This window comes from Ranitomeya imitator, chromosome 5 (genome assembly GCF_032444005.1).
Source record: "Ranitomeya imitator isolate aRanImi1 chromosome 5, aRanImi1.pri, whole genome shotgun sequence".
NCBI lineage: Eukaryota > Metazoa > Chordata > Amphibia > Anura > Dendrobatidae > Ranitomeya > Ranitomeya imitator.
The window spans coordinates 22,104,167-22,176,255 of NC_091286.1; the positions used below are offsets into that span (position 1 = coordinate 22,104,167).

Here is a 72,089-nt window from a genome sequence, read left to right on the forward strand (position 1 = left end):
CTCCCTGTAGTCACCACTAGGGAGAGCTCCATGCATTCAGATTTGTACATCGCCTCCTGAATGCCACGATCTGGCTGCCTGCAGTCACCAGTAGGGGGAGCTCCATGCATTCAGATTTGTACAGCGCCTCCTGAATGCCACGATCTGGCAGCCTGCTGTCACCAGTAGGGGGAGCTCCATGCATTCAGATTTGTACAGCGCCCCCTGAATGCCACGATCTGGCTGCCTGCAGTCACCAGTAGGGGGAGCTCCATGCATTCAGATTTGTACAGCGCCCCCTGAATGCCACGATCTGGCTGCCTGCAGTCACCAGTAGGGGGAGCTCCATGCATTCAGATTTGTACATCGCCTCCTGAATGCCACGATCTGGCTCCCTGTAGTCACCACTAGGGAGAGCTCCATGCATTCAGATTTGTACATCGCCTCCTGAATGCCACGATCTGGCTGCCTGCAGTCACCAGTAGGGGGAGCTCCATGCATTCAGATTTGTACAGCGCCTCCTGAATGCCACGATCTGGCAGCCTGCTGTCACCAGTAGGGGGAGCTCCATGCATTCAGATTTGTACAGCGCCCCCTGAATGCCACGATCTGGCTGCCTGCAGTCACCAGTAGGGGGAGCTCCATGCATTCAGATTTGTACAGCGCCCCCTGAATGCCACGATCTGGCTCTCTGTAGTCACCACTAGGGGGAGCCCAATGCATTCAGATTTGTACATCGCCTCCTGAATGCCACGATCTGGCTGCCTGCAGTCACCACTAGGGGGAGCTCCATGCATTCAGATTTGTACATCGCCCACCGAATGCCACGATCTGGCTCCCTGTAGTCACATAAAATATAACAAAGCAGGATGTAATCCACAAAAAAGAGTAGTAGAATAGCAATGGACCTAAAACTTAACTTTTATTATCTCCAAAAAAAAACATATAGAGTGCCCGTTTAAAAACACCTAAGTGAAAAAAATCACGAACATGACACCACAAGACACAAAAAAGGGAGGGAATAAAAATACTGATGACAATGGAATACTGTGTTCCAATGGGAGCCTATCCCAATAAGTGTGAGAATGTGATTCTAGGCTCAATAATACATAGCCGGTGCCATACCTGGACAAATACAAGCCACGAAGGAATCACAACACAAGGTACAATAGGCCCAATATCAGACCGTATGAAAATGTTCACAAGTGCTGTATAGGACTATGCCAGCGTATGAAAAAGATATCGCTGGGACCTAACCCCAGACCAGGGTGAACAAGGGGTATGTAAAAAGTGTATATATATTTTAACACAATATGCGGTTTAGATATAGGCACAGTTATGACCCGTAGACACTATATAGTTACAGCTATGTGTAAGAGAATGCACTTATAATCGTACCATGCACTTAGTAAACAGAGAACGGAAATGACATGAAGCACACACATGTACATCAGTATGCTAAATAGCAGCAAAGCTAAGCAAAAATATATTTGCGGCTCAGAGTGGCAAATAGCATGCCCAGGTAACCATATATATGACGGGCAAATAGCCCATAATTTGCATACCTTAACCAGGGAAACTTAATGCGATAATGCAAATAGCCACATGCCTTCACCTGCGTTGAAAGACCAAACACCCCCTATACATGCTCAGATAGCACCGAAACAGGGATAATAAACATCTGTGTTTGCTTCCAATCACACGCGGTGATAAGGTTCGATCTCACCCAATTCCCGGAGAAGCTGTACCATGTCGCTGCAAGGTTACATGTGCTTTCAGTAGTGGGGGCTGGATAATGAGCCTCAATAGCGTCTCTGGGAGCAAACACAGATGTTTATTATCCCTGTTTCGGTGCTATCTGAGCATGTATAGGGGGTGTTTGGTCTTTCAACGCAGGTGAAGGCATGTGGCTATTTGCATTATCGCATTAAGTTTCCCTGGTTAAGGTATGCAAATTATGGGCTATTTGCCCGTCATATATATGGTTACCTGGGCATGCTATTTGCCACTCTGAGCCGCAAATATATTTTTGCTTAGCTTTGCTGCTATTTAGCATACTGATGTACATGTGTGTGCTTCATGTCATTTCCGTTCTCTGTTTACTAAGTGCATGGTACGATTATAAGTGCATTCTCTTACACATAGCTGTAACTATATAGTGTCTACGGGTCATAACTTTGCCTATATCTAAACCGCATATTGTGTTAAAATATATATACACTTTTTACATACCCCTTGTTCACCCTGGTCTGGGGTTAGGTCCCAGCGATATCTTTTTCATACGCTGGCATAGTCCTATACAGCACTTGTGAACATTTTCATACGGTCTGATATTGGGCCTATTGTACCTTGTGTTGTGATTCCTTCGTGGCTTGTATTTGTCCAGGTATGGCACCGGCTATGTATTATTGAGCCTAGAATCACATTCTCACACTTATTGGGATAGGCTCCCATTGGAACACAGTATTCCATTGTCATCAGTATTTTTATTCCCTCCCTTTTTTGTGTCTTGTGGTGTCATGTTCATGATTTTTTTCACTTAGGTGTTTTTAAACGGGCACTCTATATGTTTTTTTTTTTTTGGAGATAATAAAAGTTAAGTTTTAGGTCCATTGCTATTCTACTACTCCCTGTAGTCACCACTAGGGGGAGCTCCATGGATTCAGATTTGTACATCGCCCCCTGAATGCCACAATCTGGCTCCCTGTAGTCACCACTAGGGGGAGCTCCATGCATTCAGATTTGTACAGCTTTCCCTGATTGCCACATTGTAGCTGCCTGTAGTCGCCACCAGGGGGAGCTCACTGCAGATTCTTTCTTATAACAAGGAGGTTATGATGGAAGATGGAGACTGATCAATGTATTTTTCAAATATAAAATGAAGCTGGAGTTCATCCCTTTTACTAAAGGAGAAATGTATTGGCCATAAAATTCCTGTTTACCTAAATTTGCTGTGTGGCAGTTCCTCTCCTATTGTGGCTCAGAGCTATTCATGGTAATTACGGTACTTAAAGGAGTTGTCCAGTGATATGGATAGGTGACCACTGATAACTTGTCCAACCGTGGGACGGGTGCTGATCGGCAGAACAGGGAGCTTTTATCCGTGTTTAGAATAGAGCAGCAATACCTATATTCAACCCCTGGTCCATTTATTCTTTGCTGGGATAAGCTGAGCGCAGCACTAATCGGGCATGCTCATTAACACAGGGAATGAGTGCAGCAGTATTCGGCATGCTCATATGGAAGTGGTGCAGCAGTGGTCGTGCATGTGCATTGTCATAGGGAAGGAGTGCAGCGGTAGTCGGGCATGCTCATATGGAATGAGTGCAGCAGTGGTCGGGCATGCGCATTGTCATATGGAATGAGTGCAGCAGTGGTCGTGCATTGTCATAGGGAAGGAGTGCAGCGGTAGTCGGGCATGCTCATATGGAATGAGTGCAGCAGTGGTCGGGCATGCGCATTGTCATATGGAAGGAGTGCAGCGGTGGTTGGGCATGCTCATTGTAATAGGGAATGAGTGCAGCAGTATTCGGCGTGCTGCAGTCGGCCAATGTGCAGGAAACAGTCAATGAGCCCAGAATTGTCTGAGCCCCTCGGTGCTGAGTTATGACCAGAGACCATAGGAACGTTCCGCTGAAGTTCGATGTGTGCGGTTCATAAACCTGCGGAGATGATGAGTATTAAACTCCATCACAACCAGCTCACTGGCTAATGCCAAGTTATCTCCTGCAGCCAGTAAAGCCCAATGGTACGTTTTTCATGTAAACCAGCTGCAAAAATGTATTTTTTCCATAAACAGCGCCGCTCCAACCCTCAGGTTGTATCTGGTATTACATCTTTGTTGAATTTACATAATTGGCGCCAAGCGGCGAGCAGACATTCTGAAAATGTCCTTCATTAACTGCAAGTGAGGCTGTAGGATTACTGTAGAGCTGGAGTGACGGAGGCTTCAGATCTATTCCATGTCCAATGCCACCAGTAGCCACAAGGGCACAATTAGGGTCCTGCTTTATCCAAAAAATAAAAACAAGATTAAAAGTCAATTAGTTTGATTAGCAATTAAAAAAATTTGCACGGCAGGTGAAGGATCCAGACACCTCAATCAACAAATGAAGAAAGTGAGACCGAGTCCTGGACGATCCGGGGACGGCGCAGCAGCGGTAAACAACGTGCGCAGAGACATTCACCAAGTAGTGTCGTCCTGTGAGCAAAAGAGTAAAAACCTCCAAGAAGAAAAAGGATCCAGCACAACGGTCCTATAACTCCTCCTGTCACATGGAAGCGGAAGGACGGCAGGGAGGGAAGAGAAGTCCGGGTTAAAAGACTATGGCTATGTGCACACGTATTCTGGTCTACTGTGGATTTTTCCGCAGCAGATTTGATAAATCCGCAGTGGCAAACCGCTGCGGATTTACACCTGCAGTTTTCTATTGGAGCAGATGTAACACCGCGGCGGAATGGAAATCGCTGCGTTTCTGCAGCATGTGCAGAGCCTTTTGTTTCCCATAGGTTTACATTGTACTGTAAACTCATGGGAAACCACTGCGGATCCGCAGCAAAATCTGCATCGTGTGCACATATCCTAAGGCTACTTTCACACATCTGGCTTTAGCCGTCAGGCTAAATCCGGCAAATTTTGGAAAGAAAAAAAAAAAACAACCCGGCAAAAGTTGCCGCCGGATCTGTTTTTTTTCCCCCTTATAGACTTGTATTCGCACAAGATGACCTTACGTTATGTCCGGTTTTCGCTGGATCTGGCAAAAATGTCAAATGTAGTTCCCAGCTGGCTTGTCAAGGTAAGGAGGCTTATTCGCCATGCAATGCTCCTCTGTGCATATTTAAATTCCAATTGCCTCTGAGAAAAAGAGGACTTAACTCTATAGCGCCACCTGTTGTCAAGGTAAGGATGCTACTACCAAGCCAGAGATGGTATGTCACTCTCCATAAGGAGAAACGATACCCCTTAGACCCCACTCCAGAGCCTCTCACCTAGCCAAATTAGTTCTCATGCTTCGCACTGACGAGGGCCAACAGCCCGAAACACCGTGTCTGCGAATTGAGATATTGATTTGGCTTTTATCCAAAGTCATATTGCACGACTCGTTAAAGGGTTGATTGTGACTTGTAGGATCGCTACTTCCAACAGGTGGCGCTATAGAGTTTAAGTCCTCTTTTTCTCTGAAGAGGCAATTTGCAAATGTAGTTTCCAGCATCTGGAAAAACCGTACACTAACTTTTTTTTTTTTTATCTCCGGCAAAAAAGCCGGAAGCGCCGACTTTATCCTAGAATGGGAGCCGGAAAATGACGGATTCCAGAGCCGGAAAAAAAAACAAACTTATCTGTCACATCAGTTTTTCACAATCTGCGACGGATGAGTTTTTTTTTTTTTTTGTTTTTTTTTTGTTTCTCAACATTTGACGGATTGAGACTGATGGCAAAAACCTGATGTGTGAAAGTAGCCTAACTCTAGAGAATCAGCACAGGATCAGTAATGTAATGTATGTACAGAGAGACTGCACCAGCAGAATAGTGAGTGCAGCTCTGGGGTATAATACAGGATGTAACTCAGGATCAGTAATGTAATGTATGTACACAGTGACTGCACCAGCAGAATAGTGAGTGCAGCTCTGGGGTATAATACAGAAGGTAACTCAGGATCAGTAATGTATGTACACAGTGACTACACCAGCAGAATAGTGAGTGCAGCTCTGGGGTATAATACAGAAGGTAACTCAGGATCAGTAATGTATGTACACAGTGACTACACCAGCAGAATAGTGAGTGCAGCTCTGGGGTATAATACAGGAGGTAACTCAGGATCAGTAATGTAATGTATGTACACAGTGACTGCACCAGCAGAATAGTGAGTGCAGCTCTGGGGTATAATACAGAAGGTAACTCAGGATCAGTAATGTATGTACACAGTGACTACACCAGCAGAATAGTGAGTGCAGCTCTGGGGTATAATACAGGAGGTAACTCAGGATCAGTAATGTAATGTATGTACACAGTGACTGCACCAGCAGAATAGTGAGTGCAGCTCTGGGGTATAATACAGGATGTAACTCAGGATCAGTAATGTATGTACACAGTGACTGCACCAGCAGAATAGTGAGTGCAGCTCTGGGGTATAATACAGGAGGTAACTCAGGATCAGTAATGTATTATACTGCACTCACTATTCTGCTGGTGCAGTCACTTTGTACATACGGCTACTTCACACTAGCGTCGAATTCGGCCCGTCGCATTGCGTCGGGCCGAGATTCCGACGCTAGCGTTTGATGCGCCGCACAACGGGTGCAGCGGATGCATTTCTCCGGCGCATCCGCTGCCCCATCGTGAGGTGCGGGGAGGTGGGGCAGAGTTCCGGCTACGCATGCGCGGTCGGAAAAAGCAGTCCGTCGGCAGCAAAAAACGTTACATTTAACGTTGTTTTGCTCCCGGCGGTCCGCCACAACACGGTGCAACAGTCGCACGACGGTTGCGACGTGTGTCAATACGTCACAATGCGTCGGTAATGTTACTCTATGGGGCAAACAACTTTGCAGGATGCGTTTTTTCCCCTAAACGATGCATTGCAACGTATTGAAAACAACGCAAGTGTGAAAGTAGCCTAAATTGAGCCCAAACATTCAACTAAAATGCACAGCACACCAAGACTGGACTAATTACGAAGAGCACAATGAAGTTTTCCTTGGTCCTCTGTACAGCCGCATTCCTGGGCAGATTCACAGACATGTTGCTGCCCACCCTCCAGGTATATTGGTGGTCTCTCAGATCGGCCTCGTCTGGGGTAAATGTCCCACATAATGGCGCCGTCTTGTGGTGACTTCTGGTATGACAGTACACAGTGCTCATATGTGTAAGGAGACATGTGAGGCAATACCCACTGGGGACACGAGGGGTTAATCGCAGCTCATCGATCGCCCGGCCCTGGAATCAGACACCTCTTACACATCCGGTGGTTACAGTACAAAAAGCATTTAATTCCACTTAATTGCCAGAACAAAAAAAAAAAAAATCATCATTTGAAAACAAAAATAAAGCGAGAGATTACAGATCCTTCCATCTTACATAAAAAGCCGAGATACAAAACCTTCCGAGGTCCCCGACATGGGGGGAAACTGCGGCCCCCCGTCATCGCGAGACCTTCCCAGAAGTTTCCACAGTTTATTTCCTATTCCAGACTCTAAGGAGCCGGCGACCGGTAATGTCCGCAGGTTGGAGCCGATGGTGGCGGCTGCCGTGACTCCGACCTCTCCTGTCGCCCCCTAATAAAAGCGGCGGGTGATTAGAGTGCAAATGTCTGTGTGTGGGGGAGGGGTGAGGGGTATTTAAAAAAGAAAAAAAACATCCAGTCCGGCCCTTTAAGGCTTCTTGTGCTCCTTCCCCTTCCAGTAATTCTTGTAGGCCTCCTCGAACATATCCTTACAGGGCATGGCCGCCTTCAGCTTGGAGCAGATGAGGAAGGATCCCCCCATCTTGCGGTGCAGGGAGTAGGTCTCCTCCGGCGGCGGGATGAGCCGGTGCTTTAACATGATGGGGATCAGGCGGTGGATCCTTTCCGTGGTGCTCTGAGAGCCAAAGTCAAAGGGGACGTCAGACGCGAAGGCCTCGCCGAGGATCAGGACGGCTTCGAGGTGAGCGCTCTCCATGGCCTGAGGAGGAAGACGAGACCAATGAAGAAAATTGTATAATCTATAGCGTCCTGTACGCAGCTCCTATGCAGACCTGTGTGTCTCCATGGTGACAGACTACAAACAAACCCTGTGTAGTCTGATACGGTGTTACTCCTGTAGCCGGGCTATGTCACAACATCTATGGCGGCAGTGTAGCATAGCCCGCTCACCTCTGACCATGGAATAAAGGATGGAAACGTCCCTTTAAAGGGTTCCAAACTATTGGACCTCAGAACCTGACCAATCAGATTTCGTTATTACAGACGTGAGCTGGACTGTGATTGGCTACGGCCGCTTTACCTTCGACTCGTATCCAGTGAGGAACTTCATCTCAATTGACTTCTTCAGGAGTTTCTCTCGATCTTTGTCGGCCGCTGCTCGAATTACCTGGAAAACCAAGAATACGGCGTCAGGCGTGAAAAGGAAGAGCGGAGCGTCGCCCTCTGGGCTTCTGTCGTGTGACGGTCGCACTGTAGAATGGTCTCACCTCGATATACATGTCGGTGAATTCTTCATCAAAGCCGCGGGTCGCTCCGAAATCCAGCAGGGCGACCTACGGGGGGACACAGAGGGTCAGACGGGACCAGCCGGGGGCGAGCAGCAAGAACACCACACATAGAAGAACGTAACAAGGAATCCTCCGGCCAGGGAAGGTGGCCACTGCATTTATGGCCAGCAGGGACAACACTTCATGGATAAAATCCTAAAAGAACTAAAGTGCACACAGTAGCGCGCGGTGTACAGCTGCAGTATGGCGGCACACGGCCCCTGCGGTTCTGTATTGCAGAGTGGAGGCAGCCAAGTTGTACATCTTGTGTTCGAATTGGAATAATTTGTGCTGGAGAATGGCTAATCAATGAGCAAGACGGAAAATAAAGCTGCTATAATACATCAGCAGCTGGCCTACTCACTGATGGTTTCCAGGTAGAACCTGGATGTTTTTGTACATCTAGTCGGTAAAAAAAATAAAAAATGCTGCACTTTAGGTGCCAATAGAGAAAGGCAAGAACAGAGCCGGCCGCCGCCTGCGCAGCAGCGCCAAGAACAGAGCCGGCCGCCGCCTGCGCAGCAGCGCCAAGAACAGAGCCGGCCGCCGCCTGCGCAGCAGCACCAGGAACAGAGCCGGCCGCCACCTGCGCAGCAGCATCAAGAACAGACCTGGCCGCCACCTGCGCAGCAGCATCAAGAACAGACCCGGCCGCCGCCTGCGCAGCAGCAATAACAAAGCCAGCCGCCGCCTGCGCAGCAGCATCAAGAACAGACCCGGCCACCAGCACTTCCATAGAGTTCTATCCATTTTGCACATCAAAGGACGCTGATGCCCGGTGAGGGTCCGCTGTTCGCGGGTGCAGGGGGTGTCATTACCTTTTTCAGCTCTGGGTCGTAGAAGAAGTTGGACCAGTTCGGGTCGGTCTGCATGAAGCGGAACTCGAACAGCTCCCGGAGGCACAAAGTCAGGATGTTCGCACAGATCTGAAAGCAGAAGACAAGGAATAAGTTTTATTCCGTAATGGACGCACAGTCCGGCACTACAATAGTTTTATTATAAGCGGGGGTCGGCGCCAACAAAAACGCCACTGAGCCGCCAGTTGCCCCCCAACACTTCAATATACATCTTAAAGGAACAGTAACCCAAAAATCTGCAGTTAAAACATATAATGGACTATTTAGTTTAATTACTAACGATTTTCACTGTGGAGGGGGGGGGGGGGGGGGGGGAGGGGGGAACACATCAGGAGAGCTGTGCAGCAGATCCATGATCCCCGCGCTCCTTGTTTATCAGCGGTAACTTTCCAGGACCCTTGTGTCACATAGAAAGGAAGTTATTTTGGGGAGGTGATGCCAGCGGGGGTGGGAGGTGGCGAAGCTCCAGGGCGGCAGCTGTAGAGCAGGATCTGTCACCCAGCAGACACGTTCCCGGCACACATCCCACCGATGCTTCTCAAGGTCACTGAAGGTGACGCCGCTGTGTGCACTGTCAACAGCGAGCAAAACATGAGAGCCGAAGGCAGTGGGGAGGCACGAGGGGGACACAGCCATCTCCTGGAGCTCAGTGGGGGCTCCCCTTTAGGTTCAAGTTTCCAGCGTTTCTTTTTCTTCCATTTGTTAAATCCCCGTTAAATCCCCTAGTAGACCGCCCCTTTAAATATTTGATGGAATGTATACAGTTACATTATCTGATGCTGTATACAGTCAATACAAATAAGCAGAAAGCTCCGTAATACCCCAGATAACTACCAGTATGGCGCCCCCTATACTGACAGCATCAGAACGAGAAGAAAGGAAAGAGAAGGGAAGACACGTCCATTCGGAGGCTTCCGTCCTCCAGCCCCGGCGGTCGCCCCCGCACTCCCCATTACGCACCTCGTTGCGCGTCTCCTGGCTGAGCTGCTCCGCTTGATCGAGTGGGAAACCCGTCACTAGTTCTGTGGTCAGGACGTGCGCGCTGCACAGATCGTCCACGACGGCCGGCACGTAGAAGAACGGGTGATTGTTCAGCAGCTCCCTGCAATCCACAGGGAAGAGTCAGCGCAGCGTTCACCCCCATCCGACGCGCTCAGCTCTGCTACATCAGTGATGGCCGTCTGCGGCACCAACGTACGTTACCACTGCGTCCGAACCAAATCCACAGTAATAACGTGCTACAATGGGGGAGGGTTGTGCATCAATGTCATGTGACTAGTGTGTGGGGGTCTTAGAAACTGAGCCCCTAATTGCAGCAGATTAACCCCATAGCTGCTGCAGGCGACAGCATGGCGCTGCACACAGATGCAGTCAACTCTGCGTTTTCTGAATTATCCCGACCTTAAGGCAGGAATGCTTGGAGCTTCCAAAATTAAAGGGATCTTTTTTTTTTTTCTCTCCTTTTTAACGTAGAAATCATGACAGCCACAGCAGCGCCACCACAGGATAAACGAAGTATTACATGGTGCCCACCAAAATCACCAGGCTGCAATAACGCCGGGTCCTCCAGGGGTGAGGAACGCTCGTTATTACTAATGTCCTACTAGGGACCAGAAGAGTCTACATTTTTTTTTTCCACATGACCCGGCGCGGACCTACTTGAATCTCTTGGCACAGGCGGCCTCCCTCTTGTAGTCGCACTCCAGGGCCAGCTCTCGGCTCAGGACTTCTATCAGGTGTTCGGGGAACAGACCTTCAAGAAAAGCAAAAAAAGCCAAAACGATGTAACGTGGCCGGTGCCTTATAGGACGGGCGGTCACCGAACGGGATCATTGTACGAGTCACAGAACAGCGGGCGAGAAGGAGACGAGGAAGCGTCAGCCCCGAGAACCCGACCGCGGGCGGGAGAACGTCAGACCCACAACATGGAGGGGAAAGGTCACAGTTCATTTATTTTACCTTCAGGCAGAGCGTTGCTCATATTGAGGACGGTCATGAGATTATGCACGTCGCTGTTAATACTTTGAGCCACTCCGGGATACTAAGGAGGAAGAAGATGTCCATGATTAATAATTTAAAAAAATACATAAAAACCGCCATGTGGCTGCAGCCTAATAAAACAGACCTGGATTTTCATGGCGACTTCTCTCCCATCCTTTAGACGCGCCAGATGGACCTGCCCGATGGAGGCGGCAGCAAATGGCCGCTCTTCAAAGGACTCCAGTTTGTCCCTCCAGTTGGGCCCCAGGTCGGCGTTCAACGTTTTCTGTGGATAATGCACATTCATTATAAAGACCAATGGTGACAGACGACTGATGCCGCCACACACTCTCCCCGCAGGAGGATAAATGGAGCGCTCGGCCCTACGGGGCAGGAGCCTCGGTTACTGTCTTCGCGCCGATACGGAGACCGGCGGTACAAACAATGGAGACTCACCGTCATTTGCTTGATGGGCATGAAGTCGGCGCTCTGACGCACCCGCTCAAAGATCTTCTGCAGCTGTGGATTAATAAAGGCGTCGTCTGCATGGAGACAAAGAGAAACAGAACTGTAGTCACAGGGAGACTATAGAAAAAGATTACGTTCCTCCGCACGTCAAAAACTTGGGTTTTATCATTTTGCATTTTATTCACAGATTGAGAGGAGAAAGCATGTGCAGTCTCTGGGAGGGCAGAGAAAGAACCAATCAGGATGAAAGCACATGAGGGCGCGAATTAGTGCAAGAGAAACATTTTGCCAATATAAGTGACCTAATGAAACACCCTGGATACACAAACATGTCACATCCAGCCTATATTACTGGGAGAGGCACACAGAGCTCACATCCAGCCTATATTACTGGGAGAGACACACAGATCTCACATCCAGCCTATATTACTGGGAGAGGCACACAGAGCTCACATCCAGCCTATATTACTGGGAGAGGCACACAGACCTCACATCCAGCCTATATTACTGGGAGAGACACACAGATCTCACATCCAGCCTATATTACTGGGAGAGGCACACAGATCTCACATCCAGCCTATATTACTGGGAGAGGCACACAGAGCTCACATCCAGCCTATATTACTGGGAGAGACACACAGAGCTCACATCCAGCCTATATTACTGGGAGAGGCACACAGAGCTCACATCCCGCCTATATTACTGGGAGAGGCACACAGAGCTCACATCCCGCCTATATTACTGGGAGAGGCACACAGACCTCACATCCAGCCTATATTACTGGGAGAGGCACACAGACCTCACATCCAGCCTATATTACTGGGAGAGGCACACAGACCTCACATCCAGCCTATATTACTGGGAGAGACACACAGACCTCACATCCAGCCTATATTACTGGGGGGTTCACACAGACCTCACATCCAGCCTATATTACTGGGAGAGACACACAGATCTCACATCCAGCCTATGTTACTGGGAGAGGCACACAGAGCTCACATCCAGCCTATATTACTGGGAGAGACACACAGATCTCACATCCAGCCTATGTTACTGGGAGAGGCACACAGAGCACACATCCAGCCTATGTTACTGGGAGAGGCACACAGAGCACACATCCAGCCTATGTTACTGGGAGAGGCACACAGAGCTCACATCCAGCCTATATTACTGGGAGAGACACACAGACCTCACATCCAGCCTATATTACTGGGGGGTTCACACAGACCTCACATCCAGCCTATATTACTGGGAGAGGCACACAGAGCTCACATCCAGCCTATATTACTGGGAGAGACACACAGACCTCACATTCATCCTATATTACTGGGAGAGACACACAGAGCTCACATCCAGTCTATATTGCTGGGAGAGGCACACAGATCTCACATCCAGCCTATATTACTGGGAGAGACACACAAACCTCACATTCATCCTATATTACTGGGAGAGACACACAGACCTCACATCCAGCCTATATTACTGGGAGAGGCACACAGACCTCACATCCAGCCTATGTTACTGGGAGAGGCACACAGAGCACACATCCAGCCTATGTTACTGGGAGAGACACACAGACCTCACATTCATCCTATATTACTGGGAGAGGCACACAGAGCTCACATCCAGCCTATATTACTGGGGGAGAGACTCAAGAACAAAAACGGATATTTAGTTTACAGCCTGATGAGCCAAGTATCAGGGGAACTGAAAAGAAAGAAACTATGTGTCCAGCTTTAGAAACTTCTAACGCAACCAGGTAATGGTAAATGCACAAGTTTTATGACAGCAGTTGAACACTTTATGGTCACTTCATAAAATAATAATGGAGTCATTCAAAACTACAACTTGTCCTGAAAAAATAAAACAAACAAACCCTTGTACCGCTGTGGGGACAGGAAAATAAAGTTGCAGCTCTTGGGAGGAGGGGATAGATAGAGATTATATATATATATATATATATATATATATATATATATATATATATATATATATATATATATATATATATATATATATATATATATATATATATATATATATATATACATATACACACACACACACATATATATTACACACATACACAACGCTGCATATTTGCAGCATGAAATACACCAGATTATATCTGGAGTCACAATGTTTTGCATTTTATTTCTAATCTGCCATAATAATGTTTTCTGTAACTGGATCCCCTCCCGGTCGTTGATATTTCAGGGTCGGACATTTTCAGCGTGCACAGAATGGTTTTATTTTTTTTTCTATTTTTACAGCCTGACAAATTATTTTTGTCCTCGCCTTCAATGCCCGGGCTTCCCCAGGACGATTTCTGGAGGCCGCTGCTTATTATAGACTGGACAGCTGCAGGACAGGTCACTACTACAGCCGGCGGTCATCGATAAGACAGGACCGGTCTGCGCCATTGTTGGGCAACGCGCTAAGAACGAGCAGTCACCGTGATCACTACCCATCTGCACAACCGGTCCGGTGCCAGCGGCGGCTATTTATACGACATGCCAAGAAGTCGGCCATCTATAGAGGATATGTACGGAGCCGAGTCTACGAGGAGAGCGCAGGGGGCGCCGCAAGAGAGCGGACACAGCTCAGATCACATGCACTTCAATAGGAGCCGAGGTGCAGTACCGAGAACGGCCACTACATGCTGATCCGGCTCGCACCCTATCGACCCAGCCAATTGGGTGTCAGACATCAATATTTCAATCCTGGACAATCCCTTTAAAAAGCAAATTCTACTCAATGTCAGGCAGCAGCTACAAAAGCATAAGATTTTCGTGCGGGGGGGGGTGGAGACACGAAAAAAAAAAAAAAACCTGCAATTCAAGTGTAATTAGTCTTATAAAAGATGACGAGAGGCAGAGGAGATCAATCCGCGAGCTCTGCATACAATGTCTCTAGGCCTGATGCTAGAAGTTCACCATGAGGACATGGAGAGCCGGCACCGCAGCGTTCCCTCCAGCACAGGGAGAGCCGGCGCGGGGGCTTCAGTAATGGACAACTGTTAGAATTCCATCCCCCACCCCAGGGTCCTAATAGAAGAACAGCCGAGTCCTGGGGGAGGGATGTCCGGTCTCTACACGGCCGGAGCACCAGAACCGATGCAAACATGGTCACTTCACCGAGCAGAACCAGTCATCTGCAGGTGAGCTATCACTCTCTGGTATCACCCACCTCACTCTGTATGGCCTCTTGTTCGCATGTTTTCTTCCAGAATCCTCCATCTTTACCAATCAGGCGGTAAGGTCGATGCAAGAGATTCAGATTAGGGATTTGGAGTAAGTTCTCTGAACGCCCCACACCAAAAAATAAATAATGACGCACCGCCCTCCCATCCCTGTGCGTGGAGATTGGATTGTACCAGCAAAATGGAAAACTCGCACTGCTGCAGCAGTTTCCCAGATTTTGGCAGGAAGCATCTGCCCGCTCCGCAGTCACCTGTTCTCTCAGGGTCAATCACATGCCAAATAGACTGTACCCAGGGTGCACCGGCCAGCCAAGAGGCCGAGTGCACCGCTCCACCCACAGGCTCCTCGTACGCCGCCTCCCTCACTGGCAATTGATGGTGCTTTCTTTGCAGGCCAGGCTCTCTCCAGGAAAGCCACTGCTGTCAATCACCAGTGAGGGAGGCGGGGCATCATGTGAGGGAGGCGTGGCATGCAGAACCAGCGGCTGGAATGATGCGGTGAGCTGCTCGGCCACTCCTAGGATGAACCGATCACCTAATTAGCATATTTAATTAAACACTGCCCCTTTTCTGAAGGAACTAAAGTTTAAACCACTAAAGTGGACATTTTTTTACAGGGGCGATCTCCCACAAGGCTGTGTGGTTTCTGAGTGACGGCATTTGTCAAAAGATTAAAATATTACAAGACCGACTACGGGGGAGCGAGCGGGGGCCAAAATCACTGCTGTAAACAGGACGGGGAACATCCTGCACCGATGAAGGGCAGCTCCGGAGACAGGGAGATTTACACTTCTCCAATTCTGCTGATGGCTCTTTTTCCACCGATCATGCGGCTCTGCCCCAAGGTGCTTGATTAATCTTCTGACACTAATCGGAGGCCTTCAACCTGTAAATCTGCACCATCGTATAGATAATATGCGCCCCCTGTTGAAGCCAAATTGCCACAATTTTGGAATGCTCTCATGAATCAGAATGCCCTGGATGAACAGACTGTCCTGAACCTGCAGCATCGTGCTGATGAAACGTGGCCACAAGATGCGACGTCACGGCCACGGCGGACCTTACCTTGAATACTCAACATCTGGCCGAGCTTCAGGGCAGCGCCACGAACTTTGCACAAGGTCCTCACGATCCGCTCGGCGTTGGCTTCTGATAAGAAGGGGCTGGATTCCATGACTGATTTTTTACCTGAAATTTTTGAAGAAAATAAAACTTCGTTAACAGGACGACAAATGTCCACGGCTGCACGATCGCCCACGACAACCCTACCATTAAATGCAAATAAATAATTCTCGTTATTTTGACCAATTTTACCAACAGTCAGTAATCAATGAAGGACTGGAGAACGTTATCCGGCCGCGCTACGCAGGTGGGAGTGCAGCTCCGCGGCCCATAGCCAAGACATAAATCACTACTCAGCAACGGCCCCACGGGTCAACGGACTCACAATAAACAATGGCCCACGCCGGGCACATTCCTGGGCGCTGATCTAGGGAGGAAACAACCAGGCAATCTGTTGCCCCAAACAAGTCTTTAATGAGGCCTAAACTTTCAGCACAAGAGCTCGGAGCCTTTGGGGACATCGTCCACTTGCAGCATATTGCTGGAGATTTTCCACAGTGGAAAAATTTGCGACTAACCATGCACATTTTTCTGCAGACAAACCAGATTCCACCCAACGCAAAGGGTGGGAAAAAAAAAAAAAATCATAAATTAATGTATAGTGGATGCCAAAGTTGCAGGAAGGCTCAATTTTTTTTTTTGTTCTGCAAAAAATGAATTTTGCAGAACTGCAGCAAAACCCAAGTGCAAATCCGCAATCTTATGCCCTTCAATGATGCGCCACATCTGAGCTGCCGGGGGGGTCACACAGACAACGGAGCGATCAGTCCAGAGCCGGCACCAGCTGTCCGAGCGGAGATCTGACGGGTGAGGCCATTAAGAGCTCACCGACGCCAGGATCTTCCATGTAGAGCAGCAGCGAGGACGCGTCACCCCCCACAATGGAGGATAAAGACCGGGACACGGGCCGCACAGAACACGCATGCTGCACGTTCTGCACCTCCGGACGGGAACACATACTTCAGCATGGTCACATTTACGCCCCCGAGGATTGCAAACACAGATAAAAGTGGAACAATGAAAGAACCTCAGGGTCCTGGAGAGTTCACAGCAAGAGATTATGGTGCAAAAAAGGCAGATTACATGGGTCAGGAAGAGAAGCAACTAATGGACCAGGACGGTGGGACTTCTCACCGAGATGCAGATCTGTAGGTGAAGAGGCTCAGGCCGCAGAGCGGTGATTGGCGGGGAAGATGAGCTGTGTCAGCACGTGCTGCATGGTGACCCCAATACTCCGTGTGCCAGTGTTTGGGAGCGTTCAGGTCTGCCTCCGCCATGTGGAGTGGAGGCCATATTTTATGAGAGCGGAGGCCCACTGACAGGAAGATTGGCTGCAGTGGTCGCGCAATAGAATGTCAAGTCACCCCCAGGAACAGCGCCGCTGTAGGAGGAGAGGATCGATTGTTTTTCATTTTCTATGGGGCACTGAATGAAGCTGGAGTTGTCCAACGGTGAACACCCCCATAAAAAAAAATAAAAAAAAAAAAAAAAAATTTAACAATTAAAATAAAAAACCCCACACCCCTCCTCGGCAAGACGCATGCGCTACTTCCATGTTCTATACTCCATAGCTGCCCGGATTGTTGGATCTGTCCCCTGCTGTCTCTACCCAGTTCACACAAACAGTGAAACCATTAAGCTGGTCTGAACTGTCAATCTTCAGGAGCGCACCGCCACTCCTGGGAAGCTGGGAGGCAGAGTAGCGATGCGCTCCTCCAGATTATTAATCCTGAGAAAACAGCCTTTAATACGGTGCATTATTGGCGATCGCAGCCGAAAACACAGAGCAGACACTGCATCAGCAGGAGGTGAATGCTGCAAGTCATGTGCCCACGGTGTACACGGATCACTACTCACCATTGTTATCACCTTTTGGACCTAAGCTTTTCTTTGCGACTTCTGCAAGAGCGCCGATGCCCAGCCCGACCGCCAAACCTGGAAGAGGAAGAGGAATGGGGCGGAGGGAAGAAAATCAAAAGTCATAAATAGCGAGTCAGAGAGAAGAAGGGGAGCAGCAGAAAGTTTAATAGAATTTTAATTGAGTCTTTATGTAAGAAATGATTTCATTGTCAAAAGTCCTTACACATTCGCCTTTGTCTGCTTCTCTTGGACACTCGTCCGGTCACAGAACTATTTTAAGCATTTTATCCCCCCTATAATCAGTACCTGGTCCTATATCATCAGTGGTGCAGCTGATCTACAGCATTACGAGCCCGCAGCAGAAAGGCGGCCATTGTTTTACAGAAACCTCAGGATGTAAACACATTACGGGTAATGACAGGACCAGACCGTGGTCAGCGCACGCTTCATAAGGAAGGAATAATAATAAAAAAAAAAAAAAACTTCTGCAATATTTGAATATACTTTGTGCTTTTAATCACCAACTTAGGATTTAAAGAGAACCTTCCCACGCTGTCGGGGGCAGGTTCAGGACGGCTCTGTTGTGCTGCCGGACGCAGCTCCACCGCCACTATGGAGCAGGGGCTGAACGCCATCACTTCTGGCAGATTAATGCCCTATAACCACTTCCCGCTGACTCCCATAAAAGCGCAGCTAAAGTCTTCACGCCCCTAATGAGGAGATCATACAGCGTTATTCTTTACCTCCAAAGTTTGCCAATCTCCCGATCCGCGTCACTGGCACCTTCCTCTCTCGCGCTCGTTCGCTGAGCTGAAAAAAAAAAACAAAAACAAAAAAACCACGATTTCATGAAAAGGAAGAGCGGACATTCCTCTGTCCTGACTTTACCGCACAGAACGAGTCGGAATATTTACCAACGCAGCGACTCACCGTTCACTATGCAGTGCAGCAAGTGGCCCAAGTAAGGTATGATAGATGAGCGTCGGGAGACATCGCCCACCCATGCGCAGTTCCAAAACCATATGCCTTCATAATGGGCACCCCAAGGCATGAGTCCGATGTAAGGGGGATGCACATGGCACATACATACCGTGGTGCTACACTTAGCAGTGACCCATTTGTCAGAGCAGAGAATTACGGCAAACCACAAAATATATTATATTCCTTTATAGACCCCCTAAGACCCCCAGAACTTGATAAGTTAGTGGCAGGGAGAGAGCCCAGTGTCCCAGTACAGGAGTCGCTGTCCGCTCATAAAGCAGACAAGTAGCTACAGACTCCTCTGCTCAGCCATTTATTAGGATGAGCGCGCACCATCGCCCCACCGAGTGACGCCAAGGTCAGGACAAAGCATTGCGCAGCGTTCACAGTCTGTCCACACTGCAAGAGCGTGACCAGGACGACTAACACCGGACCCTGGGAAACAAAAATCTAATATTCCCATAATATAGAACGTGTCCGGTCATCTCACGGGGGTCTCCACTGTGCACAACCCCCATTAACAAGTATCGAGTGTGCAAAGTGGAGAAACCCTTGAAGGCACTGACAGAAGGGTCTGCTGGGCAATAGGTCGACTACAACAAGCGCTTTCCCTGCAGCGCCCCCACAGGGGAAGTGAAGTATTACACAGCAATGAGCTTCCTGGAGCAGCGGTCCTGATAATGCGGGAACAAAGAAGAATGACTTGTGTGTTGTGACCGTTGGGGACGAAATGTCCGACAGACAACTCAGCCGAGCGGTTACATCCCGTCACTCAGACATGTCTCTAATAACACATTTATTTAGAAATCTATGAAGAGCGGAGAAGTTAATGGCTCCTGATATACCGGTGCCAAAATATACAGAACAGCGACTCCTGGACCGGAGAGAACAAGGAAGAACGCTACATCGTCTGAGCTTTATTATCACCAACTGACAGCAGAATAGTGAGTGCAGCTCTGGGGTATAATATAAGATGTAACTCAGGATCAGTAATGAAATGTATGTACACGGTGACTGCACCAGCAGAATAGTGAGTGCAGCTCTGGGGTATAATACAGGATGTAACTCGGGATCAGTAATGTAATGTATGTACACAGTGACTGCACCAGCAGAATAGTGAGTGCAGCTCTGGGGTATAATACAGGATGTAACTCAGGATCAGTAATGTATGTACACAGTGACTGCACCAGCAGAATAGTGAGTGTAGCTCTGGAGTATAATACAGGATGTAACTCAGGATCAGTAATGTAATGTATGTACACGGTGACTGCACCAGCAGAATAGTGAGTGCAGCTCTGGAGTATAATACAGGATGTAACTCAGGATCAGTAATGTAATGTATGTACAAAGTGACTGCACCAGCAGAATAGTGAGTGCAGCTCTGGAGTATAATACAGGAGGTAACTCAGGATCAGTAATGTAATGTATGTACACAGTGACTGCACCAGCAGAATAGTGAGTGCAGCTATGGAGTATAATACAGGAGGTAACTCAGGATCAGTAATGTAATGTATGTACACAGTGACTCCACCAGCAGAATAGTGAGTGCAGCTCTGGGGTATAATACAGGAGGTAACTCAGGATCAGTAAAGTAATATATGTACATAGTGACTGCACCAGCAGAATAGTGAGTGCCAAGTGACACACACACACACACCAGTATTATACTGCAGAGCTGCAATCACAGTAGGGCACACTATCCCGACAGGTAACTTAAGTGACTTTTTCCAGCTCGGGAAACTGAAGAGGTCTTGAAGCCATGAGCCGCCTATATACTAAGCTGCGGATAGTCTGTATACGGGTCATACGCAGGCAGAGGCTCGCTGATAGATGCCTTCCAGGTGACTCGCACGCCCTCAGTTTCCCGGTCACTGCTGCAGACATGGCGGGGCACAGACGTGCACACAGACACACGTCCGCAGCGCTCCTTCACCGAGTCATTGGCTTTTCATGGCTGGGAATCTGCCCGCCACGTACAGGGGTTTACATACACGAGTCACGCCGCTCATTACTGCTCCTCGTAATCAGGTTTAATGGCGTGTGAATATAGGGACATGAATGTCGGAAAATAAAACAAGCGCTCAAATACATTAAAATAAAATGTCTAATAATGCTTGCAAAAAGGGGAGGAAAAAAAAAAAAAAAAAAAAAGAGCACAAAAAAATTTTTTAAAAAAAAATAGTCACGTCATGAAAAGGATAATTCTAATAAGCTACAAGATCACACTTCATTTAGGATTTTACATATTTTTAGGACCCAGAGTCGGATTCTTCCAGGGCTTCCTGGTGCATTACTAAAATAACAGGAACTACAGTAAAAACAGACATCAGAAAGGGATTTACCATCTGCTTGTGAGGCTTCTGCTCCGGGTTGGTCTTGGCCTCCCGGGCTTTATCAATGTCCTCCGCTGTAAGTCCCCCGACAGAAGACGTAGGATCCTGGTGAAACGCCCTTTTCTGACCCGCAGCTGCAAAAGGTCCGGAGGAGTCTCTAAAATGACCAAGTAACGGCCCATTGTCCTGATGGGAGAGGAGGGTCTCCTGCCCTCGGCTGCTGACGTTTTCTGCACTGGGAATACTGGGCTCGTGGGTGTAAGTCCCATCAGGAGCTGGGGAGTACTCCATGCCGGCCATCTCCGAGACCGACCCTTCAAAAATGTCCATCCCTTCCTCCCCGGAGAGGTTCTCCTGCCGCTTCCCCAATTCCTGAAACAGAAAAACCAATATGAAATGCAATAATCACTTCCTGACGCGTCTCGGCAGGTGAGTGGAGGGGTCGCAATGTCATCGATCACTTCTAAAGAAGAAGCGAACAGCAACGGAGGGCCCCTTTAAGGGGTCTTTATAATATATACATACATATTTTAATAATAAATTAATAATAATCTTGTGACAGGAAATCAATTTATTCAATACAGGTTACTCCTCCTGTTCCTCGCCACCATGCTTTGCACTGCAGTTCTGCTTAGAGGCAGAGGAGCCAGGAAGTTCTGCATTGATTACATAAAATCAGGGAATAGTTGTTTTTTTTTACCTGGACTTTCCCCATGGTGGAGCTGAAACGTTCCTCGGCTGCTACTTGCAAACTTCTTGCCAAGCTGACTGCATCCTTCCCCAGCGTCGCCTGCTTCAGCTGCCCGGCCTGCGCCTCCAGCACCGCCTTACCGAGCTTCGCCAGGCCTCTCATCACCATGATCGCATCCGCCGCCATGATGGCTGCTCACAGCGTCCTACACCTGCCGAGAGAGGTCACATCAGAGCGAGAACGTGCAGTCCCCACATTGTCATTTATCACCTCCTGTACGTCAGGAAAGCATTGGCGATTTACTGCAATTACAGGTGACAGATCCTGAGTCTACACGAGGAATGACTCCATTTCTGACCACTATATAACCACTGAGCAGTGTAGATGTAAATCCAGCACTGGGGTGAGAATACAATATAAAAGTCACATTGACTGTTCCTGCAGCTGCTCTTTCCTCTCCCTCTCCCATCCGAATAGTCTTCAATAATGGGACAGCTAGACCAGATCGCTGGGGGAGGTCTGACCGCCGAGACCCCCAATGACAATGTATGGAGCTATAGTGCGGCATGCTGAACCTTTCCTCCACTGGATGCTGTAAATAAGAGAACTTCATTTTGGGAAAAATCCCTTTAAGATTGAGTTATGACCATGGGAGTAAATAGAATTGTGAAAATGGTACAAGGAGCCGCACGTCACCCTTCACATTTCTAAAGATAACACGCATGCTGATCTTCACAGCCTGGATTGGCAGCTGCTGACCTTTCGGATATTTTCTGCAGCGTGCAAATTTACGTAAACTACAACAAAAAGGAATTTCTGTGCGTGAAGTCAAAAGGTTTTATAAGACAGCTCTAAAGATTCATGCACCAAATATTTGACAATTCTAATTGCCTGGTGTCACCACTAGGGGGAGATAAGTGCATAGAGTGAATACAGAACTCCCGGTACGTAGCCCACCAGCCCTGCGGCAGCACATGGGGGGCAAATAAAGGAATTGCAGTGTCCATTTCCTGGCCCCATTCCTATGGAATACTGTGTATTTCGGGTTTCTCTACAAGGAGAGGCGAGGGTTCGCTGTTGTGATGCAATCCATACATAACAGGGGCGGGGGCTGGGAAACAAATACAAGTTGCAGTTTCAGATAAGATGTTCTGTCGTCAAGAAAGGGGTTTTTTTTGTGAAGTTTCTCCCTCCAGCGAAAAGGACAGACACCTTATGTAGGCTGGAATACTTGGGCAACTCTTGAGTCGGCGCCATTTCAAGGCATTTGTGTTACCAAAATGCAGGCAAAAAAAAAAAACAGGTGCGATTGATTAGTAAGTCTACCCCCTAAGGAGTCACTGACTTTTTTTTGGGGGGTGGGGGAGTGAGACAGAAGCACCTAAAAGAAAGATGCATGGACTTAAAAATAAAAAAAAAAATAAAAAAAAGTTCAATGTTTCCTTAACAGAAGAAAAATAGAATTGAATCAATAAGTATGTCCCCCCTAAAAAGATGAAAAAAAGTGTAAGAGTCCCCCCAAAAGGGGCCAAAGACTGCAATGGAAAGTCAGTTTTTGAAGACCGGCACAGACTCCACTTTGCTCATGTTCTCGTCTGACAAGTCAGATATTCAGGAGAAAATAAGACGTTAATGAACAAAATTCAAGTGAAGTCGTCATGTCGTCACTTTAGTCTGTGGCCCCATCAGAAGTTTAGGGGGGTTCTGAAAGTTTTAAGGGGGTGCGGTAGGTAACAATTCCTGAAGGAACTGCAGACACTCAGTGTGAACGGGGCCCCAAGACCGGACATTATGACTTTTGGGGCTTTAATCCACAGTACGCCAATTTTTCCTGCGACTTGGATGCGACGGGCCAAATCCGCGCTACTGTAATGTGTCGCGGGTCTACTGAATGCGCGGCCTCGCAGGAAATCTACTATTTTCTCCCCCATTTAAAGTCTGAATTTGAGAAAAAATAATCTCATTCTAGAACAAGGTTCCTATTCTTCTGCACACGTTCCCGGAGAGTCGTGCAGATCTGCTGCGGACACGTTATACCTGATGAGCACATGGGACATTCTGCGCACTAGGTGCACTTATGGCACAAAACTACAAATACTGAAAACCACACTGTGTGATTTACCCGCTGTCTCTAGGCAGTAACCATAAAGCCACTACTGCACCCATGGAGGCTGCGGCGGACCCCTGAACGTGCCCCCCAGCACAGACCTTACCCAGCCAGCGCCTCTGCTCCCCGCAGCCTCGATCCGGAGAGTTCTCCCCAGGAAGATCCTATAAATCCCCAGGACTGGAGCGCAGAGTCAGAAGTCTCAGGGGCCGGCCGCTCACCAGTGACGTCAGCACCATAATCCAGCTCCCATTAATCCCACTCACATCAGACTGGAGCTGTAACCTGCCCTAACAGGAGCCCATTTCTTCTGGAAAGCTGGGTGACAAAATATCTGCCCGGATGCCACCCAGCTTTCCAGAGGGGCACATCCAGCCCATGTGGGGGGTGTCAGACTGGAGACCCTTGCAGCCTGCACAATACAGCACATAATTACTCTGGAATGCGCATTTCCTTGTAGCTCAGACTTTCCGGTACCGAAGGGGCGGACGGGGCGGACGGGAGTCACTTCAGGTAACTTGGTCTACACGGGGCTGAAATATGAGAAGTCTGAAAACTGTACAGCATTCTCCGCACATGCACAGGGGGCTCCAAATATGCTTAATAGGAATGTGCAGCCTCAGATAAAGATTCTTAAAACATTCCGTGCAAATGAATCTCTTAAAGGGGTCCTTACACCAGTATGAGCAGGTTAACCCCTTAGTGACCGAGCCAAATTTTTGAAATCTGACCAGTGTCACTTTATGTGGTAATAACTCTGCAACGCTTCAACAAATCCCAGTGATTTTGAGATTGTTTTTTCGTGACACATTATACTTTATGATAATGGTAAATTTTGTTCAACATTTTTTGTGTTTATTTATAAAAAATATCAAAAATTTGAGAAAAATGTAAAAAAATTAGCAATTTTCTAAATTTGAATGATTATCCCTTTAATCCAGATAGTCATACAACAGCAAACCATTAATAAATAACATTTCCCACATGTCTGCTTTACATCAGGACCATTTGTAAAATGTTATTTTATTTTGTTAACATTTTAGGAGGTTTAAAAATGTAGCAGCAATTTTTCATTTTTTCAAAGAAATTTACAAAATTTATTTTTTTAGGGACTTATCCATGTTTGAAGTGACTTTAGGGGTCCCATATATTGGGAAACCCACAAACGTGATACCATTTTAAAAACAGCACCCCTAAACATATTGAAAACTGCTGTTAGGTAGTTTATTAACCCTTCAGGTGCTTTACAGGAATTAATGCAAAGTGGTATGACAGAAATGAAAATGTGTATTTTTACCACCTAAATGTTGCTAACTTCTAAACAGATTACTACAGCCGTCAGACTCTAAGGCCAGTATTTGGTCATGAATTGCCATGGCAAACATCAGGACAACAAAATCATGATCTGAGGGCACCAATTGGGATAAAGAAGAAGCCCCCACACACTGTTAACCATTTATAATGATGTAGTCACTATTGACAGCAGCATCTAAGGGGTTAAACAGATTTAGATGGTGCAAAAACTGATCGTGGCTGGTACAGCAAGTTGTCAGCTATAGTGTACAACCGATAGATGCTGGATTGTCATCTGTATGGGGATACTATTCTCTTATATCTCAGGTCAGTTAAAAGACGTATTGGCGGTCATTAAGGGGTTAAACCTGCATGAGGTTGGCCAAAATTTAGACAGGAGGCGTCACACAAAGGGGAATAAGTTCAGAAGAATTTGCCTTCACCTGTGAGATGTAATGTAAATGACCCCGATATCTGCAGAGCTGAGCGATTACCATCACTTCCAGCTTTCCTCTCACAGCAGTCAGCGTGGTGGTGGAAGGGGAGTAGAGACGAGCTACATGTCATTACAAACACCTCGGTAGCTCTGCTCATAGTGCTGTTAGCTCTGCTGATACTCCCCTCTATCCCCCACACCGACTGCCCCCAGACAAAAGCTGGAGGTGTTTGTAATCACTCAGCTGTATATTCACCTCTACTTTCACTCAAAACGAACAGAAATTGTTTTGCTGACCTCATACCTTTAACAAGGTAAAACTGTTTTTTTTTTGTTTTGTTTTTAAACACATGCCATTCTAATATGTCCAGGAACTCTCTCAATGCTCATACTTTAACTTATTCACACAGCTCTTCAGGATTCTGCCAGCACTATGGGTGCTAGAACTTTCATTCAGTTCCCAGCATGAATTTCATCTGTCATTCAAAAGCTTGGATGTTCTTTTGGTTAACCTTGTAGACCATGTAGCAGACAAGAACATGTAGCGGGCCACAGACGAAGCCCCACCCCCCCCAAACAGGGCCAGACCATGCCCATCCACAGACACCACTAGTGGGCGCTCACTGCCTACAAATTATGCACTGAACTGGCCGAACCCATCATGTGATTCTTATGGCTACTTTTCTCATAAAAACTTTAAAAAAAAAAAATAACTAAAAAAAAAAAAAAAAATGCAAAAACACCCTCGATGTAAAGAAGCAATAATTTAGAGGTCCTTTATAAAAGGACATTTACAATCACACGTGACATTAACCAATGACTAACACTCAAGGCATCTTTACAAAAAAAAAAAAAAAAAAAACAACCTGTTACTAACCTGACCTACCAAAGTCCTTGATAACGCTCCCAAAAGTGGCACCGTTCCATTAAAGTAAATCATACCCTCCACCCCCTACTGCCCTTGGCAAAGGAGGCGACAGCGCTCACATCGCACCGTATTCCCAGCCCGGAAATAAAACGCACTTTGACCGTGACACAAGAGAACACAGCGGTCAGTGAAGAGACGCTCCAGCCCGGGTCTAACAATTCTGCTTGCTGTCAGTGAATAGGAAGACTGACCGATCATCCGACCTCAGGGCCCCATCGCTGATCCTATGAATGACGGGGCCAGTTTCTCAACTTTGTGCTGCACTTTTCAGTCAACACTGCAGTGCCTTCAACCTCAGGATTAGTGGTGGGACCCCCAATGATGAGAATACCCCTGCTAAGGCCAGGTAGGACCCAGACCTGCGCCATAAATGCCCAAGATGGTAATGAGCCAAAAATAAAGTCCAAATATCTCCAGCAATCAGTGAAGGGCCCAACAACAGGACTTCTCCGCAGGTGACACGAAGGTCTCATTAATGGCAAATTGTTCCGTAGGCGGCGAGTGCGGATGTCAGGTCACTAACGAAGGCGGAAGCCGAGGATATTAAGGGAAGATAATCAGCAGAACACAATGTGGCCGGACCGGGGAGTCACCATCTACAAAGTGTGCACAAGATGGGGCCATCAAATACAGAGATTCACACCAGATTGTGTGTGTCTGAGAGAACGAGAACATAGCCTTAGGCCCGTGAGAAAAGAGGTGCAAAATCCGCATCTCCTGGCAGAATCCGCAGCTGCAGATTTGCTGCGGTTTTTGTGCGGAATTTCTGCAGTTTTTACCACTGCGGATTTTTATTAATGGAGAGGTGCAGAAACGCTGCAGATCTGCACAAAAGAAGTGACATGCTCTTCTTTGAAGTCTGCAGCTTTTCTGCGCAGCTTTTTTTCACATTGATTTACATTGTACTGTAAATCACAGTGCATATCTGCAGCGTTTCTGCGCAGAAAGAACGCTGCAGAACTGCACTAAATCTGCATCGTGTGCACACAGAATTAAGCTTCTGTAACGGTGCTGCAATTGGTGCGGTCACTATCCGATTGGTCTCTATCCTGATCGGTCATCTAGAGACGTGTACGGGCATCAAACTATTTTCCAACACTTTCCACTAAAAGTGCCATTAGTGCACATGTAACACAGCAAATGAGACAACTCGGCCCCAGAGTATCTGAGGATTAGAAAACACGGCTGCTTTGCTCCAGAAACGCCCGGGAGGTTGAGGTGGCACTACAACTCCAATCATTCACTTCAACTGAGCCAGACACGACCTATATAGAAAAATATCACCGCTTTCTAAACAATAGTAGGATGTGTTTCTCTAGTCTCAATCCCTTTAAGCTGCTGCACAACGAGCGTTTTAGGCTATGTTCACACCTTGCGGCGTCCCTCTGCGGGTTTTCCCGCAGCGGATTTGATAAATCTGCAGGGCAAAACAACTGCGGTTCTCCCTGCAGATTTATCGCGGTTTGTTCCGCGTTTTCCGCTGCGGGTTTCCGCCTATACTATTGATGCTGCATATGCAGCATCAATAGTAATGTTAAAAATAATAAAAATTGGTTATACTCACCCTCTGACGTCCCGATCCCTCGGCGCTGCACCCGGCGGTCCGGTTCCAGAGATGCTGTGCGAGAAGGACCCTTCGTGACGTCACGGTCATGTGACCGCGACGTCACCGCAGGTCCTGGTCGCACAGCAACTCTGACCGGACAGCCGCGTGCAGCGCCGAGGAGCTCCGGACATCAGAGGGTGAGTATAACCAGATTTTTTATTTTTTAACCCCAAATATGGTTCCCAGGGCCTGGAGGAGAGTCTCCTCTCCTCCACCCCGGGTACCACCCGCACATTATCCGCTAACTTCCCGCAACGTGGGCACAGCCCCATGCGGGAAGTAAGCGGTTCAATGTATTCCTATGGGTGCAGAATCGCAGCGATTCTGCACAAAGAAGTGACATGCTGCGGGTTGTAAACCGCTGCGTTCCCGCGCGGTTTTTCCCGCAGCATGTGCACAGCGGTTTGCGGTTTCCATAGGGTTTACATGTTACTGTAAACGCTATGGAAACTGCTGCAGACCCGCAGTATCAAAATCGCGGCGGTTCCGCGGTAAAAACCGCTAAGTGTGAATATAGCCTTAGACATAAGGCAAGTCTGTGCAGCCAGTCCCCTATACAGCAGTCAGAGCCACATGACTGGAGGTGCTCAATGCAAATTCTGAAATAAAATAGTAAAAGACAGAAGCCAAGTGTTTACTAGCAAAATCAAGCAATAATGACTATATGGCGGAAATCCTGAACTCTAGTGGGATCCGTTTTCCTAGAGAAAATCACCGGCTACTGTACGAAATGCTCCAGGACAGGCAAGTGGAGAAATTACCCCAAGAGGAGGACCACCTGCACCCCCCGCCTGCTCCGCCGCTACCTGCACCCCCCGCCTGCTCCGCCGCTACCTGCACCCCCCGCCTGCTCCGCCGCTACCTGCACCCCCCCCCTGCTCCGCCGCTACCTGCACCCCCCGCCTGCTCCGCCGCTACCTGCACCCCCCGCCTGCTCCGCCGCTACCTGCACCCCCCGCCGCCTGTATCCCCCGCTCATTACTCTGCAATAAATTATTAAAAAACAAAACTCGTGCCCCGGTAATCCTGTTAAGCGGCTTTACATCAAGCAGAGTCAGATTATTCAGGATTTGTACAATTACAGGCTATTTAAAGAACTTGTAGCATAAAACCACCAGAGGAGCCTGGGATACATTTTGGGGCCCTAATATACAAGGGCCACAATCCGGACCTCAGTAGGAGACACCAGCACACGGATGTGATCATCCAGCAGCTGTGCAACTACAAATCCCAGGAGGTCACACAATGGAGAGGCGTGCTGGGACTTGTAGTTTCAGGGAAGTTGGAATAAAGATGAAATTTCACAGAACATCAACTAAATTCAGTTAAAGTAAACGAAGTGATGAGATGCGCCGGCCAGATCTGCATTTATCAAGTTTTCCCACATGGACGAAGGAGCAGAGCCGCTTAATAATCGTTATGTCCTGGATTTATAGTGTGACAAAGAAGAAGAACTGTCAAATCTCTGACCGCATCTCAGGACATGACGACATTATTTATTCTTTAAAGGTTTGCATGTTTATTCCAAAAGTATAAAACTGAACGGACCAGAGAGGGGTCTGCCAAATGAGAGATATTGCTGTAATATAGTGAGCAGTATTATTGTAGTTATATTCTTGTACATAGGGGCAGTATTATAGTAGTTATATTCTTGTACATAGGGGCAGTATTATAGTAGTTATATTCTTGTACATAGGGGCAGTATTATAGTAGTTATATTCTTGTACATAGGAGCAGTATTATAGTAGTTATATTCTTGTACATAGGAGCAGTATTATAGTAGTTATATTCTTGTACATAGGGGCAGTATTATAGTAGTTATATTCTTATACATAGGAGCAGTATTATAGTAGTTATATTCTTGTACATAGGGGCAGTATTATAGTAGTTATATTCTTGTACATAGGAGCAGTATTATAGTAGTTATATTCCTGTACATAGGAGCAGTATTATAGTAGTTATATTCTTGTACATAGGGGCAGTATTATAGTAGTTATATTCTTGTACATAGGGTGCAGTATTATAGTAGTTATATTCTTGTACATAGGAGCAGTATTATAGTAGTTATATTCCTGTACATAGGAGCAGTATTATAGTAGTTATATTCTTATACATAGGGGCAGTATTATAGTAGTTATATTCTTATACATAGGGGCAGTATTATAGTAGTTATATTCTTGTACACCGGGACAGTATTATAGGAGTTATATTCTTGTACATAGGAGCAGTATTATAGTAGTTATATTCTTGTACATAGGAGCAGTATTATAGTAGTTATATTCTTATACATAGGGGCAGTATTATAGTAGTTATATTCTTGTACACCGGGACAGTATTATAGTAGTTATATTCTTGTACATATAGCGATTACCACTAGAAATAAAACGGTCGTGTTACTTTATGGGACCTCATCTAGTTCCTGGTGCGCACATTGTGACACACACTTCTCTATAACATCTCATCCAGACAAGCAGAGGCCTTTATGAGCTGAACAGGCATTGCGCCAATGACAACAATATGGACCTGGAAGACGGATCCAGCAGAAGCCAGAGAGTGGAGCAAGAAGGGGCAGACCCTCCAAGAGCACAGGGGGGTAAAAGAAGAGGAAATATCGCTGCTGCCAAACAGTTACCTCCCCACAGCCGGAATCTTCCTGAGCCAAAGTAAAAAGGACAGAAGCTACAAGAAGCAGAACTGACTAGGTTAAATCCCACAGACTGAATGCAACCTAGAAACAATGTGTCACACGCCCTGCGTAACACAAGGGGGCGCCACCATTAGACTGCCAGCTTCGGATCAGCAATATGAAGGGGTTTACTTGCATTATAATGTCCCCCACCGGCTGCAAATGTCAGGACAGTTATGCAATAATGCCGACTTCCTCTTAGCGGAGATCTCCTTCTTCCTTACAACTTCTTTTGACGTTTCTGCTTGAAAAAGGATAAGACACTGAAGGCAAGGTAACAAAATAAATCGTTAATTATTGGCTCTGAACTTCGCAACCCAACTGCCAAAAATGAGACGTGACAGAATTGCCATCGGCCATGACCTCCCGTCCTCCCCAACCCATAGAAAACATTAAAGGTTGCAACACATGGACGATAGCAGACCGTTCTGGCTGCATTTGTTTAACATGACCAGTTATAAGATCTCTGCTTGCGTTCTGTGAATGAGAACATTCTTGTTTACAGAGACAAAAAAAAAAAAAAAAAAAAAACACAGCTCAAGTCCTTTTTGTTTGCTACAATGTAACAGTGCAGGGTCATCCTTCTGGCTGTTTAGCTTACATATTGGATACAAATGTAACAAATCCCCAGAGTGTGAAATATTATCAGGTCTGTTCAGGTTTTCAGTGACAAAAACAAAGTTGTATTCTGCAACAATTATAAAGGAATGTGCAATACAGGAAAGATTGGAGCAAATCAATTATTGCAGAAAAACAAAAACTGACAGTTGTGGAATGAGGCACAAAGCCTGCAGGGTATTTCAGCAACTCTTCCAAAAAGAGAACTCACCTTTCACGCCCCGTGTTAAGGATTCAATCTACTCCACCTTTCCCTGAGCTCCATATAAATAAGGTCGCGCTGCCAAGGTCAGAGCGACAGGGCAGTCAACAGGCGCAAGAGCGCAGCTGGCACAAGATGGCATCACCATAAGCAGCTCCCCTCCTCTCTGCCAAGATACCGTCATCTATATTCACCTACAGTAGCGCAGAGGAAGGATCTGCAGCAGAAAGTCCCAGGGCGTCAGACAATAGTGTGCCCCAGATTCACAGTCCTCCCTCCGGCTGATGGGGTCTGTGCCAAGTTAGAGGGAAAACTTCCCAGCGGCCAAACCTTGTGCAACCAACTTATACCAGAGCAACAAACAAACAACAACAATAATAATAATAAAGTCACCTAAAACTAATCTATAGTGACTGACAATATAAACGCCTCCCACCATGATGCCTCACATGGAGGTGAAAGAAAATGCATTAAAAAGGGATCATTTAAGTATGCATAATCTAAGGTGGTCTCCATTCAGCCCCCTGTATCACTGGCCTGCAGATGTTGCAAAAACTACAAGTCTTCTCATGCAGCATGTAACAGCTGGAGAGGCAGCGGATAGAAATCACTGCACAATTAGGTATAAATTGTGCCATAAATAAAGATGGGAAAGTGCAATTGGGCCATTAATGTTGGGCTTCGTTCACATGGTGGTTTGGACATTGCACTTGAAATGAATAAGTGATCTGTTAGATTATACATAGATAGTGAGGAGTGAGTATACTCGTTGCTCTTGTTTTCCTGAGCATGCTCGGGTGTCCTCAGAGTATTTTTTAGTGCTCGGAGATTTAGTTTTCTTCGCTGCAGCTGAATGATTTACATCTGTTAGCCAGTACATGTGGGGGTTGCCTGGTTGCTAGGGAACCCCCACATGTACTTATGCTGGGTAACAGATGTAAATCATTCAGCTGCGGCAAAGAAAAACTAAATCTCCGAGCACTAAAAAATACTCGGAGGACCCCCGAGCGTGCTCAGGAAAACAAGAGCAACGAGTATACTCGCTCCTCACTAATCAGGCATGCAACTGGAAGCAGAGGGAACCTATTGATTATTATGGGGTCAATCTGATGTCAAGTTTGTTTTGTTTTTTTTAAACAGAAAAGAGTATAAAGTCCTCCTATAGATGGAGCAAAAAAAGAACACAGATTACATAATCAATTGTGTAACTGACGGAAAGGAGCACTTGTATCTGAAAGCAAAACAGACAAATGCAATAATCCTAACGAACGTGTGCAGACGCCTAATCCATAGTGACGGGTACTGGAGATCTCTCCCACTGACACTTATATTCACATGTACAGTAATCAGGTGTTAGAATGGATCCAGCAGCAATCCACTGACAAAAGAATTGTGCAAAAAAAAAAAAAAAGAGAGAGATTACAACTGGATCCATTTTTACATCCAAGTCTATGGAAAAAGGAAATTAGCCATCTATTTTCTTCTGTTTGAAAAGGATTCAGTAAGCAAAAAAAAAAAAAAAACATTGTTTCCAAATGAGAGAAAAAACAGGAGGCTCATTGACAGATCTGTTCTCCATAGACTTCCATGGTAAAAAAAAAAAAAAAAAACACGACGACGGGACAGTATGCATAGTACAGGGTGGGAATCACACCTGGATAAGCAGGTGGGCTACATTAAATACCCTCAAGCGCTGATCTATGGCTGCTGCAAAATAACTCCCATCATGCACTTTTGCAAAAGCTGCAGACAAAAAAATAAATAAATAAAGCGTGCAATAACACTGTCAGTGTTATCTACAAGTGACCTTGCTACATGACAAAAAATAAATAGATTGCTCCATAGTGAGAGATGGGGAACCTGGGACCTGCACAGTTACACTTCCCTGCAACTGTACAGCGCTGCAGAATATTAATGATATATATATATACACACACACACACACTATAAGTGTATAGGAGAATATATATATATATATATATATATATATATATATATATATATATATATACATATACACACACATATATATATATACATACACACAATAACTGTATAGAGGAGATTATATATATATATATATATATATATATATATATATATATATATATATATATATATACACACACACACACAATAACTGTATAGGATCAGCTCCTACAGCACACTATCAGCTGCCGAGTCCTTCCACAAGACATGTGCTGCAGCCTCTACCACACCCCATCTCTCCAGATGGCAGCAGCACACATGTGGTCAGCACCAGAGGCCACAACACTACAAGTCCCAGCACAACAGGCAGCCAAGGCATGCTGGGAGTTGTAGTTGCAGCGCAGAAGCACTGCCTCCCCAGCACAGGACGTACCCGGCACAGGCCCCGCTGTCTCCAGGCTCCGCTCCCTCTTCCTCTCCCGTCTCTCTGACACGAGGTGCTCAGTGTTTACCAGCCGTCCTCCCAAGTCCTCCACAGCGGCCCCGCCCCCCTATCTCTTCTCTTTCACTTTAAGCAATCCTATTGGTCGCCATAAAAGGCTAAACTGAAAACCAATTGGTCAATTCTACTGTCAGTCACGGAGCGTGCGTGCTCAAAGCGTGTGCACGGCGGCTCAGCCAATCAGAAGCTCCGCTGTCAGCAAAATGGGTGTGTCAGGCGGGAGAGCAATAACAAGTATGTCAGCCAATTAGAACGCGGACATTCCTAAAACACCCCAGGTGTCCGCTTAAGAGTTAACACAATAAAGTTGTCAGCCCCTTGCATAATGCATATAAGGCCTGAGAGTTGTTGTCAGCGCAGGGCACGGGCTGCGGAGTCTGACATCAAAACTGTGTAAACTAAGTAAAAGTGTCTTTGTTGTCCGTAGTAACCAATCACAGTGCAGCATTCATGTCTAAAGTTGCTGTGGTAAAATGAAAGCTGCGCTGTAATTGGTTGCTATGGGCAACAGCGTTTTTTGTTAGACTGTCTCCTAAATCACTTTTTCGATTTGCACTGAAGTGCAGGGTGAGGATTGTTGTGTGTGAGGTGCAGGGTGAGGATTGTTGTGTGTGAGGTGCAGGGTGAGGATTGTTGTGTGTGAGGTGCAGGGTGAGGATTGTTGTGTGTGAGGTGCAGGGTGAGGATTGATGTGTGTGAGGTGCAGGGTGAGGATTGTGTGAGGTGCAGGGTGAGGATTGTGTGAGGTGCAGGGTGAGGATTGTTGTGTGTGAGGTGCAGGGTGAGGATTGTTGTGTGTGAGGTGCAGGGTGAGGATTGTGTGTGAGGTGCAGGGTGAGGATTGTGTGAGGTGCAGGGTGAGGATTGTTGTGTGTGGTGCAGGGTGAGGATTGTTGTGTGAGGTGCAGGGTGAGGATTGTGTGTGAGGTGCAGGATGAGGATTGTGTGTGAGATTGCAGGGTGAGGCTTGTTGTGTGTGAGGTGCAGGGTGAGGATTGTTGTGTGTGAGGCGCAGGGTGAGGATTGTGTGAGGTGCAGGGTGAGGATTGTTGTGTGTGGTGCAGGGTGAGGATTGTGTGTGAGGTGCAGGGTGAGGATTGTGTGTGAGGTGCAGGGTGAGGATTGTGTGTGAGGTGCAGGGTGAGGCTTGTTGTGTGTGAGGTGCAGGGTGAGGATTGTTGTGTGTGAGGTGCAGGGTGAGGATTGTGTATGAGGTGCAGGGTGAGGATTGTTGTGTGTGAGGTGCAGGGTAAGGATTGTTGTGTGTGAGGCGCAGGGTGAGGATTGTTGTGTGTGAGGTGCAGGGTGAGGATTGTGTGTGAGGTGCAGGGTGAGGATTGTGTGTGAGGTGCAGGGTGAGGATTGTGTGTGAGGTGCAGGGTGAGGCTTGTTGTGTGTGAGGTGCAGGGTGAGGATTGTTGTGTGTGAGGTGCAGGGTGAGGATTGTGTATGAGGTGCAGGGTGAGGATTGTTGTGTGTGAGGTGCAGGGTAAGGATTGTTGTGTGTGAGGCGCAGGGTGAGGATTGTTGTGTGTGAGGTGCAGGGTGAGGATTGTGTGTGAGGTGCAGGGTGAGGCTTGTGTGTGATGCAGGGTGAGGATTGTGTATGAGGTGCAGGGTGAGGATTGTGTGTGAGGTGCAGGGTGAGGATTGTTGTGTGTGAGGCGCAGGGTGAGGATTGTTGTGTGTGAGGTGCAGGGTGAGGATTGTTGTGTGTGAGGTGCAGGGTGAGGATTGTGTGTGAGGTGCAGGGTGAGGCTTGTGTGTGATGCAGGGTGAGGATTGTGTGTGAGGTGCAGGGTGAGGATTGTGTGTGAGGTGCAGGGTGAGGATTGTGTGTGAGGTGCAGGGTGAGGATTGTTGTGTGTGAGGTGCAGGGTGAGGATTGTTGTGTATGAGGTGCAGGGTGAGGATTGTTGTGTGTGAGGTGCAGGGTGAGGATTGTGTGTGAGGTGCAGGGTGAGGATTGTGTGTGAGGTGCAGGGTGAGGCTTGTTGTGTGTGATGCAGGGTGAGGATTGTGTGTGAGGTGCAGGGTGAGGATTGTGTGTGAGGTGCAGGGTGAGGATTGTTGTGTGTGAGGTGCAGGATGAGTATTGTTGTGTATGAGGTGCAGGGTGAGGATTGTTGTGTATGAGGTGCAGGGTGAGGATTGTTGTGTGTGAGGTGCAGGGTGAGGATTGTGTGTGAGGTGCAGGGTGAGGCTTGTGTGTGAGGTGCAGGGTGAGGATTGTGTGTGAGGTGCAGGGTGAGGATTGTGTGTGAGGTGCAGGGTGAGGATTGTGTGTGAGGTGCAGGGTGAGGATTGTGTGTGAGGTGCAGGGTGAGGCTTGTGTGTGAGGTGCAGGGTGAGGATTGTTGTGTGTGAGGTGCAGGGTGAGGATTGTTGTGTGTGAGGTGCAGGGTGAGGATTGTTGTGTGTGAGGTTCAGGGTGAGGATTGTTGTGTGTGAGGTGCAGGGTGAGGATTGTTGTGTGTGAGGCGCAGGGTGAGGATTGTGTGTGAGGTGCAGGATGAGGATTGTGTGTGAGGTGCAGGGTGAGGATTGTTGTGTGTGAGGTGCAGGGTGAGGATTGTTGTGTGTGAGGTGCAGGGTGAGGATTGTTGTGTGTGAGGTTCAGGGTGAGGATTGTTGTGTGTGAGGTGCAGGGTGAGGATTGTTGTGTGTGAGGTGCAGGGTGAGGATTGTTGTGTGTGAGGTGCAGGGTGAGGATTGTGTGTGAGGTGCAGGGTGAGGATTGTTGTGTGTGAGGTGCAGGGTGAGGCTTCTGTGTGAGGTGCAGGGTGAGGATTGTGTGTGAGGTGCAGGGTGAGGATTGTTGTGTGTGAGGTGCAGGGTGAGGATTGTTGTGTGTGAGGTGCAGGGTGAGGATTGTTGTGTGCAGAATTTTTCCCTGCTGTTCGAGTTTATGTACTAGAACTACCGCAGGTTTCATAATACCTATAACTACCATTAGGGGTCATTTTGACCCCCATTCAAAAGTACTGACTCTGGAGTAAAAATAACTTTTTTATTGCCAACAAGTTAAAGAACATTTATTTTAACTTAGAAGGAACAGTGTTAGGCCGGGATCACACATGCGAGAAACACGTCCGTCTCTCGCATGTGAAATCCAAGCTCTGGCGCCGGCACTTGGGAGCGGAGCGTGCGGCTCCATGTGTTCCTATGCGGCCTCACGCTCCGCTCTGGAGTGCCGGCGCCAGAGCTTGGATTTCACATGCGAGACACGGACGTGTTTCTCGCATGTGTGATCCCGGCCTTAAGATCAAGTACAGCACACATTTTCCTTTTACATGGTCACAGCATGAAGTTGAAGAATGATCTCCCGTTTGCTAATTTTACCCCCAGTTGCTGTTTTATACAGTATAGTTGCGTTTATCGCTGCTAAATCAAGTACATTACAAAACACCTGAACAGGCCATCGGCGGCTTCCAGATTTTGTGGTGTACTTTCGAGCCATCTGGTCCACTGTGTCCACTCCAACCTTTGTTTTATTGTGAAATTGTACCGTTATCGTTTTTTTTCTTGTCGTTTCCAACTGCTACATCTGGGTGAAGATTACTGAGCAAAATGACATTCTTATTTGGCTTACCTTGGTAACCTGTAAGAGTGATGTCACCATTCTTCATCAGAGCAGTCTCATATGTATTTGTTGTACTTTTATGTATGGGGTCAAATTGACCCCTTCAGTACTTATAGGTATGAATTGTAAAATCCGGGCCACTGAAAAAGTTTCAATTCCTTTTTATGTCCTAAAATATACACTACCATGAATAAATAAAAGTCACAAAAACTCAGAACTCATTTGTTAAAATTTTAGAAATTATAGGAAAAAGAAATAGCAAAAGGGTCAAAATGACCCCTCCGGTAGTTCTAGTGTGCAATTTATATACGGAAACAAATTATTTTATATTTTTAACACAAGCAGTTTCACACAGAGTGACTAGTTGAATTATTGAGGTGTGAGCCCAGGACAGGTGAGGGACCGGCTGAGGAAAGGTAAGGGGCAGGACTAGGACAGATGAGGAGGGGGCCTAGGACAGGTGAGAAGCAGGATTAGGACAGGTGAGGGACGGGCCGAGGACAGGTGAGGGGCAGAACTAGGGCAGGTGAGGGGTGGGTGTAGGACAGATCAGGGGCAGGCTTAGGAAAGGTGAGGAGCAGGCCTAGGACAGGTGAGGAGCAGGCTTTGGACAGGTGAGGACTAGGACAGGTGAGGGGCAGGCTTAGAATAGGTGAGGAGCAGGACCAGGACAGGTGAGGGGCGGGCCGAGGACAGGTGAGGAGCAGAGCTATGGCAGGTGAGGGGTGGGTGTAGGACAGGTGAGGGGCAGGCTTAGCACAGGTGAGGAGCAGGACTAGGACAGGTGAGGGGCGGGCGGAGGACATGTGAGGAGCAGAACTAGGACAGGTGAGGGGCAGGCTTTGGACAGGTGAGGACTAGGACAGGTGAGGGGCGGGCTTTGGACAGGTGAAGAGCAGAATTAGGGCAGGTGAGGGGTGGGCGTAGAACAGGTGAGGGGCGGGCTTTGGACAGATGAGCAGGACTAGGACAGGTGAGGGGCGGGCTTAGGACAGTTGAGGGGCGGGCCTAGGACAGGTGAGGAGGGGCTTAGGAAAGGTAAAGGGCAGGCTTAGGGCAGGTGAGGGCCGAGCCTAGGACAGGTGGGGAGCAGGACTAGGACAGATGAGGGGTGGGCTTAGGATAGATGAGGGGCAGGCATAGGACAGGTAAGGGCCAGGTCTGAGACAGATGGGGATGGGGTCTAGCACAGGTGAGGTGCAGGCCTTAGAAAGCTGAGGGGTTGGTGTAGGACAGGTAAGGGGCAGGCCTAGGACTGGTGAGGAGGGATGCTAGGATAGGTGAGGTGATTGTCTAGAATAGATGAGGTGAGGGCCTAGGACAGGTGAGGGTGACCTAGGACTAGTGAGGGACAGGCTTAGAACAGGTGAGGGGGCAGACCTAGGACAGGTGAGGAGGGGGTCTAGCACAGGTGAGGGGCGGGCGTAGGACACATGAGGGGGAGGACCTAGGACAGGTGAGGAGGGGGTCTAGCACAGGTGAGGGGCAGGCGTAGGACACATGAGGGGGAGGACCTAGGACAGGTGAGGAAGGAGTCTAGCACAGGTGATTGGCGGGCGTAGGACACATGAGGGGGAGGACCTAGGACAGGTGAGGAGGGGGTCTAGCACAGGTGAGGGGCGGACGTAGGACACATGAGGGGGAGGACCTAGGACTAGTGAGGAGGGGGTCTAGCACAGGTGAGGGGCGGGCGTAGGACACATGAGGGGGAGGACCTAGGACAGGTGAGGAGGGGATCTAGCACAGGTGAGGGGCGGACGTAGGACACATGAGGGGGAGGACCTAGGACTAGTGAGGAGGGGGTCTAGCACAGGTGAGGGGCGGGCGTAGGACACATGAGGGGGAGGACCTAGGACAGGTGAGGAGGGGATCTAGCACAGGTGAGGGGCGGACGTAGGACACATGAGGGGAGGACCTAGGACAGGTGAGGAGGGGGTCTAGCACAGGTGAGGGGCGGACGTAGGACACATGAGGGGGAGGACCTAGGACTAGTGAGGAGGGGGTCTAGCACAGGTGAGGGGCGGGCGTAGGACACATGAGGGGAGGACCTAGGACAGGTGAGGTGGGGGTCTAGCACAGGTGAGGGGCGGACGTAGGACACATGAGGGGGAGGACCTAGGACTAGTGAGGAGGGGGTCTAGCACAGGTGAGGGGCGGGCGTAGGACACATGAGGGGGAGGACCTAGGACAGGTGAGGAGGGGATCTAGCACAGGTGAGGGGCGGACGTAGGACACATGAGGGGGAGGACCTAGGACAGGTGAGGAGGGGGTCTAGCACAGGTGAGGGGCGGACGTAGGACACATGAGGGGGAGGACCTAGGACTAGTGAGGAGGGGGTCTAGCACAGGTGAGGGGCGGGCGTAGGACACATGAGGGGGAGGACCTAGGACAGGTGAGGAGGGGGTCTAGCACAGGTGAGGGGCGGACGTAGGACACATGAGGGGGAGGACCTAGGACTAGTGAGGAGGGGGTCTAGCACAGGTGAGGGGCGGGCGTAGGACACATGAGGGGGAGGACCTAGGACAGGTGAGGAGGGGATCTAGCACAGGTGAGGGGCGGACGTAGGACACATGAGGGGAGGACCTAGGACAGGTGAGGAGGGGGTCTAGCACAGGTGAGGGGCGGACGTAGGACACATGAGGGGGAGGACCTAGGACTAGTGAGGAGGGGGTCTAGCACAGGTGAGGGGCGGGCGTAGGACACATGAGGGGAGGACCTAGGACAGGTGAGGTGGGGGTCTAGCACAGGTGAGGGGCGGACGTAGGACACATGAGGGGGAGGACCTAGGACTAGTGAGGAGGGGGTCTAGCACAGGTGAGGGGCGGGCGTAGGACACATGAGGGGGAGGACCTAGGACAGGTGAGGAGGGGATCTAGCACAGGTGAGGGGTGGACATAGGACACATGAGGGGGAGGACCTAGGACAGGTGAGGAGGGGGTCTAGCACAGGTGAGGGGCGGACGTAGGACACATGAGGGGGAGGACCTAGGACTAGTGAGGAGGGGGTCTAGCACAGGTGAGGGGCGGGCGTAGGACACATGAGGGGGAGGACCTAGGACAGGTGAGGAGGGGATCTAGCACAGGTGAGGGGCGGACGTAGGACACATGAGGGGGAGGACCTAGGACTAGTGAGGAGGGGGTCTAGCACAGGTGAGGGGCGGGCGTAGGACACATGAGGGGGAGGACCTAGGACAGGTGAGGAGGGGATCTAGCACAGGTGAGGGGCGGACGTAGGACACATGAGGGGAGGACCTAGGACAGGTGAGGAGGGGGTCTAGCACAGGTGAGGGGCGGACGTAGGACACATGAGGGGGAGGACCTAGGACTAGTGAGGAGGGGGTCTAGCACAGGTGAGGGGCGGGCGTAGGACACATGAGGGGAGGACCTAGGACAGGTGAGGTGGGGGTCTAGCACAGGTGAGGGGCGGACGTAGGACACATGAGGGGGAGGACCTAGGACTAGTGAGGAGGGGGTCTAGCACAGGTGAGGGGCGGGCGTAGGACACATGAGGGGGAGGACCTAGGACAGGTGAGGAGGGGATCTAGCACAGGTGAGGGGCGGACGTAGGACACATGAGGGGGAGGACCTAGGACAGGTGAGGAGGGGGTCTAGCACAGGTGAGGGGCGGACGTAGGACACATGAGGGGGAGGACCTAGGACTAGTGAGGAGGGGGTCTAGCACAGGTGAGGGGCGGGCGTAGGACACATGAGGGGAGGACCTAGGACAGGTGAGGTGGGGGTCTAGCACAGGTGAGGGGCGGACGTAGGACACATGAGGGGGAGGACCTAGGACTAGTGAGGGACGGGCTTAGAACAGGTGAGTGGGAGGATCTAGGGCAGGTGAGGGGCCAGCCTAAAACAGGAGATAAGTCGGCCTTGGTCCGATGAGTGGTGGGCCTAGGACAGGGGAGTAGAATCTATTATTTTTGAAGATGAGGATACACAGGGGGGCTTTATATTATCATATGGGGCACAGAGAGGGCAGTATATCGCTGATGTAGAAATCTTATACCGTCTTCTTTTGTCAGGAGCGCACCACTCCGTAGCCTCCTGCACCCCTGATGATTGACAGTATAGACCAGGGTTACGGCTGCACCGCCAACCCAAACTGTGCTCTCTGATGCTGCGAACAGAGCAGCGCTAGCAAGCTCTATAGCAAAGAGTCTACAAATGCGCGCTCCTTGCCTAAAAGACTGCGCACCGGAGAGGGTTTTTGAAAAGAGGTGAAGCATTAATTTCCTACAACCACTTGGCATTTTTACCCATTTATGATGATGAGAAAAGCCCTTTAATTTTCGGCCTGGAATTATCCTGTTACTGCTATATGTGTGGGTGCTATTTGGGCATGGCCTGTCGGTATTATTTTTCTCTTATATTGCAGCATTGATGGTCATATTGGCCTTGGTATAGTCATGGTTGGTAATGATCAGTATGGTGGCACTATCTTGCGGTATTATTTACCTCTACATAACAGTAGAATCATAGAATGTTAGAGTTGGAAGGGACATCCTGGGTCGTCTGGTCCATCCCTGAAGGATTCACTAACCATCTCAGACAGATCTGTCCAGCCTCTGTTTGAAGACTTCCATTGAAGGAGAACTCACCGCCTCTCGTGGCCGCCTGTTCCACTCACTGATCACCCCCACTGTCAAAAAGTTTTTTCTAATACCTAATCTGTGTCTCCTCCCATTATTGGTTATTGGTGACATTGGTCCTGGTATAAGGATTTTGTTCATGTGATCAGTCATAATATGGTGCTGTCTTTTAATTTCTCACTGTTAAGATCTCTGCTTGCTGTCAGTGAAAGATAAAAGCCTTGTTTATATCCAAAGGCTTAAATCTTGCCCTGGCTTAATACGTCTCATAGCTGAGGGTTTGCTACAATTACATCCAGTCCAGGCGATAATTTTAGCAGGTGCAGATGGAGCTTGGTCACTGCAGATTCACTGCGACGACTGATTGGGAAGTTTTTTGTTTTTGCAGTCACTGGTTCGCCTCGCGGTAGATAAGTGATTGCGGGGACGTGGCACACAAGATAATGCGGAGCACCACCTTGTGCTAATATTATGACGGCTCATGTATCGGAGCGAGGGCCGGGAACTAGCGCAGCAGGTTGGACAAAGAAGTTTGTTTACTTAAGACTTTTTTTCACGGATTTTTTTTTTTTTTTTTTTAACATTTTGTTTTTGCCAATGAGAACCTGAGAGTTCACATTTAGGCTTTGTTTTTCCTATTTTTCTCCTTAACCAACTTATATTAAGGTCTGTTCATACAGCGCTTTTTTTTTATAGCATTTTTTTCCCCTCATGCAGAATCATAGCAGGAAAAAATGCTGCATTTTTTGCACATTTTTTATACAGTCAATTGAATGGGTAAAAAAAGGCAGCGAATCCGCTAAAACACTTGACATGCTCCGCAGCTCAAAAAATGCAAGAAAAAAAATCACCCCTTGAATAAAATTTTTGAAATATCATTCATTTTACTACTATTAAAAAAAAAGCTGTATTTTTTTCCGGGCTTGGAAAAAAAAGCAGCAAAAATGCTAAAATTTGAACAAGCATTAATCTACCAGATAAATATTAAAAACTCGTTTTTATTAAATAATGCTAAAAAAAAAAAAACAATAAATACAGACAAACAGCTCCATATATCTCAGCTTCCCGGAGCATATGACTGTTAGGCGTCTTTCAGATGTCAGTGGTTCTTCTATGTAGAAAATCACGGACTGTTGTTGATCCGTTTTTCTTCAGTGTTTGGTCAGTTTTTACCATCAGAGTTTTTGGTTTTCACTGATGAAAATAGAAATAAATCACAAAACTACTTCGCATCAATAAAAGGGACATTTCTCCGTAATATTTTGCAGACCATTCGGTCCCATAGACTATAAGGCTATGTTCACACTTTGCGGATTTTGCTGCGGATCCGCAGCGGATTTGACCGCTGCGGATCCGCAGCAGTTTCCCATGAGTTTACATTGCAATGTAAACCTATGGGAAACAAAAAACGCTGTGCACATGCTGCAGAAAAATCCGCGCGGAAATGCTGCGGATTACATTCCGCAGCATGTCACTTCTTTTCTGCGGATTTTCACCTGCTCCAATAGGAAACTGCAGATGAAAATCCGCAGAAGAAACCGCAGTAAAAACCGCGATAAATCCGCAGTAAAAACCGCGATGGGTTTTCACTGCGGATTTTGGAATTCTGCTGAGGAAAAATCCGCAGTGCAATCCGCTAAGTGTGAACATAGCCTAATGGGTTCAAGAGTTTGTGCGCTAAAATCTTAATGGTGATTCCGATGGCAAGCTTGCTGACTGTTTCCAATCATACCTAGCAGAATTGTGAGTAAAGATCGAGGCTATAAAGCAAACTTTCATCAATAAAAAATATTTACAAAGTCTCTCAACTGTTTATTTCCATTATTTCCATACCCAATCAGAAGTGGGAATGCCCCTGATGTACAGGGAGGGTCACATCATGGAATCTAAAGCCCCCGATACACGATCAATAGCTGCCAGACAATAGTTAAGCCCATCATTCCACCGACCGCAGTCTCTCCATTCACAGGAGAGATATTAAAACATAACTTTTAATGAACTAATATGGACAATTAAAAACACCAAGTAGCTGTGTAGTCATCACCACTTATTGGGGAAACCAGTAGTTCAGCGCGCAGTTTCTACTTTATTCATTTTTACATAGTGTCATTCCCCAATATTAGTTTTCATATAATTATGGTATCGGTGCGGCGGCTACCTATATCCCTATTAATTGCTACACTCCTAACTTGTTATTAAAACACAATTCTAGTTGTTGAAAACTGTATATACCCCAGATATGGATTATGGCGTGGGACACAACGACGGACAGGTATGGGTATATTGTTGGTTTGTTATTTTTATTTTTTTATTGCAGGAGATCGAGGGCGTCGCATGGATTAGGAGTAACAATAAATTGGTAAAACTGTGTTGTGTTTTATTTCATTAAAAGACTTTATTCTGGCTGTGTCTTTATTTAGCATGTAACAATTATAGGATTAGTAATGGATAGGTGTCTTATTGACACCGCTCCATTACTAAGCCATGGGCTTGATGTCACCTTACAATACAAGGGTGACATCAACCCCGCAACTATTACCCCACTTGCCACCGCTACAGGGCAAGTGGGAAGAGTGAGGCTAAGTGCCCAGAATTGGCGCATCTTACGAGATGCGCCTTTTTGGGGGCGACTGAGTTCTGATGTTTTTAGCCAGGTGGGGGCCAATATCCATGGTCCCTTCCTAGGCTATTAATATCAGCCCGCAGCTGTCTGCATAGCCTTTTGCTGGTTCTTAATTATGGGGGACCCACGTCATTTTTTGGGGGGTTTCCCCATTTTAATAGCCAGTAAAGGCCAAGTATACAGCTGTGAGCTGATATTAATACCCTGGGAAGTTCCATGGGTATTACCCCCTTCCAACGCTATAAACAGTCGCTGGCTTTCCCTCTTCTGGTTGCGAAAATTGCACAGGAGCCCATGCCTTTTTTTTTTTTTATAAAATAATCTTTAATTAAATACATGTCCAGTAATTTGCACACACACTGTACTAATTGTATTTGTGGCATCTATATTTCTACCTATTCTGTATGTATTTACTGTATGTAATCCATCTCTTCTATCCTGATGGCTCCTGCAGTGATTTTACAGAAGCCAGCAGATGAATTACTGGCTTTTCTTCTATCTATCTTTCTGTGCAATATATATATATATATATATATATATATATGTCGTCGGTGTGTTACTGACATGTACATATATATATATATATATATATATATATATATATATATTCTATGTGTATATGTCTATTCTATCTATTCTAACCTGTCAGTGTGATTTTACTGTACACGCACATGAATTGCCGGCGTTTCAAAGGACATCGGTGCGTTAAAAAAAGGGGCAGCACTCACACCGTGCATTTTTTTCTCGCATCCATTGACTTGCATTGGCGAGTCTCGTCCGAGATACGCAGCAAATCTCAGCATGCTGCGATTTTTTTCTCAGTCCAATTTTAGCTGAGAAAAAAATTGCAAATGAGATGTAACCCATGGAATAACATTGGTCCGAGTGCAACCCGATCTTTTATCGGATTGCACTCGTCCGTTTTTCTCGCAAATGAGTATGAGCCCTAATGTGTAAGGTGGCTTTTAGTAATCCACTAGAACTAATCGCAATTATTTTTTTGTGCCCGCAAATAAGTTCATCATTCTCCTATTATACAGCAAATAAATTGTGCAAAGTTGCAAGATCACTACTTCCTGCCAGTTAACATGCAGGCGAGATTCATTACTTGGTTAACCATAATCTTCCCACTGGGGCCACGGCTGTGGGTAAAAGATCAAGTACTTCTTCCAGATCAATGGACTTCTGTTATTCCACACTTTTCTGATTATATAGTAGTTATATTCTTGTACATAGGGGCAGTATTATAGTAGTTATATTCTTGTACATAGGAGCAGTATTATAGTAGTTATATTCTTGTACATAGGAGCAGTATTATAGTAGTTATATTCTTGTACTTAGGAGCAGTATTATAGTAGTTATATTCTTGTACATAGTAACATAGTAACATAGTAAGGCCGAAAAAAGACATTTGTCCATCCAGTTCAGCCTATATTCCACCATAATAAATCCCCAGATCTACGTCCTTCTACGGAACCTAATAATTGTATGATACAATATTGTTCTGCTCCAGGAAGACATCCAGGCCTCTCTTGAACCCCTCGACTGAGTTCGCCATCACCACCTCCTCAGGCAAGCAATTCCAGATTCTCACTGCCCTAACAGTAAAGAATCCTCTTCTATGTTGGTGGAAAAACCTTCTCTCCTCCAGACGCAAAGAATGCCCCCTTGTGCCCGTCACCTTCCTTGGTATAAACAGATCCTCAGCGAGATATTTGTATTGTCCCCTTATATACTTATACATGGTTATTAGATCGCCCCTCAGTCGTCTTTTTTCTAGACTAAATAATCCTAATTTCGCTAATCTATCTGGGTATTGTAGTTCTCCCATCCCCTTTATTAATTTTGTTGCCCTCCTTTGTACTCTCTCTAGTTCCATTATATCCTTCCTGAGCACCGGTGCCCAGAACTGGACACAGTACTCCATGTGCGGTCTAACTAGGGATTTGTACAGAGGCAGTATAATGCTCTCATCATGTGTATCCAGACCTCTTTTAATGCACCCCATGATCCTGTTTGCCTTGGCAGCTGCTGCCTGGCACTGGCTGCTCCAGGTAAGTTTATCATTAACTAGGATCCCCAAGTCCTTCTCCCTGTCAGATTTACCCAGTGGTTTCCCGTTCAGTGTGTAATGGTGATATTGATTCCTTCTTCCCATGTGTATAACCTTACATTTATCATTGTTAAACCTCATCTGCCACCTTTCAGCCCAAGTTTCCAACTTATCCAGATCCATCTGTAGCAGAATACTATCTTCTCTTGTATTAACTGCTTTACATAGTTTTGTATCATCTGCAAATATCGATATTTTACTGTGTAAACCCTCTACCAGATCATTAATGAATATGTTGAAGAGAACAGGTCCCAATACCGACCCCTGCGGTACCCCACTGGTCACAGCGACCCAGTTAGAGACTATACCATTTATAACCACCCTCTGCTTTCTATCACTTAGCCAGTTACTAACCCATTTACACACATTTTCCCCCAGACCAAGCATTCTCATTTTGTGTACCAACCTCTTGTGCGGCACGGTATCAAACGCTTTGGAAAAATCGAGATATACCACGTCCAATGACTCACCGTGGTCCAGCCTATAGCTTACCTCTTCATAAAAACTGATTAGATTGGTTTGACAGGAGCGATTTCTCATAAACCCATGCTGATATGGAGTTAAACAGTTATTCTCATTGAGATAATCCAGAATAACATCCCTCAGAAACCCTTCAAATATTTTACCAACAATAGAGGTTAGACTTACTGGCCTATAATTTCCAGGTTCACTTTTAGAGCCCTTTTTGAATATTGGCACCACATTTGCTATGCGCCAGCCCTGCGGAACAGACCCCGTCGCTATAGAGTCCCTAAAAATAAGAAATAATAGTTTATCTATTACATTACTTAGTTCTCTTAGTACTCGTGGGTGTATGCCATCCGGACCCGGAGATTTATCTATTTTAATCTTATTTAGCCGGTTTCGCACCTCTTCTTGGGTTAGATTGGTGACCCTTAATATAGGGTTTTCATTGTTTCTTGGGATTTCACCTAGCATTTCATTTTCCACCGTGAATACCGTGGAGAAGAAGGTGTTTAATATGTTAGCTTTTTCCTCGTCATCTACAACCATTCTTTCCTCACTATTTTTTAAGGGGCCTACATTTTCAGTTTTTATTCTTTTACTATTGATATAGTTGAAGAACAGTTTGGGATTAGTTTTACTCTCCTTAGCAATGTGCTTCTCTGTTTCCATTTTGGCAGCTTTAATTAGTTTTTTAGATAAAGTATTTTTCTCCCTATAGTTTTTTAGAGCTTCAATGGTGCCATCCTGCTTTAGTAGTGCAAATGCTTTCTTTTTACTGTTAATTGCCTGTCTTACTTCTTTGTTTAGCCACATTGGGTTTTTCCTATTTCTAGTCCTTTTAGGGGCAGTATTATAGTAGTTATATTCTTGTACATAGAAGCAGTATTATAGTAGTTATATTCTTGTACATAGGGGCAGTATTATAGTAGTTATATTCCTGTACATAGGGGCAGTATTATAGCAGTTATATTCTTGTGCATAGGGGCAGTATTATAGTAGTTATATTCTTGTACATAGGGAGCAGTATTATAGTAGTTATATTCTTGTACATAGGGGCAGTATTATAATAGTTATATTCTTGTACATAGGGGCAGTATTATAGTAGTTATATTCTTGTACATAGGGGGCAGTATTATAGTAGTTATATTCTTGTACATAGGGGCAGTATTATAATAGTTATATTCTTGTACATAGGGGCAGTATTATAGTAGTTATATTCTTGTACATAGGGGCAGTATTATAATAGTTATATTCTTGTACATAGGGGCAGTATTATAATAGTTATATTCTTGTACATAGGGGGCAGTATTATAGTAGTTATATTCTTGTACATAGGGGCAGTATTATAGTAGTTATATTCTTGTACATAGGGAGCAGTATTATAGTAGTTATATTCTTGTACATAGGGGCAGTATTATAGTAGTTATATTCTTGTACATAGGGGGCAGTATTATAGTAGTTATATTCTTGTACATAGGGGCAGTATTATAGTAGTTATATTCTTGTACATAGGGGCAGTATTATAGTAGTTATATTCTTGTACATAGGGGCAGTATTATAGTAGTTATATTCTTGTACATAGGGGCAGTATTATAGTAGTTATATTCTTGTACATAGAAGCAGTATTATAGTAGTTATATTCTTGTACATAGGGGCAGTATTATACTAGTTATATTCTTGTACATAGGGGCAGTATTATAGTAGTTATATTCTTGTACATAGGGGCAGTATTATAGTAGTTATATTCTTGTACATAGGGGCAGTATTATAGTAGTTATATTCTTGTACATAGGGGCAGTATTATAGTAGTTATATTCTTGTACATAGGGGACAGTATTATAGTAGTTATATTCTTGTACATAGGGGCAGTATTATAGTAGTTATATTCTTGTACATAGGGGCAGTATTATAGTAGTTATATTCTTGTACATAGGGGCAGTATTATAGTAGTTATATTCTTGTACATAGGAGCAATATTATAGCAGCTATATTCTTGTACATAGGAGCAGTATTATAGTAGTTATATTCTTGTACATAGGGGCAGTATTATAGTAGTTATATTCTTATACATAGGAGCAGTATTATAGTAGTTATATTCGTGTACATAGGAGCAATATTATAGTAGTTATATTCTTGTACATAGGAGCAGGAGCAGTATTATAGTAGTTATATTCTTGTACATAGGGGCAGTATTATAGTAGTTATATTCTTGTACATAGGGGCAGTATTATAGTAGTTATATTCTTGTACATAGTAGCAGTATTATAGTAGTTATATTCTTGTACATAGGAGCAGTATTATAGTAGTTATATTCTTGTACATAGGAGCAGTATTATAGTAGTTATAATCCTGTACATAGGATCAGTATTAGAGTAGTTATATTCTTGTACATAGGGGGCAGTATTAAAGTAGTTATATTCTTGTACATAGGGGCAGTATTATAGTAGTTATATTCTTGTACATAGGAGCAGTATTATAGTAGTTATATTCTTGTACATAGGAGCAGTATTATAGTAGTTATATTCTTGTACATAGGAGACAGTATTATAGTAGTTATATTCGTGTACATAGGGGCAGTATTATGGTAGTTATATTCTTGTACATAGGAGCAATATTATAGTAGTTATATTCTTGTACATAGGAGCAGTATTATAGTAGTTATATTCTTGTACATAGGAGCAATATTATAGTAGCTATATTCTTGTACATAGGAGCAGTATTATAGTAGTTATATTCTTGTACATAGGGGCAGTATTATAGTAGTTATATTCTTATACATAGGAGCAGTATTATAGTAGTTATATTCGTGTACATAGGGGCAGTATTATGGTAGTTATATTCTTGTACATAGGAGCAATATTATAGTAGTTATATTCTTGTACATAGGAGCAATATTATAGTAGTTATATTCTTGTACATAGGAGCAGTATTATAGTAGTTATATTCTTGTACATAGGGGCAGTATTATAATAGTTATATTCTTGTACATAGGAGCAGTATTATAGTAGTTATATTCTTGTACATAGGAGCAGTATTATAGTAGTTATATTCTTGTACATAGGAGCAGTATTATAGTAGTTATAATCCTGTACATAGGAGCAGTATTATAGTAGTTATATTCTTGTACATAGGGGGCAGTATTATAGTAGTTATATTCTTGTACATAGGGGCAGTATTATAGTAGTTATATTCTTGTACATAGGAGCAGTATTATAGTAGTTATATTCTTGTACATAGGAGCAGTATTATAGTAGTTATATTCTTGTACATAGGAGGCAGTATTATAGTAGTTATATTCTTGTACATAGGAGCAGTATTATAGTAGTTATATTCTTGTACATAGGAGCAATATTATAGTAGCTATATTCTTGTACATAGGAGCAGTATTATAGTAGTTATATTCTTGTACATAGGGGCAGTATTATAGTAGTTATATTCTTATACATAGGAGCAGTATTATAGTAGTTATATTCGTGTACATAGGGGCAGTATTATGGTAGTTATATTCTTGTACATAGGAGCAATATTATAGTAGTTATATTCTTGTACATAGGAGCAGTATTATAGTAGTTATATTCTTGTACATAGGGGCAGTATTATAGTAGTTATATTCTTGTACATAGGGGCAGTATTATAGTAGTTATATTCTTGTACATAGGAGCAGTATTATAGTAGTTATATTCTTGTACATAAGAGCAGTATTATAGTAGTTATATTCTTGTACATAGGAGCAGTATTATAGTAGTTATATTCTTGTACATAGGGGCAGTATTATAGTAGTTATATTCTTGTACATAGGAGCAGTATTATAGTAGTTATATTCTTGTACATAGGAGCAGTATTATAGTAGCTATAATCCTGTACATAGGAGCAGTATTATAGTAGTTATATTCTTGTACATGGGGGGCAGTATTATAGTAGTTATATTCTTGTACATAGGAGCAGTATTATAGTAGTTATATTCTTGTACATAGGAGCAGTATTATAGTAGTTATATTCTTGTACATAGGAGCCAGTATTATAGTAGTTATATTCTTGTACATAGGGGCAGTATTATAGTAGTTATATTCTTGTACATAGGGGCAGTATTATAGTAGTTATATTCTTGTACATAGGAGGCAGTATTATAGTAGTTATATTCTTGTACATAGGAGCAATATTATAGTAGCTATATTCTTGTACATAGGAGCAGTATTATAGTAGTTATATTCTTGTACATAGGGGCAGTATTATAGTAGTTATATTCTTATACATAGGAGCAGTATTATAGTAGTTATATTCTTGTACATAGGGAGCAGTATTATAGTAGTTATATTCTTGTAAGTAGGGAGCAGTATTATAGTAGTTATATTCCTGTACATAGGGGCAGTATTATAGTAGTTATATTCTTGTACATAGGAGGCAGTATTATAGTAGTTATATTCTTGTACATAGGAGCAATATTATAGTAGCTATATTCTTGTACATAGGAGCAGTATTATAGTAGTTATATTCTTGTACATAGGGGCAGTATTATGGTAGTTATATTCTTGTACATAGGAGCAATATTATAGTAGTTATATTCTTGTACATAGGAGCAGTATTATAGTAGTTATATTCTTGTACATAGGGGCAGTATTATAGTAGTTATATTCTTGTACATAGGGGCAGTATTATAGTAGTTATATTCTTGTACATAGGAGCAGTATTATAGTAGTTATATTCTTGTACATAGGAGCAGTATTATAGTAGTTATATTCTTGTACATAGGGGCAGTATTATGGTAGTTATATTCTTGTACATAGGAGCAATATTATAGTAGTTATATTCTTGTACATAGGGGCAGTATTATAGTAGTTATATTCTTGTACATAGGAGCAGTATTATAGTAGTTATATTCTTGTACATAGGAGCAGTATTATAGTAGTTATATTCTTGTACATAGGAGCAGTATTATAGTAGTTATATTCTTGTACATAGGGGCAGTATTATAGTAGTTATATTCTTGTACATAGGAGCAGTATTATAGTAGTTATATTCTTGTACATAGGAGCAGTATTATAGTAGTTATAATCCTGTACATAGGAGCAGTATTATAGTAGTTATATTCTTGTACAAGGGGGGCAGTATTATAGTAGTTATATTCTTGTACATAGGAGCAGTATTATAGTAGTTATATTCTTGTACATAGGGGCAGTATTATGGTAGTTATATTCTTGTACATAGGAGCAATATTATAGTAGTTATATTCTTGTACATAGGGGCAGTATTATAGTAGTTATATTCTTGTACATAGGAGCAGTATTATAGTAGTTATATTCTTGTACATAGGAGCAGTATTATAGTAGTTATATTCTTGTACATAGGGGCAGTATTATGGTAGTTATATTCTTGTACATAGGAGCAATATTATAGTAGTTATATTCTTGTACATAGGGGCAGTATTATAGTAGTTATATTCTTGTACATAGGAGCAGTATTATAGTAGTTATATTCTTGTACATAGGAGCAGTATTATAGTAGTTATATTCTTGTACATAGGAGCAGTATTATAGTAGTTATATTCTTGTACATAGGGGCAGTATTATAGTAGTTATATTCTTGTACATAGGAGCAGTATTATAGTAGTTATATTCTTGTACATAGGAGCAGTATTATAGTAGTTATAATCCTGTACATAGGAGCAGTATTATAGTAGTTATATTCTTGTACAAGGGGGGCAGTATTATAGTAGTTATATTCTTGTACATAGGGGCAGTATTATAGTAGTTATATCCTTGTTTTAGTACGTGCTTTTTCTGACCATTCCTCTCCCCGCCGTCGTTACTTATACGCCCTGATTTTTGCTCTTTGTAGCCTTGCCTTTCTCCACTTTTCATATTTATTTTCTCCGAGTTCTTGATCCGTTAATGATGGCATGAGCTTAGCACGCACCGGGTCTGAAGGGGTTAAATTCATTCTGATGCTAAAAAGAAGAAAAGTCATGAAAAGTTGGAGGGGGATTAGTGGATGGCGAGATTATTATTGTCAGGCAGATTGTTCTCTTCTTGCTTTGTAGCTGGTGTACGAGCCGAGTTGCATAAGACGAGGAATATCGGACGGTTGGCGACTTCTTACATCATCGCACACATCTGTTTATTTCCATAAATTGGTAGAATTGTCTCCTTTTAGATTACATCTCTGCCACGATATACGGTGTCATTTCAAGCTTTAAAAATGAAAAGTTCTCTATTATTTTCAAGATCTCTGCTTGCTGTCATGCTTGTCTACATTTTAAGACTGGTTTTACTCACGCAGCTGGGGTTTGTTACAATGTATCAGCGTATGTCAAAGCTATAAGCCTAAAGTCCTGGGAAGTGAGAGATCTATGTTTATCAGTGGTGTGATCAGCGCTAGGTCGTGTAAATGTAAACCAGAGCGGTTCTATTCACTGCCAGCAAGCATCACTCTAAAAAATGGTGGTGAGGTGAGACACTGCTGCCTTTCCACCGCTGTTCCCATCTTTATTGACAAGCTGCAATGGCGACATCCCGATTACAGCACCCTTAACCACTGCAACCAATCACTGGGCTCAGTGTATTGCTGAGCCAAATGATTAGGGGCAGGGGTCATATGCACTGTAGTTGTGACTTCACCACTGCAGCCTGTCAACGAGGACCAGAGCAACGGCAGCAAAGCAGCACTTGAGCAACGATAGATGAATAACATGATTTACGCATAAAAAACATATCTAGAAAAAACCCTTAAAATGATAAATTTCTGTGTTCCTGCAGTCACCACAAGGGGGAGCTCACTAACACACTCATTATACACAGCTACCTCCCCACAGTGGTGACCAGGGTGTTTTTAGCATTGCCCTCTGGGGCTCATGCCCCCGATGGTCCTGAATATATGAGCCGCTGTCTCCTTGCCCCGCTCTTGTAGGATGGTTGGAGTTACTTTGGGGAGCATAAAAGGTGGAACAATTTCTTTGTGAGTTTTAAAAGGTTAGATAATTACTTCAGAGACAGAAAAGTTAATTAAAGGGGTTTTCCACTTTAATAAAAGTTAACCTGTAAGGGCTCAACAGGTAAGGTGAATTCAATGAGCCTCTGGTTCGGGTGGGCACACAGACCCCAGGTGTTGTTGCAGCATACAGAGGACACATGGAATTGTGGGGTCTAGGACTAACAAGGAACTCAGGAGCAGACGGACAGATGGAGGGGAACCCAGCATGAATGAGGTGCGAGTGGAAACACAGTTGTACAGATAATGGAGCATACCAAACGAGTAACACCAGAGTCTCAATCCCAAGACACAGTTGTGTGTGCCAGTGGACCTTAAGTACGTCTGGGGAGATGATGTCATAGACCTGCAAAACTCGACGTGGAGCACAACAGAGGGCAGCGGACCCAGGAGAAGGAAGCAGAGCCTGTAATATCCAAGACAGGTGTATAACAGGACCCCAAGTGCTTATGATGTCATAGACCTGCAAAACTCAACGTGGAGCACAAAAGAGGGCAGCGGACCCAGGAGAAGGAAGCGGAGCCCGGAATATTCAGGATAGGTGCTTAACAGGACCCCAAGTGCTTATGATGTCATAGACCTGCAAAACTCAACATGGAGCACAACAGAGGGCAGCAGATCCAGGAGAAGGAAGCGGAGCCTGGAATATCCAGGATAGGTGCTTAACAGGACCCCAAGTGCTTATGATGTCACAGACCTGCAGAACTCAATGTGGAGCACAACAGAGGGCAGCGGACCCAGGAGAAGCAAGCGGAGCCTGGAATATTCAGGATAGGTGCTTAACAGGACCCCATGTGCTTATGATGTCATAGACCTGCAAAACTCAACATGGAGCACAACAGAGGGCAGCGGACCCAGGAGAAGGAAGTGGAGCCTGGAATATTCAAGATAGGTGTTTAACAGGACCCCAAGTGCTTATGATGTCATAGACCTGCAAAACTCAACATGGAGCACAACAGAGGGCAGCAGATCCAGGAGAAGGAAGCGGAGCCTGGAATATCCAGGATAGGTGTTTAACGTTTAACAGGACCCCAAGTGCTTATGATTTCACAGACCTGCAGAACTCGACGTGGAGCACAACAGAGGTCAGCGGACCCAAAAGAAGGAAGCGGAGCCTGGAATATCCAAAATAGGTGTATAACAGGACCCCAAGTGCTTATGATGGCATAGACCTGCAAAACTCAATGTGGAGCACAACAGAGGGCAGCAGACCCAGGAGAAGGAAGCGGAGTCTGGAATATCCAGGATAGGTGTTTAACAGGACTCCAAGTATTTATGATGTCACAGACCTGCAGAACTCGACGTGGAGTACAACAGAGGGCAGCGGACCCAGGAGAAGGAGGCGGAGCCTGGAATATTCAAGATATGTGTTTAACAGGACGCCAAGTGCTTATGATGTCAAAGACCTGCAAAACTCAACATGGAGCACAACAGAGGGCAGCAGATCCAGGAGAAGGAAGCGGAGCCTGGAATATCCAGGATAGGTGTTTAACGTTTAATAGGACCCCAAGTGCTTATGATGGCATAGACCTGCAAAACTCAATGTGGAGCACAACAGAGGGCAGCAGACCCAGGAGAAGGAAGCGGAGTCTGGAATATCCAGGATAGGTGTTTAACAGGACTCCAAGTATTTATGATGTCACAGACTTGCAGAACTCAACGTGGAGAACAACAGAGGGCAGCGGACCCTGGAGAAGGAAGCAGAGTCTGGAATATCCAGGACAGGTGTATAACAGGACCCAAAGTGCTTTTACATATGAAACATATCAAACAGAGCAGGCACTCGCCCTCCGCAAGTCCAGCGCTGTCTTGCTGCTGCTATTCCAGTCTCAGCAGCGACAATACGTCAACTCTCACATTTCCACTGAGTGGGTCTGCTGATGTAGATGGCATGGGCCACCAAGCTCAGTGATTGGCTGCAGCGGTTATGCTCACTGTCAACCTGATGTTACCACAACAACCAGAATACAGACCCGAGGATGGGGAAAAGAAAAGGGGGTATTAGTACCATATGGGGCACAAAGGTAGGCACTGTCACTGGGCAGTGGGCACCGAGAGAATAGGACTTTGTCTGCCCCTATTTGGGGAGACCCCCCCCAGAGTAACAACCAGTCCTTTCGAATTCAGGAAAACTTTCCCTCACACCCACAAGGTCGAGTAAGTGACATTTTATAGTTCTTGTCCAAACAAGTGCTGTTTACGCCTCTTGCTGGGATGTCAGCCAGGACCCAACAGTGAACACTTCTACATTTCTTGTGTGGACATAGTAAAAACAACCAACACAGTAGTCATCCAAATCCTGCGATGTGCGCGATCAGAAGACATGACCCTGATTATTATCTATGAGACACGAGGCCTCAATCATCTCTCCGGCCTCTATTAATGAGGCTGCATCAATGGCTCCTTCACCTGCAGATTTAATCGTTTGTTCTAAAATGAAAACTTCTGTAACTGTCTGATATACTTTGTGCGTCAATTCTTCACTATTGTCAACATCTCTGCTTGCTTGCTGTCTGTCTGCGAACCTTCGCCTACATGCCCAGATCCTGGGCTCCTTTTCTGTTTAGTGGGTCTAGGGCCATCTTATCCATTCATCACATCCCAACCATGATGTTACACCGGACCTATTAACATGGCGGCTCGCAGGTAGGAGGAGGCTCACAGGGCTCTGGTCCAGGGGGCCACAGACTACTGACCAGGGTGCTGAGAATCATTCTGCTCAACTCTAATTGCTACGCTTCTGTAATGCTGCCACCACGCAGTATCACGCAACCTTCACCAGGGAGTGCTGGTGGAGTAAGAAAGTTTGCACTCACAGCGTAGCACCGCAGTGCGGCAGCCAGAGGCGTAGCTAGAGCTTTTGCCGCCCGGGGCTGTTCCCGAGTTTGGCGACCCCCCCCCCCCCCCCCGGCTCAATACCAATACACACAAAGGTTACCAAAAATGGTTTTCCTGTTTTGTAGAACTTAAACTGGGCCTAATGGTGTCACCCCCACATGCCAAACCTGTGACTTAATACCACCACACCATGACCAGACCACATAGTGACCGAATAATACTACATACAAGGGACAAATACCACAACACCATTTCCAGACCACATATTACCACCACATAGTGACTGAATACTACAATACTGATCAGTAATAAAAAAAAAAACACAATACTATCACCATAAGTGCCAGTATTCACAGGAGATCTGTACTTAGTATGCAGTGTCTGTGTAGAGGTAATACAGAGATCAATGGTGACATTATACACAGGACCTCTATATAGTATACAGTGTATAGTGTCAGTGTTTAGGTAACACTGACTCACCAGTGACGTCTCTAGGTGAAGTCCTTCATCTTTCATCCAGCACAGACCGCCATCATTCCTTCCAGCCAGGACTCGTCTCTGCAGGAAATAACACAGTTATCTCGAGCTCCGCTTGCAGAACACATTACTTAATTTTTCACAACTTCTACATTACACCACATGAAGACAAAAAGGCGATATAGTGTCACTCTGCACAATAACAGTACCGCTCCCCCATTTAAAACAGTATACTCAAAAAATAAAATAAATACATCACTGCAGTAATAATATCCCTTAATTAGCCCCTATGGTAACACTATTCCCCACCCTGGCCCCGTTTATCTCATTCCTGGCTCCAGCCATATGTTCTCGCATCCTGCCCTCATGACTATCCATTCTACCCCATATGATCTCCCCATCCTGCCCCACCAGCCTCCATCGTATCCGTCCTGCCCCATGATCCAATCCTGCCCCATGTCTCCAATCATGCCCCAAGTCCTGCCCCCAGTATGTCCAGCAATCTGCCCCAGTGTCCAGCATTGCCCCAGTGTGTCCAGCAGTCTGCCCCAGTGTGTCCAGCATATTACCCCCAGTGTGTCCAGCATATTACCCCCAGTGTGTCCAGCATATTACCCCCAGTGTGTCCAGCAATCTGCCCCAGTGTGTCCAGCAATCTGCCCCATGGTCTCCTGTATTGCCCCAGTGTGTCCAGCATTCTGTCCCATGGTCTCCAGCATTCTGCCCCATGGTCTTCAGTATTGCCCCAGTGTGTCCAGCATTCTGCCCCATGGTCTCCAGTATTGCCCCAGTGTGTCCAGCAATCTGCCCCATGGTCTCCAGTACTGCCCCAGTGTGTCCAGCAATCTGCCCCATGGTCTCCAGTACTGCCCCAGTGTGTCCAGCATTCTGCCCCATGGTCTCCAGTATTGCCCCGGTGTGTCCAGCATTCTGCCCCATGGTCTCCAGTATTGCCCCAGTGTGTCCAGCAATCTGCCCCATGGTCTCCTGTATTGCCCCAGTGTGTCCAGCATTCTGCCCCATGGTCTCCTGTATTGCCCCATTGTGTCCAGCATTCTGCCCCATGGTCTTCAGTATTGCCCCAGTGTGTCCAGCATTCTGCCCCATGGTCTCCAGTATTGCCCCGATGTGTCCAGCAATCTGCCCAATGGTCTCCAGCATTGCCCCCAGAGTCAGACATAAAGAAAAAAAAAAAAAAGTAAAATCCTCACCTCTCCCGCTCCTAGCGCAGGTCCGGTGCAGCCAGTCAGCGTCTCTCCGGCTCTGCGACGCTCAGGACAGAGAGGCGCGCACAGTAGTGACGTCATCGCGCCCTCTGCTCTGAGACGTCGCAGAGCCGGAGGACGCTGTAGCTGCCGGCGCCGCAGGAACCAGGAGAGGTGAGTATAGAGCGGAGAGCGGGGAGCGGGGGGCGGGGGCCCCGGGGGTGGGGGGAGCCTGGTCGTGGCGGCGGACGGCGCCGCCCGAAGATTTAAAGGGGCGTCTTTTTTTTTTTTTTTTTTTTCTTTCTCCTGCAGCGCCGGCCGCCCCCCGCATTGTGCCGCCCGGGGCGGACCGCCCCCCCGCACCCCCCTTCCTACGCCACTGGCGGCAGCACAGGTAAGAGAGTGGTCAGTTGAGCCGGGTCAGAAACGGTCATGAAACTCAGCACCAGAGGAAACAGCAACACACGTGGTCAGGTACAAGCCAGAGAAGTCGGAGCCAGTCAGGAGCAGAGAAGCCAGAAACGTGAGACAGTCAAACAAGACAGAGGTCCAGCCGTGTCAGATACCAAAAGGTCACAGCATGGGGGACAAACACTAGACAAGCGAAGTAACAGGAATGGGAAGACACAGGAACTGAGCAAATGGGCAGAGGACAAATCAGGGAGTAACGGGGTCAGCCACTCGAGCCTGGGCAGGAACTATAGCTGACATTGCCTGCAGACAGCAGTGGGCTGAAATAGCCAAACAGATCCCAAAATGAGGCAAAGAAGGTTAACCCCCGCACGAGCAGAACGGGGAGAGAAAAACAAGAAACAAACCCCGGCCTGGATCATGACAGCTTAAGTCAGAGCGTCCACAAGACAGTCCACAAAAACATCAATAGTTAGAAAAGCAAACTTTTTTTTATAGATGATCTAAACTTGCCGTAAATATGTATCTTGTTACCTGGTATAAATGCCGCTGTTCTCCTGAATTCGGCGATGTTTTTCTTTTGTTCCTACGTTCCTTCATTCCTGAGCCATCCCCTCCTGTTCCCTGTTTGTAAATCTACTATTGTCTGTCCAGGGTCTAGCAGAAGACTCCCATAGAGAATAGTCAATGACCACACCTACTTGGCCAAATGGCTCACTTTTCATGCAGATAAAAATAAACTATGTATCTTAGGAACAGAGAGGAGCAGGAACCAAAGAAAAACATTGGCGGATTCAGGAGAGCAGCGGCATTTATATAGTTTATACTGGGTTATTAAATGACATATTCTTGGCACATGACTGGTCTCCTTTAGGTGGCGGTGCTGGTTGTTTCCTTGCAGGTCATTGTTAATATTTGGCATTTATTTAACTTACGGGTTAAATTGCTTAGCTTGAAAATGTCTGCGGAGATCTGTTGGCGCCGAGTCAACACTCCACTCATAGAACAATAGATTTTCCATTGAGTGTTGATCCATGAGACTGGTCACATGACATGTCGGTCCGGACGTCCGGTCATGCACAGGGATTTTATAGACAAAGCATTTACACAAATATATGGAAACATAATCATATATATATTTGTGCTCCAATTGTTTGGAATTTTCAAGATCACTCTTTGCTGTCAGTAAAGGGGAAGCTCCTGAAAGTGAAAACTTACACAGACCTCTATTAAGTTCTTGCCGGGTTTATGGTTCAGTATAGACAATCTATTTTTTTCCTAGGTAAAACACATCATCAGGAGCAGAAATCTTCAGTATATCCCTATACACCATGTTCCAAATTATTATACAAATGATATTTTTCTCGGATTTTCCTAAATGGTCGGGGCAAATGACAGTCAGTCTAATAAAAGTCATCACCCGTTAGATTACACATCGAATTTTATTGAAGAAACCTCCCAATGATAACAGTATAATCTCCAAAATGAATAAAAACTCAGAATGCACTGTTCCAAATTATTAGGCACAGTAGAATTTCTACACATTTGATATGTTTTAAAGAACTGAAAATGCTCATTTGTGGAATTTGCAGCATTTAGGAGGTCACATTCACTGAACAAAAAAAAACTATTTAACTCCAAAACCTCCTAACAGGCCAAGTTACATGTAACATAGGAACCTTCTTTGATATCACATTCACAATTCTTGCATCCATTGAACTTGTGAGTTTTTGGAGAGTTTCTGCTTGTGTTTCTTTGCCTCCCAGAGCTGCTGTTTTGATGTGATCGGCCTCCCACCCTCATAGATCTTGTGCTGGATGATTCTCCAAAGGTTCTCTATAGGGTTGAGGTCAGGGGAAGATGGTGGCCGCACCACGAGTTTATCTCCTTTTATGCCCATAGCAGCCAATGACTCAGAGGTTTCTTTGCAGCAGGAGATGGGGCATTGTCAGCATGAAGATGATTTTGCTCCTGAAGGCACAATTCTGCTTTTAGACCATGGAAGAAAGTTGTCAGTCAGAAACTCTATATACTTTGCTGAGGTCATTTTCACACCTTCAGGAACCTTAAAGCGTCCTACCAGCTGTTTCCCCATGATTCCGGCCCACCTCCGTGCTGACATCGCAGCCTTGTTGGGAGATGGTGGCCATCCACCAACCATCCACTACTCCATCCATCTGGACCATCCAGGGTTGCTTGACACTCATCAGTAAACAACACTGTTTGAAAATTAGTCTTCATGTATGTCTGGACCCGCTGCAACCGTTTCTGCTAGTGAACACTGTTTAGGGGGTGACCGAATAGTAGGTTTATGCACCACAGCAAGCCTTTGAAGGATCCTACACCTTGAGGTTCGAGGGACTCCAGAGGCACCAGCAGCTTCAAATATCTGCTGGTTTGTAATGTCTTTTTAGCAGCTGCTCTGTTAATCTGATTAACTTGCCTTGCAGAAACCTTCCTCATTATGCCTTTATCAGCACGAACACGTCTGTGCTCAGATTTAGTCACAAATCTCTTAACAGTCCGATGATTGCGCTAAAGTTTTCAGGAAAAATCTAATTTTTTCATCCCTTGACCAAGGCATTGCACTATTTGATGCTTTTCAGCCGCAGAGAGATCCCTTTTCTTTCCCATGTTACTTGAAACCTGTGGCCTGCTTAATAATGTGGAACATCATTTTTAAGTAGTTTTCCTTTAATTAGAATCACTTGAAAAACTAATTATCACGTTTTTAATTTTGATTTCAGTGATCCATTGAGCCCTGAGGCACAATACCATCCACGAGTTTATTTAAAAAACAAAACAATTAAATCTTTATGACACGTAAATCCAATTTGCATAATAATTTGGAACACGGTGTAGTATGTGACAATGTATCAGTGCAGGTCAAACATATCAGTCTGGAGATGTCATGAGTGTGTCACTCCATCTTGGGAGATCTGGGGGTAGAAGATCGCTGCGTATTGCGAATCACAGATCTTCCAATTACCTTTTGTATTTGGATCCCATATTAAATTATTTTGGTTTCCTTTGGTGCTAAAGAGGTTAACGACCCTTTCTATGCTAGTCAGAAACATGCAACTCCATTTCAGCTGCTTCTGATCTGGTCTGGCCAGACCCTCTCTGTCCTGCCGGTGACAGCTCTGCTTCCCTGCTCTTAGGAGACGCTGTGCTGTGTGCTAAAGCTAAGAGGTTGAAGTTTGGAACTGGAGTTGTGGTGTTCTGTGGTTTCCTGTAGTATGTGTTTATTTCCTGGTCCCTTTTCCCATTTAGTTTATTCCTCCCTGTCCCTATCCTCCTCCCTATTGTTGGTTGGTGCTTTTATATGATAGAGGTTTTCTGATATCCCTGTTTTGTCTTTGTGTCTGGTTGATCTTTCATTTCTGTCCTACGCCTCATGGGATGGGGAAGGTGACAGATTAGGGTTTTTACAGGAGCATAGTAATGTCGGACACTCGGGCCTCTCTAACTTTAAGAGTACCCCTAGGACAGGGATAGTTAGGATCCCAGCTCCACGGACAGATTGTGGCCCCTCTTCCTTACTGAAGACCTTCTTAGCGTGACATTTTCACCGGCCCAAACAGTGTGTATCTTGGTATGGATCCCATTATAGTCCTTGCCAAACAACTGCAGGGTCTGTCGCTTGAATTGTCAGACCTGCAATCTAAGGTCTCACAGCAGCAAACTGTTGGTCTGGTGGGCAGTCGGGCTGAACCGGAATCTAAGGTGGCCCTCCCAGATAGGTTTTCTGGGAAACGGAATCAATTTGTTGTGTTCCATAAAGCCTACAAGCTTTCTTTCAGGTTTCGTCCTTGTTCATCTGGGAGTGAGGAGCAACGGGTTGGGATTGTTAATTCTCTCCTTCAAGGAGATCATAAATCCTTGGCGGCCTCACTGTTTCTCTGGTCGGTTGATGAGTTTTTTGAGGCTCTAGGCCTCGTGTCTGATGATCTGGACCGTGTGTCCCTTGCTGACTCTAAGCTACGTAAGCTCCAGCATGGAGACCTGCCGGCAGAGGAATTCTGCTCAGAGTCCCGTAGTTGGGCCTTTGACACCCAGTGTAACAATCCTGCTCTTAGGAGTCAGTTCTGTCAGGGCCTGTATGAAGATGCAATAGCTCTTTACGAGACTCCTGAGTTGTTAGAGATCGCCATGGATCTGGCCATACACATAGATAGACCTGTTGTGACTAAGCCCTCCATGGTACCCCCTAAAACCGAGGTTCTCCCTGTCTGCCCTGAAGAACCAATGCAGTTGGGAGGAGCCTCTCCTACATATGAGTCTCTTGTGGTTCGCCGCAAAACGGGGTTGTGTTTCTTCAGTGGTGAAAATGAGCATTTAATTGGGGTCTGTCCTTTACCTAAAGCACAAAAAGCCATCAGAAAACTTCTTACCCCAGCTCCTATTGTGCTGGGTCTTCCCTGGTAATTGTGCATAATCCGGCCCCCTATGTACAAGAATATAACTACTATAATACTGCCCCCTATGTACAAGAATATAACTACTATAATACTGCCCCCTATGTACAAGAATATAACTACTATAATACTGCCCCTATGTACAAGAATATAACTACTATAATACTGCTCCTATATACAAGAATGTAACTACTATAATACTGCTCCTATATACAAGAATATAACTACTATAATACTGCTCCTATATACAAGAATGTAACTACTATAATACTGCTCCTATGTACAAGAATATAACTACTATAATACTGCTCCTATGTACAAGAATATAACTACTATAATACTGCCCCTATGTACAAGAATATAACTACTATAATACTGCCCCTATGTACAAGAATATAACAACTATAATACTGCCCCTATGTACAAGAATATAACTACTATAATACTGCTCCTATGTACAAGAATATAACTACTATAATACTGCCCCTATGTACAAGAATATAACAACTATAATACTGCCCCTATGTACAAGAATATAACTACTATAATACTGCTCCTATGTACAAGAATATAACTACTATAATACTGCCCCTATGTACAAGAATATAACTACTATAATACTGCCCCTATATACAAGAATATAACTACTATAATACTGCCCCCTATGTACAAGAATATAACTGCTATAATACTGCCCCTATATACAAGAATATAACTACTATAATACTGCTCCTACGTACAAGAATATAACTACTATAACACTGCCCCTATATACAAGAATATAACTACTATAATAATGCCCCCTATATACAAGAATATAACTACTATAATACTGCTCCTACGTACAGAAATATAACTACTATAATACTGCCCCTATGTACAAGAATATAACTGCTATAATACTGCCCCTATGTACAGGAATATAACTACTATGATACTGCTCCTATGTACAGGAATATAACTGCTATAATACTGCGCTATGTACAAGAATATAACTACTATAATACTGCCCCATGTACAGGAATATAACTACTATAATACTGCCCCATGTACAAGAATATAACTACTATAATACTGCCCCATGTACAAGAATATAACTACTATAATACTGCCCCTATGTACAAGAATATAACTACTATAATACTGCCCCATGTCCAAGAATATAACTACTATAATACTGCCCCATGTACAAGAATATAACCACTATAATACTGCTCCTATGTACAGGAATATAAGTACTATAATACTGCCCCTATGTACAGGAATATAAGTACTATAATACTGCCCCTATGTACAAGAATATAACTACTATAATACTGCCCCTATGTACAAGAATATAACTACTATAATACTGCCCTACTGCTGTTCTCTATGGATGAAAGCCTTCAGTAGTGAATGGCTCTGTCCTGTGTTGGGATGTTCCTCTGCAGGGTCCATGTCTTCCTGTGTGTAGGTACATATGTGTATACACTTAGTTCTGTACCTGGAGATGTATTAGATGTCAGACCTGTAATGAGGGTGAGAATATTTCTGGGTAACAATCATAGCTGCGGCCTGTGCGGTGTACAGTTCTGCAGCATTACATTGCGGTATTATATATTACAGGATACATTGTAGCATTCAGTACATAGTGTTATTTTCTTATTTTCATAGATGTGATGACAAATGAGATGAAGTAAATAAAGGGGAATTCAGGTTGTTACTTGTCTCATACTTCGTTTTCAGCGGTTAGAGGCTGTAGAGTCATTTTTTTGTGGAGAAAGACCCCATAGTTTGAAGATTCTCTGATAAGACGCCATATTAATTCTAGAACTTCATTCGTCTTTTACATGTTTTTGACAATAATATAAGAATGAAAACAATAATATGGATATTTGGGGAAGATCTGGAAGATGATACAAAAGGTCACAAAGTATCGGATGAATTACAACACATGGCAGGAAGAACATCTCCAGGACGAGATCAGACACGTGGCAGTCACCTAATGCGACCCAAGGACAAAACAAGGGGGATGTGAAGGAACGGAGCCGAGTATAAGAGTTATATAAATGATCCTGCCCCAAACAGTGTGGACCCCACATTCAGAGCCATTGTGGGAAATTCAGCATGAACGCATCGGTGGTAGTATGGGTCACACTGAATGACGATTGTCCGGGATTAGTGATACATTGCTGCTTGCATTCAGGAAACAGCGCCACCCCTGACCACAGACTGAATGTGGTATTGCAGCTCAGTTATAAAGACTTCAATGGGGCTAAATTCCAATTCCAGGCACAACCCTTGGTCAGCAATATCGATGCTATGTGTTTCTTATCCTTTATGTTGCACTTCCAGGATTCCATTTATGCCACAAAACATTTTATGAACTTTCCATTCTGGTAGATCTGCTCCGGACGCCTGTAAGTGCTATTGCACTAGGAGGCAAAACATCAAAGCCGCAAAGCGACAGATCACTCAACCTCATCAGACGACAAGTTCTGCATTGTAAAAATCACCTCCCTGTTGTGTCACTCTGTGCAAAGTCTATAGGTGACATCAGTGTGAGGACAACATCTGAATCTTCATGGCTCAGCAGATGCATGCAGCCGTACATCACCAAGCACAATGCTGAGCGTCGGATGGCGTGGTGTAAAGCCGCCATCACTGGACTCTGGAGGAGACGTGTTCTGTGCAGTGACGGATTGCACTTCTCTGATGGAGGAGTCTGGGTTTGGTGATTCCAGGAGGACGTTACCCCCCGACTACATTGTGCCCCCTGTACAGATGGTGCAGGATAATGCTATGTGTTATCAGGGCTCGGGCTCAGATCCTTAGTTCCAGTGAAGGGAAATCTTAATCTTCAGCATAAGACATAGTTTATACAGCTCAGAGATAGAAAATCTGCATCAAAATGAAGAAAGGGTCAAAATCCCCACTGCCTAATAATTGTGCACAAAGAGTATAAGGAGCACTGTCACGTAATGAGCCCTGCCTGTGCGTAAAAGGGCAAGATCAGGGATTTCAGCCTTTGTATGGACAAATATTACTATTCACTGTCAGCAAACTGAAATATAACTTTTGTAAAGTTAGTTTGGCTTCTGTTTAGAGAAAGTGTTGTCAGATGTCGCCACCTAGTGTTCAAACTGTAAATTACATATAAGCACGCGTGGTCTAAAATGTGTAAAATTCCAGATTGAGACTACAGATCTGGATTGCAATATTGGGCCTCTGCCAGGTTACTATGTGTATATTCCCAATTTCTGCACTAATTTTGTATATGGCATCAGTGGAAAATGTGTATGGAAAGTCCATTATTTACATCAATAGTCTGTCCTGGTCAGGTGTGATAAGGTTGGAGAAGTAACTTTCATCCTTGTGTCTTTTGAGATTGTGGTCCAGATCGTAGCTGTGAATTTTGGGAATAGCTGCGTACTCCGGAGTTTAACTTTTGTAGTCATTTTTTTATTTCTCTGTGTAGGGGGTCACCGCCTACCAAGAACTGAGTTACACTGTGACTTTAAGAGACAATGCTCCCCTATAATAATAATTTTATTTATATAGCGCCAACATATTCCGCAGCGCTTTACAAATTATAGAGGGGACTTGTACAGACAATAGATTTGTGTGCACTTGGACTTGTCCTTTACCTCTGCAACTTGCTAGGTGTTAGTTTGAGTAAGAAGCAGGAAGTGTCTGATCCGAAAGTGGAGACAGTATGAGACTCGTGCCTGTGTCAGGAAGACAGAACAATATGGATGTCTGAACATTGAGAGACTGTTAAACAAAGTAGCAGATTTAAAGGAAGAAGATAGTGCACGGTTACCGCAGGATCGGTCTGAAGGAAAAGGTCGCATAGCGCAGCCAAGGCAGCTTTCCCCAATCACCTGTACCATGGAGAGAGTAAGCAATCCTTTGATACCAGTAACCCCTCGGCATTGAAAGTGGGATGAGACTTGCCTGGACCCGGAAGGAGATGGCACCATTAATCTGAAGGAAGAGCACAACACAGCAAACAGCTTGTGTGTCCTTGACTATCTCCAAAATGACTTTGTTGGAACTGATTACTTTGTTTTGCCCTGTGTTACCTTAGCACGCACCCAAGTGACTAGAATTCCCACAGTACATTGCTTTGCACTCACTTGCACGCAGTAGGCCTCTGTTGCAACCACGTCCTCAGTTCCGGGACCAGCCACATACACATCTTAGGACACACAGCTCGTTACATCAAGTTCAACTTTACTGGATAGTTCAAGTACATCAGTCTTTAACACGCAGTATCGAGCACGGCACCCTTCAGTTCCATATTCATAGAATGTTATAATTGGAATGGACTGCAAGGTTCATGGTGTTGAACCCTCTTCTCAGTGCAGCGCAGGATTCACTAAACCATCTCAGTCTGTCTGTCCAGCCTCTGTTTTAAGACTTCCATTGAAGAAGAACTCACCACCTCTCATGGCAGCCTGTTCTACTCATTGGTCACCCCCACTGCCAGAAATATTTTTTCTAATCTCTAATCTGTATCTTCTCCCTTTCAATTTCATCTCATTGCTTCTCGTGTTTCCAAGTGGAAATGAGAATAAAGATGATCCCGCTACACTGTGACAGCCCTTCAGATATTTGTAGACAGCTATTAAGTCTCCTCTATGCCTTCTTTTTTGCAAGCTAAACATTCTCAGATCCTTTAACCGTTCCTCATAGGACATACTTTGCAGTCCGCTCACCATCCTGGTAGCTCTTTTCTGAACTTGCTCCAGTTTTTCAATGTCTTTTTAAAAATGTGGTGCCCAAAACAGGACACAGTATTCCAAATGAGGCCTGACCAAGGAGGAGTAGAGGGGGATAATTACTTCATGTGATCTAGACTCTATGCATCGCTTAATATACCCATGAACTGCATTTGCCTTTTTTTGCTGCTGCATCACTCTGTTGATTCATGTGCAGTCTGTGAATTATTAGTATATCCAAGTCTTTTTCACACGTGCTATTTCTCAGTTTTATTCCTCCCATTTTGTAGATGTAATTTTTGTTTTTCTTGCCCAGATGTAGAATCTTGCATTTCTCCCTGTTAACCCCTTCATGACCCAGCCTATTTTGACCTTAAAGACCTTGCCGTTTTTTGCAATTCTGACCAGTGTCTCTTCATGAGGTAATAACTCAGGAACGCTTCAATGGATCCTAGCGGTTCTGAGATTGTTTTTTCGTGACATATTGGGCTTCATGTTAGTGGTAAATTTAGGTCAATAAATTCTGTGTTTATTTGTGATAAAAACGGAAATTTGGCGAAAAGTTTGAAAATTTCGCAATTTTCACATTTTGAATTTTTATTCTGTTAAACCAGAGAGTTATGTGACACAAAATAGTTAATAAATAACATTTCCCACACGTCTACTTTACATCAGCACAATTTTGGAAACAAAATTTTTTTTTGCTAGGAAGTTATAAGGGTTAAAATTTGACCAGCGATTTCTCATTTTTACAACGAAATTTACAAAACCATTTTTTTTAGGGACCACCTCACATTTGAAGTCAGTTTGAGGGGTCTATATGGCTGAAAATACCCAAAAGTGACACCATTCTAAAAACTGCACCCCTCAAGGTGCACAAAACCACATTCAAGAAGTTTATTAACCCTTCAGGTGCTTCACAGCAGCAGAAGCAACATGGAAGGAAAAAATGAACATTTAACTTTTTAGTCACAAAAATGATTTTTCAGCAACAATTTTTTTATTTTCCCAATGGTAAAAGGAGAAACTGAACCACGTACGTTGTTGTCCAATTTGTCCTGAGTACGCTGATACCTCATATGTGGGGGTAAACCACTGTTTGGGCGCACGGCAGGGCTTGGAAGGGAAGGAGCGCCATTTGACTTTTTGAATGAAAAATTGGCTGCACTCTTTAGCGGACACCATGTCACATTTGGAGAGCCCCCGTGTGCCTAAAAATTGGAGCTCCCCCACAAGTGACCCCATTTTGGAAACTAGACGCCCCAAGGAACTTATCTAGATGCATAGTGAGCCCTTTAAACCCCCAGGTGCTTCACAAATTGATCCGTAAAAATGAAAAAGTACTTTTTTTTCACAAAAAAATTCTTTTAGCCTCAATTTTTTCATTTTCACATGGACAACAGGATAAAATGGATCCTAAAATTTGTTTGGCAATTTCTCCTGAGTACACCGATACTTCACATGTGGGGGTAAACCACTGTTTGGGCACATGGTAAGGCTCGGAAGGGAAGGAGCGCCATTTGACTTTTTGAATGAAAAATTATCTCCATCGTTAGCGGACACCATGTCGCGTTTGGAGAGACCCTGTGTGCTTAAACATTGGAGCTCCCCCACAAGTGACCCCATTTTGGAAACTGGACCCCCCAAGGAACTTATCTAGATGCCTAGTGAGCACTTTAAACCCTCAGGTGCTTCACAAATTGATCCGTAAAAATGAAAAAGTACTTTTTTTTCACAAAAAATTTATTTTCGCCTCAATTTTTTCATTTTCACATGGGCAATAGGATAAAATGGATCCTAAAATTTGTTGAGCAATTTCTCCCGAGTACGCCGATACCTCATATGTGGGGGTAAACCACTGTTTGGGCACACGGCAGGGCTCGGAAGGGAAGGCGCGCCTTTTAACTTTTTGAATGGAAAATTAGCTCCAATTGTTAGCGGACACCATGTCGCATTTGGAGAGCCCCTGTGTGCCTATGCAATGGAGCTCCCCCACAAGTGACCCCATTTTGGAAACTAGACCCCCCAAGGAACTTATCTAGATGCATACTGAGCACTTTAAACCCCCAGGTGCTTCACAGAAGTTTATAATGCAGAGCCATGAAAATAAAAAATAATTTTTCTTTTCTCAAAAATGATTTTTTAGCCTGGAATTTCCTATTTTGCCAATGGTAATAGGAGAAATTGGACCACAAATGTTGTTGTCCAGTTTGTCCTGAGTATGCAGATACCCCATATGTGGGGGTAAACCACTGTTTGGGCGCACGGCAGGGCTCAGAAGGGAAGGCACGCCATTTGGCTTTTTAAATGGAAAATTATCTCCAATCATTAGCGGACACCATGTCGCGTTTGGAGAGCCCCTGTGTGCCTAAACATTGGAGATCCCCCACAAATTACCCCATTTTGGAAACTAGACCCCCAAAGGAACTAATCTAGATGTGTAGTGAGCACTTTGAACCCTCAAGTGCTTCACAGAAGTTTATAACGCAGAGCCATGAAAATAAAAAAAAAAAATTATTTTCTCAAAAATGAATTTTAGCCCGCAATTTTTTATTTTCCCAAGGGTAACAGGAGAAATTTGACCCCAAAAGTTGTTGTCCAGTTTCTCCTGAGTACGCTGATACCCCATATGTGGGGGTAAATAACTGTTTAGGCACATGCTGGGGCTCGGAAGTGAAGTAGTGACGTTTTGAAATGCAGACTTTGATGGAATGCTCTGTGGGCGTCACGTTGCGTTTGCAGAGCCCCTGATGTGGCTAAACAGTAGAAACCCCCCACAAGTGACCCCATTTTGGAAACTAGACCCCGAAAGGAACTTATCTAGATGTGAGGTGAGCACTTTGAACCCCCAAGTGCTTCACAGAAGTTCATAACACAGAGCAGTGAAAATAATAAATACGTTTTCTTTCCTCAAAAATAATTTTTTAGCCCAGAATTTTTTATTTTCCCAAGGGTTACAGGAGAAATTGGACCACAAAAGTTGTTGTCCAGTTTCTCCTGAGTACGCTGATACCCCATGTGTGGGGGTAAACCACTGTTTGGGCACACGTGGGGGCTCAGAAGGGAAGTAGTGACTTTTGAAATGCAGACTTTGATGGAATGGTCTGCGGGCGTCACATTGCGTTTGCAGAGCCCCTGGTGTGCCTAAACAGTAGAAACCCCCCACAAGTGACCCCATTTTGGAAACTAGACCCCCAAAGGAACTTATCTAGATGTGTGGTGAGCACTTTCAACCCCCAAGTGCTTTACAGAAGTTTATAACGCAGAGCCGTGAAAATAATAAATACGTTTTCTTTCCTCAAAAATAATTTTTTAGCCCAGAATTTTTTATTTTCCCAAGGGTTACAGGAGAAATTGGACCACAAAAGTTGTTGTCCAGTTTCTCCTGAGTACGCTGATGCCCCATGTGTGGGGGTAAACCACTGTTTGGGCACACGTGGGGGCTCAGAAGGGAAGTAGTGACTTTTGAAATGCAGACTTTGATGGAATGGTCTGCGGGCGTCACGTTGCGTTTGCAGAGCCCCTGGTGTGCCTAAACAGTAGAAACCCCCCACAAGTGACCCCATTTTGGAAACTAGACCCCCCAAGGAACTTATCTAGATATGTGGTGAGCACTTTGAACCCCCAAGTGCTTCACAGACGTTTACAACGCAGAGCCGTGAAAA

The 72,089-nt window shown here is 45.3% G+C and overlaps 1 protein-coding gene across 5 annotated transcripts; it reads right to left on the reverse strand.

Annotated features, from left to right (window-relative positions):
- Positions 1 to 6,945: 6,945 nt before the first annotated feature.
- On the reverse strand, positions 6,946 to 34,059 carry COQ8A (coenzyme Q8A). 5 transcript variants are annotated; one of them, XM_069768393.1, is made up of 16 exons: positions 33,939 to 34,019; positions 30,893 to 30,997; positions 21,710 to 21,911; positions 21,019 to 21,381; positions 18,439 to 18,505; positions 17,693 to 17,770; positions 15,779 to 15,901; positions 11,500 to 11,585; positions 11,189 to 11,329; positions 11,023 to 11,104; positions 10,723 to 10,816; positions 10,024 to 10,165; positions 9,025 to 9,132; positions 8,147 to 8,212; positions 7,960 to 8,046; positions 6,946 to 7,638 (listed from the first exon to the last, which is right to left on the reverse strand). In XM_069768393.1, the coding sequence occupies exons 3-16, from the start codon at positions 21,884 to 21,886 to the stop codon at positions 7,348 to 7,350; spliced, it is 1,905 nt and encodes a 634-aa protein (XP_069624494.1). In that variant the 5' UTR covers positions 21,887 to 21,911; positions 30,893 to 30,997; positions 33,939 to 34,019; the 3' UTR covers positions 6,946 to 7,347. The 5 variants fall into 5 exon arrangements, with proteins under 5 accessions (XP_069624494.1, XP_069624495.1, XP_069624493.1 ...); XM_069768394.1 differs by lacking the exon at positions 33,939 to 34,019 and adding an exon at positions 31,586 to 31,800; XM_069768392.1 differs by lacking the exon at positions 30,893 to 30,997 and having other exon boundaries at positions 33,939 to 34,059.
- Positions 34,060 to 72,089: the final 38,030 nt, after the last annotated feature.

Bases quoted from the DNA above. Each gene is read 5' to 3' on its own strand.
- COQ8A (XM_069768392.1), bottom strand. From the start codon at position 21,886: ATGGCGGCGGATGCGATCATGGTGATGAGAGGCCTGGCGAAGCTCGGT. The intron at 17,771-18,438 runs GTAAAGAATAAC...TTCCTCTTCCAG, and splicing joins GAGATTGGCAAACTTTGGAG to GTTTGGCGGTCGGGCTGGGC. The intron at 11,105-11,188 runs GTCTGTTTTATT...CTTCCTCCTTAG, and splicing joins AAGTCGCCATGAAAATCCAG to TATCCCGGAGTGGCTCAAAG.